Source organism: Rosa chinensis, chromosome 5 (genome assembly GCF_002994745.2).
Source record: "Rosa chinensis cultivar Old Blush chromosome 5, RchiOBHm-V2, whole genome shotgun sequence".
Taxonomy (NCBI): Eukaryota; Viridiplantae; Streptophyta; class Magnoliopsida; order Rosales; family Rosaceae; genus Rosa; species Rosa chinensis.
Genome location: NC_037092.1, coordinates 42,112,060 through 42,182,102, shown reverse-complemented (window position 1 = coordinate 42,182,102; position 70,043 = coordinate 42,112,060). Strand labels below are relative to the sequence as shown.

General features: G+C 39.4%; 5 protein-coding genes across 5 annotated transcripts in view; 2 read left to right on the top strand and 3 right to left on the bottom strand.

Annotated features, from left to right (window-relative positions):
- Positions 1-13,061: 13,061 nt before the first annotated feature.
- Positions 13,062-14,442, bottom strand: LOC112166923 (F-box protein At2g27310). Its single transcript, XM_024303861.2, has one exon. It carries the CDS (start codon positions 14,300-14,302, stop codon positions 13,283-13,285), a length of 1,020 nt encoding a protein of 339 aa, XP_024159629.1. The 5' UTR covers positions 14,303-14,442; the 3' UTR covers positions 13,062-13,282.
- A 1,565-nt stretch (positions 14,443-16,007) lies between these two features.
- Positions 16,008-19,182, bottom strand: LOC121049463. Its single transcript, XM_040506934.1, has 4 exons — positions 19,103-19,182; positions 18,709-18,991; positions 16,448-16,613; positions 16,008-16,329 (listed from the first exon to the last, which is right to left on the bottom strand). Exons 2-4 carry the CDS (start codon positions 18,865-18,867, stop codon positions 16,154-16,156), a joined length of 501 nt encoding a protein of 166 aa, XP_040362868.1. The 5' UTR covers positions 18,868-18,991; positions 19,103-19,182; the 3' UTR covers positions 16,008-16,153.
- A 185-nt stretch (positions 19,183-19,367) lies between these two features.
- On the bottom strand, positions 19,368-26,680 carry LOC112167517 (protein phosphatase 1 regulatory subunit SDS22). The gene is made up of 10 exons (XM_024304535.2): positions 26,460-26,680; positions 26,289-26,360; positions 26,113-26,205; positions 24,244-24,325; positions 21,804-21,860; positions 21,038-21,102; positions 20,856-20,951; positions 20,523-20,609; positions 20,346-20,426; positions 19,368-20,258 (listed from the first exon to the last, which is right to left on the bottom strand). The coding sequence occupies exons 1-10, from the start codon at positions 26,556-26,558 to the stop codon at positions 19,596-19,598; spliced, it is 1,395 nt and encodes a 464-aa protein (XP_024160303.1). The 5' UTR covers positions 26,559-26,680; the 3' UTR covers positions 19,368-19,595.
- Positions 26,681-34,209: 7,529 nt separating this feature from the next.
- LOC112203860 lies at positions 34,210-37,047 on the top strand. Its single transcript, XM_024344769.2, has 3 exons — positions 34,210-34,345; positions 34,690-35,772; positions 35,996-37,047. The coding sequence occupies exons 2-3, from the start codon at positions 34,695-34,697 to the stop codon at positions 37,045-37,047; spliced, it is 2,130 nt and encodes a 709-aa protein (XP_024200537.2). The 5' UTR covers positions 34,210-34,345; positions 34,690-34,694.
- A 32,496-nt stretch (positions 37,048-69,543) lies between these two features.
- Positions 69,544-70,043, top strand: part of LOC121049210 (wall-associated receptor kinase 2-like) — a 1,053-nt gene continuing 553 nt past the window's right edge. The window contains exon 1 of the mRNA XM_040505863.1: positions 69,544-70,043. This exon is cut by the window's right edge and continues 553 nt beyond it. Within this exon, the coding sequence (XP_040361797.1) occupies positions 69,697-70,043 (347 nt within the window). The 5' untranslated portion in view covers positions 69,544-69,696.

Genomic DNA, 70,043 nt, shown 5'->3' with positions numbered 1-70,043 from the left:
CTTATTGATGGCGTTGAAAGCGTCTCAACTGCCTACCGCACGGTGTGAGATCAACCCTATAATACCAGCTGCCAGAAGAGCGATAACCCAACCACCATGTTTCTTCCAAAGATGAACTCGCCAGCCTGTTGCTTTTCCTCCATTTTCTAAAATCTTCCCACCGTAATCTCACCCTTAGCCACAGATTCTTAGGCTTCATGGCTTAATCTCAAGACCTGGTTAGGCTTCATGGCCTAATCTCAGGTCCAGCGGCGTGTCTTTGGTTACTGAAAATCTGGATGAACTTGCCAGTCTCAGTTAAACCGAAGAACACGCCGCGCTCCTAACGCGGCAGAACCAAATTCTGAGGAGTCCAACTTTTCAGATTGCCTGCGCGGAGCAAACGGAGGAGGGGAGGAAGGCCACTTTGAGGCTTTCCTTTCTGCCTCCGCGGTCTATCTCTGGGGCCTGGGTACGCACTTTCTGATTTACCCCAGGAGGTAGATGTGGTTGTGAGTCACGCCTGCTCTGGAGCCCAACTCTGCCTGGAGGAGAGGCCCCAGCAGGGGAGTGAATTTCCCTCTTCCTCCAGCATCGATGACAGCAGCGGCGACTTAGATGGGAGGAGGATCTGATCATAGGGGGAAGAATGCTCTGAGGTGGTAGCGTCTAGATCCTTCTCCACACGGCCACGGCGAACACTTTAAACTTTCATGTCTGTAGCTCGCATGTGAACCTGTATGCTCTATTCTGTTGTATGCTTCTGGCCGCAAAGCCACTTTATGAATAAAAATGCTCGATTTACTCAAAAATCTGTACAAACGCAAAAGCAAAAATAATCCAAAATGAAAGCCTCTTGTATAGGCCTTTGTATTTATTCTTAACACGTTTTGTCAAGATCATGAATAACAACCTAGTAACTGATAACATGGACTATAATCATAAACAAAAACCTCTTGTATAGGTTCTTAAAATGAAGCCTCTTGTGTAGGCCCTAATAGATATTGAGATGTTGCCCCCAATGTTCAACGGGGAGCAGAAACAAACAGAAAGGCCACAGAGAAAAGGCCGAATAACCATAACGCTGCGAGCCGATGAAGATTAAGGTTGCCCCCCAGTCGGAGTAAAAACAGAATCGGGAGGATCGTCAAACTCCCAGACACTGGGATAATATTTTTCAAAAACCGACCGTTAATAGGGTTGCGATGGATAGCGCCGTCGATGTCTTTGAGGTGAAAAGCACCGCGCTCCAATATTCGATGGATAACAAAGGGTCCCTCCCATCGCGGCGTCCATTTACCGCGACCGGTGACCTTTTCACCCAGGGGTAAAATGGCCTTCCAAACGAGGTCACCGTCTTTGAAACTGCGACCCGCGTCCTCTTGTCATAGGCGCGGGCGATACGCTGCTTGTCCATCACCAAATTGTCCAAAGCGGCCAGGCGCTGCTCGCTTAAGTCTTCGTGCTCCTGCCACATTGCTTGAACATAGTCCTCACCAATCAAATGATGCTGTTCTTGGACTCGTAAGGAATGCACATTAATTTCTAATGGTAAGACAGCGTCATGTCCAAACATAAGCGCGAACGGCGTCGTGGCGGTGGGGTTACGTTTAGAAGTGCGATAGGCCCAAAGTGTCTCGTACAAAGTATCGTGCCACTGTCTAGGATTCTCCACCAACATCTTCTTTAGTAAGGTGATGATTATCTTGTTGCTTGCCTCCGCCTGGCCATTAGATTGAGCATAATATGGAGTACTATGGGTGAACTGAATGCCAAAGTCATGCACCAGCTCTTCAACGGGGCCTCCCATGAACGCTGCCCCCCTGTCCGACACCAGCACTTCAGGTATGCCAAACCTGCAGAGAATATTACGGAAAATAAACTGGCGAATGGTAGTGCCGGAGGCCTCCTTTAGAGGTTCTGCTTCAACCCATTTCGTGAAGTAATCAGTGGCGACAATGATAAACTTGTGCTGTAGGGAAGAATGAGGATGGATCATCCCAATCAAGTCCAGCGCCCAGCCTCGCGCAGGCCAAGGTTTAATGATAGGTTGCATAGGGATGTTAGGAATATGCTGGACAGGACCGTGTGCTTGACAATCCGCACAGCCTTTGGCGAATGCAATACAATCCTTCAAAATGCTGGGCCAATAATAACCATGACGTCGGAGGAGCCAACGCATCTTAGGTCCGGCTTGATGAGATCCACATATCCCCGTGTGCACCTCGCGCATCAATCTTTTGGCTTCGCGACCGTAGACGCATCGAAAATCTATACCATCTTCGCCACGTCTGCGTAGTTCATCACCTCTAAGGAAGTAATTCAATGCGAGGAAACGAATTTTCCTATCAGCGCTGGAGTCTGAGGTATTCAATCAGTGGGATCCGCCAATCAACATCAATGGGCTCGAGTACCGCAACCACGGGCTCATCTGGAGGATCAGGGCGAGCAAGCCACGAAGGTAGTGTACGGCGCTCAACCTTCAGAATGCGCTCGCGCACTCCGTATTTCAAGCTAATGCCTGTAGCCAGCTGAGCGAGCTCATTGGCAGCAAAGTTACGTTCACGTGGTATATGTTCCATATCAACATCTGTAAATTGGTCCAGAAGCTCAATGGCGCGACTCAAGTAGGGGATGAGCAGCCAACTCGTACAGCGATATTTTTCCAGAAGCTGATTGAACACGAGCTGAGAATCTCCGCGAATCTGAACGTCCCGGACGCCCATTTCCAACAGGACTTCGAGTCCAATGATGAGAGCTTCAAATTCAGCCTGATTATTAGTACATTGGAACGTGAGCTGGAAAGAATAAGAGAAACGGTCACCGGCAGGATTCTCCAAACAATCCCTGCGCCGGCCAGAGCCTCTGTTCGTGAGCCATCAAAGAATAACACCCAGGGTTATAGAAAAATAGTAGCCTGATACCAGACCTCGTATTCAGGAATGTATGCTTTATCTTGTCGAGTCGTGGCGTTGCAGGCAATTTCTAGCTCTTTCAGTACGGGTATTTCTAGCTGGGGATGATGTGCTAGAAAGTCTGCGATAGCCTGCCCTTTGACCGCCTTCTGGGGTACATACTGGAGCGAAAACTCTGAAAGTGCCAATACCCATTTGCCAATGCGGCCTCTCAAGATAGGCCGGGACAACATATATTTGACCAAATCGGTCTGAGCGATGATGCAAGTAGTAAAGGATAACATGTAATGTCGCAACTTGCACGCCGAAAAGTATAGGGTTAAGCACAGCTTTTCCATGGGGGTATACCTTGTCTCGCAATCTGTCAGTACACGGCTGAGATAAAACACAGCGTGCTCGATGCCGTCCTCATCGTCCTGAGCGAGCAGGCTACCAATGGAGGCGGCGGCTGCTGAAATATACAGTTTTAACGGGACTCCGGGTCTAGGGGGAACCAAGACTGGTGGGTTTACTAAATAGGCCTTGATACTAGCGAAAGCCTCCTGATGCTTGGATTCCCACACAAAGTCATTCTGTCCTTGTAGTCTCAGCAAAGGTGAGAAAGGCTGGATTTTCCCTGCAGAATTAGAGATGAAACGCCGTAGAAAATTGATCTTACCCAAAAGACGCTGTAATTCCTTCTTCGTCCGTGGGGGAGATGCATGAATAACTGCGCTAGCCTTGTCCTCGGGGACCTCAATTCCTCGCTGGTGGACTATAAACCCCAGAAAATCTCCGGCGAGCACTCCAAACACACATTTGGCCGGGTTCATTTTGAGTTTATGTTGGCGCATGCGCTCAAACACTTTCCTGAGATCTGCGAAGTGATCCCCTCGCTTCTGAGACTGGACGACTACGTCATCAATGTATACCTCTAACACCTTTCCAAGTATGGAAGATCAGGTTCATGGCTCTTTGATACGTTGCACCGGCGTTCTTCAGGCCAAAAGGCATGACTACATATTCAAACACTCCCGCGAAGCCAGGGCAGCGGAAAGCAGTCTTGTGTCTGTCTTCTTCAGCGACCGGAATCTGGTGATATCCTGCAGTGCCGTCCATGAAGGATAACAGCTCATGGCCCGCCACCGCGTCCACCAACATATCTGCGACCGGCATGGGGTAAACGTCTTTAGGTGTGGCGAGATTCAAGTCTCTATAATCAACGCAGACTCTTATCTTGCCATTTTTCTTCCGGACAGGCACTATATTAGATAGCCACTGGTTATACTTGGCCACCCGTATGATGCCTGACTTGTGCATTTTCTCTACCTCTTCCTTTACCAAGATCTGGGTCTCGGAGTTCATTCGTCGAGGCTCCTGCTTGACGGGCCTCTTTTCAGCCAGAGTTGGTAATTGATGACAAACCAAGTCTGGTGACAGGCCGGGCATGTCCTCATACTTCTCCGCGAAACAATCCTTGAACTCTAGCAATAATTCGATGAGCCTCTGTTTCTCGTTAGGCTCTAGGTAAGCACTGATGGATACTTCCATAGGCTCGCTTACCGTACCCAGGTTGACCTTCTCTGTAGGGTCTTTAACCTTGGGAGGTGTATCGTCCAGCGCCGCTGGAGCGAGCTGAATGTGGACTTCCTCGTCATCCTCCGAATTAGTAAGTTCTTCATTGACGACCTCTAAGGTCGCGATGCGATCGTAAGCCTCTTTTTCCACCATGTATGATGACAACCGCTCGTGTATTGAGTGGAAGGCTTCCAGTCCCTCCTCAGTGAGGTCGTAATCCATTAATCAGTTAACGGTTTGGGCACAGCATGGCCGGGCCGCTCCAAGCCTTCTTTTGCGAGCGTGAGACCCCACTGTGCCAGTTCAGAGGCCGTCACCCCTGTGGGGCGGCCCTTACCGTCGATGCCACTAACCTACAATGGAGTGATAGGTTCCAAATAGTATCTGGCATCTACATAATTTGCGGAGACTGGAAACGGACGGGGATCGGCTGGGACCACCTCTGCCGTGTCTGTTTCTCTATTCCACATAACCAACTCTTGGTGAAGTGTCGACGGAACACAGTAACTCCGATGGATCCAATCCCTGCCCAAAATGGCGCTGTAGGCCGCATAACAATCCGTCACGAAGAAAGCATAGACTCCCTCTGCTGGTCCGACTTTAATACGCAAGAACAATAGCCCTAGGGTTTTGGTGACAGTTCCTGCAAAGTTTTTGAGCGCAAGAGATGTGGATTGGATTTTCTCCCGCTTGATTCCAAGCAAGTGCATGGTCCGAGTAGTGACAACATTAACGGCCGCTCCAGTGTCAATCATGATTTTGCTGACTTTGACACCACCGATATCTGCCGTAATGTATAGCGGCCGCATGTGTTGGACCATGGCTGGTGTTGGCTTAGAGAAATGCATGAGCAACCTTTTGTCTGGAACCCCCGCTGGTTCTGGTAAGGCTCCGTCTTCTACCGGAGTTGCGGCTGCGGACGTGACCTGCAATGGTTGCGCACCCTCTTCGTCTGTCTCCTCCACGTAACACTGGGCAGCGACCGGCAAGGCATATCTCGCGGGGAGCACATAAACCATGTTGCAAGAAACATTATCTGGTTCAGTCCCCTCCATGTTGACATCCAGATCAATCTTGGGTTCTTCCAATGGGATATCAGTCTGGAACTGCCGAGCCAAGCGATCTACCAGCGACTCTTCTGTAAGGCCTTCTACCTGACAGTGTTCAGGCCCTTGTGACTCGATTTCTTGCTCAAGTACCAACGGCTTAGGGTTTTCCGGTTCCCTACATTCTTCTGGGGCGGAAAGGATCACACTTTGGACTTTCTTAGGTCGCCATTGCAAAGTGCTAACCACTCTGTCCTTGCCCCCCAGTCTGTCGAAGACTGAAGCTTTGACCGCCGGTGCTTCATGGGAGAGTCTGCGCCGAACGTGCGGTCGCCGAGTTGGCGTGCTGTTCCTTTGGGTAGGCGGCGGTGAGATCTCTTTAGTAATCCTGCAAAACACACTGGGCTTTGAAGCTCCCATTAGCGAATCTGTTTGCTTGTCAAGACCACGGAGAGGTCTCAGTGGTTTAGCGGCCAGTGCCTCAAGCTCTTTCTGGTATCGTTCAGGCGACTTGACCAATTGGGAAGGTTTGATTAGGCCTTGATCTAAAGCCTCTAGAGTGCGCTTGGCTTCACCGAAACGGCGCTGCAGCTTCCTCTTTCTGGACGGGCTAATCTCCACTGCCTTCCCCTTTTCCCTGGTGTACCATCTACCTTCTTTGATGGGATTAGCTGCTGCAGGTGGTATATAGGGCTTGGTCAAAACATCCTTGCATTCACTTCTGACCTTTTCCCGCTCTGGTTCTTTCGCGGTTGCTTTTAGTTTCAGGAATAAATTGGAATCTCTGGGAGGAGGTGGTGTCACTTTCCCCCGTTCCCTCGGGCTGGTAGGCTGATAGTTCCGCGATGGGGAAGTCCACTTGACTGGTGGTAGAGAACCAAAGCGAAATGTCTGCTCAACTTCCTCATGTGGCGTTTGGATACCACATTCCTCTTTACATCGCGAACAAAGAACCACAGGTGAGGCCTGGTTGGTTGTCGCAATTTTATCCTTAACAGATGCCTCACCTGCGGCGGATTTATAACCCTGTTCGCTTGGGGCCAAATCCAGTGTCGGTCTCCGTTGCTGCTTCCTGCTCCAGTCTATGTTGACCATATTAACCCCAGTATCAGGGAAGGGGTCCACATCCACTAGTGCCGTCGCGGTGACTGGAGCTTCGACCTGCAAGTTACCGTTATTAAGCCATACCTGAATTTGGTCCTTAAGTTTTACGCAGTCCGCAGTGTTGTGGTTCCACAGGTTATGGAACTTGCAGTATTTCTTTCCTTTCAACTGCTCTGGCCGCGGAAACGGCCCAAAATCAGTTTTTACCATCTTCGCAGCAATCATTTCGTCGAGAATCTCGTGCGCTTTGTTGGCATCGTAGGTATATGCCGTGAACTCCGGCTTAGTGAAAGCCATTGACTTGAGCTTAACAGGCTCCTTGGACATCTTCAACTGTTTCAAAGATGAGCTTTTCTTCCCAGTCAGTTCATAGGCAGCTATATCATTATCCTCTTCATCTTCATCGTCCTGGCTCATCTCTGGCGTACCGCGGTGATAATAAGGGTCGTAAGTGGTCGGCTGGTAGTTCAGGGCCGCTACCGTACGGTGTTTACCGGGCACATACGTTCCTTTAGAAGCGTTCTTCCTTGCATCTGTTTCTCGAAGGAGATGCTCAAAACTACCTACTTCTGTGATGAGTTCCCCCATCGACTGTATCATGCTGCCATGCTGCTTCTTTCTTTGCCGGGGTTCCAAGCCTTTAACCGCCAACTTGACCAACTCTTTCTCGGGCAGAATGACGTTCAGTTTGGCTTTCTGGATTTGAAAGCGCTGAAGATAAGAGACTGCTGATTCTGCGGGCTGTTGGGCCATCTGAGTAAGAGAGGCCAGATCTACCTCAGGCTCAATATTCCCAAAAGTTGCCCGGAAAAGTAGTTCCATCGCCGGCCAATCCGTTACTGTCCCTGGCCTAAGTTTAGAGAACCATCTGAAGGCAGCGCCGGATAGGGAGGTACCAAAGATCCTGCACTTGAGGACGTCATCGTTCTGATATTGGCCGCATTGCACCCTAAATCTGGCCAGATGAGTGGCCGCATCTTCCGTGTCCTCCCCTGAAAAAGTAGTAAAAATAATGTTCTTATAACCTCGAGGGAAAGGTGCGAGCATGATGTTTGGCGGGAAAGGTCCTTCGTACACTCCATCGGGCTGGGCCCTAGGGTTTGCCATTCTGATCATCTCCTCCACCTCGTCCCGTCTCACGTAATCCGGACCCGGAGGTGGAGGGGGTATCACCAAAGCTCGGTGAGCAGTTTGTTCAGGGGCTATCTGGTTTACTATTGTTGATCCTTCCCCGCCATGTACAGTGCGGGTAGCCGTTTTTGGCGGGAGAGTCACCGCAGGAAGAATTTCTTCCTTTGACAGAGCGGTTATCTTGACCGGAGTGCCAGTTTGGTCGAGCGCATAATAGCTTCCTGGCAGTTCTTGATATGTTATTTCCGCCCCATCACTGTCATACTGGACAAAAGTCGTAGGCTCTGACGCAACTCCTATACCTTTCGAGGCTTGATGCTTCCTGGCAGCCTGTCCACCTGATGAAGCAACCTTTTCCTTACCGCCAGGAATAACCAAGGCCTGCTCCTTGTTCTTCGATGGAGTAGCAGCAGCCATCGTCGACGAAGAACCGACGTTCTGGTTGGCCTTGTCGCGCTGATTTGGTGGCACGTACTTGCCTGAACCAACGACTGGCCAAGAGAACCAAGGATGGTATTAGGGTCTCCTAAAGCCGTGTGCATCACCTCCTTCGCATGGTTCAATTCAGCTCTCTGCATAGCCACTTCAGTTGCCAAGTTGGCCCCTTCCTTGCGGAGATCAGCAATGTTCGATGTGGTTTGCTTGGAATGATCCGCTATAGCATTTAGAATTGTCTTATGACGCTCATCTTGTGCGGCAGCGATAGTTATAGCTTGCGCTTTCAAGGCGCTCTCTGTCTGTGTGACCTGCTGCCTGGTATTCTCCGCATAAAGAGTCATGCGCTGTTCAAACTCGCGGAGGAGCTTCTCTGATTTCGCGGTTTCTCTGGCTATATCCGCGTCCATCTTCTTGCGATGGTTATCGACATTCTCCATAAGGATCGCGATAGTCTCATCGACGGTTGCTCCCTCCGGGATAGGCTTCGAAACAAAAGCCTCTTCCGCTTCCACTACAGCGTTGACAGTGGAGGGACTAACAGGCTCGCTAGCCTGATTAGTGTTGACGCTCTGACCTTCAGTTGCGGCCAAGTGATTCTCACCTTGCGAAGTTGACATACTGGATGATTGAGCCTGCAGAGAGAATCGTTGCGTTACTTGTTCCTCAGATAGACCACGACAGTCCGCACGAGAATGCGATCTGTAGCTGGAGGTCTTATGCTTTGGGCAGCTAGCGTAGCCTTTTTGGTAAGGGTTATTGCTAGACTTCCCAATGGTTGCGTTCAGAAAGAAACCCTAGTATGTTGTCCCACTGGGCGTGCCAAAATGTTTGGCTCCAAAACCAGCTGGTGTGCAAACAGTCTCTTTTGGGCGAGTGGTTGCGCAGGCGTGCCAGCACCGCGGGGTGCAGTCGTTGGGGTAGTCCCGTGACCTGACTTCTTCTTCAAGCGCTGTGGACGAGGAGAGCACCAACCTCGTCACAGGGTTCTTTTCTTGCCTTCCGGAGAAGGACTTCTTGCCTTACGCGGGTAAGGGCTTTGGTTGTGGTCTCTTTGCGTTCACCAAATCGATACTCAACGTTGAGAGGCTGAGCAGAGCAATCACTGGGAAGTTTGAGAGAAGCACGGGTTTGCTAAAGCGTGACTTTAGCTTCGCTGGGTGCGAGGGCGTTACCCTTGCTTCGCTGGAAGTAACAGTGGCGGTTGTACTCGCAGTCGGCTCCTGGGGAGACTGGGACTGGAAGTACGGTCGCCGGGTTGAACTGGTGAGGCTGACAGTCGGCTCGCGAGGAGACTAGGACTGGCGGGCGGTCACTGGGTTTCAACGAGGTTGAGGGTTTGCTCCGGGGAGGCTTTGTAATCGCTGGGATTGATTGATTTGAGAGACGTCCTTTCTGTATTGTCTTTAGCCTCTATATATAGGCTATTGCAGATTCATTGTCCAAATAGGAATGAAATACTATATTTTAGGCCACAGTTATTGGCCTTGAATCAAATCAAAACTCTTAATAGTTTTGATATCTATCGTAAGCGATAATTAATGTTATCCGCCTCTGTCGTCGCTAGAATGTAGGCAAGTATCGGCCAGAGAAACATTTTGCCTTTTAGAATCCTAGACGTGATCGCTGGATGCGAGCAGTAGGATACGCACGTATTAAGTGCAAATATATCTTCGCGCCCTTCTAAGCGCTCAAATCTTCATGCAATTAATGATGATATCTCCTTATGAGATACGGGATAAGCAGCATCACGACCCAAGCCCATGTAATCCCATTTTGGGCCGCAAGTATCGGCCCACTGGCTCAGACCCACTAAAGGATTTTGCCAAACTTACTTTTGGGCTCAAACAGGAGGTACTCTTTTTTTTGCGAACCGAAGAGTGCAAGGTTTTATGGGCTACGACTGGTTTTAATTCACCAATTTAAAAGAAGATAATCATAATCTCATAATATAGTGTGTTCATAAAAACCAAACTAACCTCTAGAGTTGCCTTCGTTCCACTGAGCTGTAACGTGAACCTTTCGGCGAAGACCGATTGTGAGAGACGGCGAGAAAACAGACATTAGTTTAGAGAGAGATGTGTGCGTATGTAACAAGTTGTTGTTGAGAGTGCGTGATTAGGGTGCATGCAATATGCATGAATACAAAGAAACACCAATTTGGTACGTATAGTTATAAGTTCTATACAAGTCAATTATGGTTTGGCAACTTCATTCCCAGGCAAGGAAAGGCTTAGGCCAAAAGTAGCATTTGATTCCAAATGACTAGATGATCATGACGAGTTACTAAGCCATCTGCAGAGCATGATTACATGGCTGCTTCTATTATTGATATATTATACCAATATCGTATAATTGAAAAGACTGATTGTTTATATATAACAAACTAGTTACTAAGCCATCTGCAGAGCATGATTACATGGCTGCTTCTATTATTGATATATTATACCAATATCGTATAATTGAAAAGACTGATTGAGTGATTGTTTATATATAACAAACTATTAGTTAGATCCGTAGTAGCAGGACTAGCAGCAGCAATCAGTCAGTCAGTGGTGCTGGGAATCTTCATGGAAGCTAGTAGTTTATTTAGACATGCAAGACACGAGCAAAAAATAACAGAGAGAGAGAGAGAGAGAGAGGGGCTAGTAGTTTATTTAGACATGCAAGACACGAGCAAAGAAGAACACAGAGAGAGAGAGAGAGAGAGGAAATTGTAACGACGGAGCCCAGGTGGGTAGGATGAGGAAGGCTGCAGCTGCCTTGGGGAGGTTGAAAAGGTCATTTGAAAGCATCCAAAGGTGACCCGCCAAACCCAATGCTGTTCAAAGTCAAACCAATTCACCCGCGTCTGCTTTGTCTGACCTCTTTGACTTTTCCCCCAACTTTTTACTAACCCATTGTATTATTTTTTTATTTATTCTTTTTTTTTAATCAAATTCAATCGATTTCATTGTAAGAAAAAGTTACAAGTAAGATTACAGTACGCACAGAACCAAAAGTAATCTAATTCTAACTCCAAGTCAGGTTATTATATATAACAAAAGGAGTTAAAAATGTTCAAAACACATTAAAACAACAACAAATTATTGAGCCGACAATGGATCAAAATTGATTTAATTATCTAAAATAGTGTGTATTCAGAGTATAACGCTTTTCCAATTTCTTTCTCAATTTTTTCACATTACATATCCAACGCAAACCTATACAAAAATCATTTCTCAGACCTCATAGAGAAATAAAAGTAAACTAAGTTGCAGCATGTGTAAGTGTTGTGCAAGTGCAACCGATCATACTTGTTAAAAAAAAAACCCTCCACATAATACGGCAGTTTTTTTTTTTTTTTTTTTTTGGGTAAAGGCCTGGATAGGTAAAGAGGAGATCCTTCAAATCCTCTTATATTAAGAAAAAGAAAAAATGAGGGTACACAGGAGGGGGATTAAACCAAAACCTTCCAAATAAACCAGTCAAAGCAAATATGGAACTAAGGAAATTAGGAAAACGAAAGTTTAGAAGACTCAAGTGGTCTCTGTTACAGTGTGCAAGGATGAAGGGTGGAGCAGAATCCCACCAAACTAAGCTTGTAGAAGTAGCACACCAAAATTCGCTAATGCATAAGCAACTTGATTAGCTTCCCGAAATATGTGAGATGGGCAGAAAAATTCATTTGAGATACAAGCAAACCAAGCTTGTAGAAGTAGCGCACCAAAATTCGCTAATGCATCAACAACTTGATAACATTCCCGAAATATGTGAGATGAGCGGAGATTCATTTGAGAAATGCAATACAAGAAATTGCACCATTAGATGCGAAATGTCCATGAAACTAAATTAGGATTGCAAAGAAACTTAAGGATGAGGGAAGAATCCACTTCATTATGCTTCCAGTCTTTGACACAAGCTAGTTCAATGGGCTTAATGACCGTCATCACCTCTGCAGCAACTAAGCTAGAAATTTCAAGATTAGCAAAGAAAGCACCCGAGTACATGACCTTTGTAATCTCGAAAACTACACCATACCTCCCCACATTAGAACCATACTTCCAAGCACCATTAGAGTTAATTTTAATCCATCCATAATGAGGTGGATATCAATTAACCTTAATTATCCTTGGAGCACAGTGAGGTCTACATTGGACACCAAACTGTTTCAATATCTGGAGTATCATGTTATGCATCATGCTGACATGAGCAAGTTGACTAGCATATTTCAATGTGTCCTGAGATCATTCGACAAATCACATCCACTTAGAAAAACCTGACCATCATATTTGGTTTTGTTTCTAGCATGCCAAACAAACCATAAAGTGTACAGTTTTAAAGCAAGCCAACCACAGGTCTTTAATTGAGGACTAAAACCATCATAGATACCCAAATGAAGCACATCTAGGATTGAGTTAGGTAGTTAGGTAAAACACCTAACTCAAACTGCATGATTAATCATGCGGCGCCAAATTCCATGTGCAATTGGACAATGAAGAAATAATTAAGTGACCCAAAGATTCCAAATTATGAGAGCAAAGACCAAAACGAGAGGCCAAAGAGCTAGACTCCTCTTTTCTGAAGAAAATGGTGATCATATCAAACTATCATCAAATGTAGGATCCAATATATGTTGGCAGCCTTCACAATAGAAACCATGCAATCAATGCGCCAACTCCGCCATGTACACTGTACAAATCTGTTATGCTCTCTTCACACAGGGTCTCCTAATTAGTTAACAAATCAATCCAGTTCATTTATTTCTTACTTGAAGGTATACTATTTTCTTTTTCGTTGAAAAGAAATCATGCATCTTTTGTTTTTCTTAATATATAAAAATATTTGTTTCTTTTCTTTATGAATGTTTATACGTTGTGTGAAAGATGATCATCATAGATCAAAGAACCAAAAATTGAAGAGACAAATGGCTAAAATATATTCATTAATTTGAGAACTTGGGACCAATCAAATGGTGTATAAATGTGTACGCAGCTTTGTATTCACATGTGTAAAAACAAAAAATGAAATGAAATAATTGTAATTACTATCCATTTTTGTACTCGATCCTTAATTTGTATGAATGTACTCTGAACCTGTAATAACTGTAACTCGATCGATCTTTGCTGATCATCTCTATCTGAACAAGACGAAAGACCAAAACGCCATGAACAAAGTAACCCCAGTAGCAATGCAGATCATATCCAAAGCCCTCTCTCTCCTCTGCGACCTCTCTTTCCTTTCTCTCTTCATCTCCAGAAACTCCCCAAACCTCGCCTTCCCTTCACTTCCCTCCTCGATCTCCCTCTTCCTCTTCCCTCCCTCAATCGCTCCTTGCAAAATTACCAAACTCTCCTTCCCGTTCAGGTGGTTCCCCTCCATGGCCTCCACCTGCATGCTCACCTCTCTCACGTGTAGCTCCCCTCCGTCGCTTCCCTTGCACGTGACCACCATCCCACACTGCACGAACTCCCCGCGACGATCACCGGGCATGATCGTCGCGAAACGGAGCTGTACCTCGCCAGTGAGCCAGTGCCGGGTCACCGACACTGGCTTCCGGCTGGAAAGATTGGCCGCGCGCTTTTGGGCCAGGTCGATCACGATCCAGCTCAATGTCAAGTTCTCCTCCAAGTGCTTAAGGGACTCGGTGGTGTCTCCGATGTGTCTTATCGGAGTTGGAACAGTCTCTTTCTGCTCAAGAAGGTCGATCCGGAAGGGTGAGCATAGGAACCACCCGGTCTCGGTCTCAGTCTCTTGAACCTTGGAGAAAACCAGCTCTCCCTTGTAGAAAATATCCACGGCGGAGATAAGCTCCGATGCCGGAGCCAAGCGGCTGGGATTACAAGAGGACGAGAAGGAGTGATCAAGAAGAGGGAAGGAGTCTGAGAAAAACGAGCGATGGCCGGACGGGAACGTGGATATGATACCTTCAACACGTTCATCGGAGACGGAAGGCCACGTGGAGGCGCAGATGTCCTTCCAGAGTGTCTGTTCGGTGGAGAAGGCGTGCAATTGTGAGGAAGCACATGCGGCGGAGGCTAGGGTGGGGCCGTCGAGGCGGGTGAGGATGTGGGACGTGATTATGTCGGAGTGGAGGGCGGAGATAGAGGCGTCGCCGCCTTGTTCAACGGTAGTCGCTGCACCAGAAGAAGCCATTTCTATATCAACTATTGTAGAAGTACTGTTGTTCTTCTCTAACTCTGTGTTAATCTCGTTTTTCTTGTTGTGAGGTTTGGAGTTTGAAGTAGTGGGAGCTAGTGATGACAAAGAGAGGGTTGGAGGATTTGGTTAAATAGTGGGGAGGGGTCTTTGTAGGAAGAGAGTCAACAACGGCTTTCGTCATTAGTTTAATAAACTTGATGGAGTGAAGGTGCAGGCAAATCTCCTCCGAACTTCGTTTTCGAATTTTATATTTTTTTTGGAGGTTGGAACGCAAGCGTGTTTCATATCTTCTTCGTTTTCAATCTGGAATTAATCAAATCCTTTAACTAATTAAATATTTTCCCCTCCCTTTTTATTTTACTTTTTAATTAATTAATTTGGGTCTGAGACTAAATCTTTTTATTTTGTGTATAGTATTGTTTGATTGTTTGGTCCCTTTCACACGGGTTTGTTATCAGTGAATCAATTATTAGTTACAAAGTAGTTGTTATATATTGACTCGCTCAACTAAACTAGCTACCAAACTCGATGATACTAGTACTGATCTAGTTTTGTGTTTGGTTTTCCACGCAAAAAAAAAAAAAATTGTTTAGTCTAAGTGAAAACCCCATTAAATTTTGCCAGCATAATTAGCATGGTAGTGAAGTAATTAGAGTGTAAACAGTTCACTACCGTATTTGGAGTTTAATGAGCCGAAAAAGATTAGGCAAACCTTGAACAAGAACTCATAAAGAAAAGTTTTGTTTCATTCTGCTTTGTAACACTTACAACTCGGATTCGGCTCAAGAACTTGAACTTTTCAATCTCGAAATTTAGTGTGATAAAAAATTCATTGATTACCGTAATAAAGTGTCTGATATTAAAATTAGAACAAACGGTCATGGTTATGTGAAAAATTTGACTGGAACTTGAGCCTTAATCTAATGTAGACCGTTATCACAAACTTGATGACGTAAGTCCCCCAAGTCATATCGAACGGCTGATGGGTCTAATTTGGTTGTCTGTACTTACTTGACTCTTGAATGGAATAGTCAAACTCAGAAATTAATACTAGTTTGGCGCGCATGTGTACTCAACTCTGATGGTAGTTGATAACTTGATCATATATATATAGACTAATTCATGTATAATGGACCTCAGTGACGCCTTTCTGACTTTCTTTGCACCTGATGTATCAACAACTTCAGCTTCATTTTCAAATATGGACTATGGAAGTATGGATGAGTAGATTGCTTGCCATGTCTCTTCACCAATTTAGCATAGATTTCATTTATTATTGAAAGATAGGCAGTTTGTTTTTTTCTATCCAGAAAATGTGAAGTGATACAAAATTAATGAAACACTCCTAACTAGGTTATGAACGCAATATAAAAGTCATTATTAATTTAAGTATGTAACTGCACTTTATTTGTGAGATCTCTTAATTCTCTTCGGTAGTGCCCTTCTTCTCATACTTTGCTTGTGGCGATAGATGGTGGTGATCATCGCTATGCGAGCAGCTGAGGAGTTTCTTGTTGGTTTCAATGCCCAATTTACGATTCGAGTCTAATTGGATTGGGATTTGGGATCTAGGTCGAATTCGGGTCTAGCTTGGATTCGGATCAAATATGAGTTTGAATTCCATGTTCATCGTCTTTACAATTCAGTGGTCGCTTGCAGCCAATTTGCGTTATTTGCGACGTACATACATTTAGGGCACTATCAAAAACCCAACAATCACTCCGAGCGTTCACATATCAATGATATATACCATGCATGAGGCTGATCAGAAATTAGGATATATTAGAAATAAATTAATTCGTAAGTTAAATAATGAAATACCGTCGCATTATTTCGGATCCACATTTAGTAAATACATATAGTATCTCCTTCACCACTTAGATCCGAGAGCTTCAAGTTCATCTCCACACACTCAATTACGTACTTCCACCGGACCAACGCTTTTACAGCAAAAACGTACGTAGACAAGCATTTTATGACATGGACGTCCGCCAAAGCACAAGCCAATTTAATTATCACGTCTGTCATACAAAGGAAGTTAGAAATGTGTCGGTCAATCTGTCCTAGTGTATGATTCACCAATTAAAACATTTCCGGCTTAGGCCGGTGATTAGTGTAATATATTATGAGGAAAAGTACCGAGAGCAGCTGGAGTTGGGGACAAATTTGATTCAGTCGGCTTCCAAGTCATGATCATAGGACGTATACAATGAGAAACCAACTCTGAAAGCCGTTGCTGGAGTTGCCTAAACGACAACCATATATCAACATGTGACAGATATTTGGGGTGGCTAGAGCTTGGTGCCTACCTGCCCACAAGGATCACGATCAAATAACAAAAGACGGATCAAATTATAAAGGATGTGATTACATTACCGTGTACTCATACCACAACGATCCCCGATCCAAGTAACATTGGATACACATTGACTAATATATTGTGCAAGCATATATATCTCCATTAATTATTTAATTAATTGGGTATTATCTTAAACTCAGTGTAGAGCTTATCAACATATATCATACTATACTTAATTGACTGAAGCTTAACAGCTACAAACTCAACGTCTTTGAATTTTCACTACAGTCAAGACCGACTTCGACGTCTACCAGTGGCTAGGTCTGGGAAGGACATTATCTCTCTCTTGACCTAGTTATGCATCATCGCAAACTAGCCAATTAATAAATTTTATCTAAATCCACAAGAATCCGAATCCGACCAATTAATATGGACAAAAGCATGCAGCCAACCTTTCAATTTTGGAATGAATTCACATTTAGAGAGGAAGATTTAGAGGAAGGATTGTATTGAGGAAAAAGTAAAATAGATATGATCAACGAGAGGAAAGAAAAAAAGAGAAAGACAAAAAAACCCTTTGTCGGGTGGTCAAATATCAGTATTTAAGATGAGGTTACAACATCTTAACAAGAGCCTAGGTTTTGTGGGAGAGCAAGCCACCAGCCCCTGGCATGGGTTAGATTGAAATGTGTTAAAGAGTGAAGATCCCACAATAATAAAGTGACAAATATAAATATAGGGTGGGTTACTTAATTACTTCCAATCGGGGTCACTCAACACGTAAGTTGAGATGGTTTCAATGCAATAATCACAAACAACAGTTGTTGCTATTTAGCATTATATCAGAGCAGAATTATCACATGCAGACCTAACTTAAAATTAAATTATACATGAAGAGACGTGTTGGAGAATGAAAACTTATATTAAAAATAAATTTATAAAAGAAGATAAGCTAACGCATACACATCATTGTCATGGCTTTTAATTTTCAATGACCTTTTGCCCTTAACACTCTGTAGATGGACATGAGAACTATCAACGTTGGATTGAAACTGCGGCGGCAGCTTCGTTTAATAGTACGTACAAGTAGCAGCCTACCAAATTGGAAATTAAATCGCGATAATCATGATGGACGTCAAATCAACGTGGACACATTTGTTAGTTATCGATTGGTTTTTATCTTGAATTTGTTTGAATCAGGAAGAGCTCTCTTCTCCAATGGGTGCTTCATAATTGCCAAGGGGAGTGTACGGCACCATTTCAATGAGCAATGGAAAAAGGGCCCTCATCCATGACTTCCTTTCATGATTTTATGTCAAGGCCGCAATTAAGATACCATGAACTTTGTCAATTTTGCCTTTTTCTTTTTGTTATATAAGGAGAAACACGTACACTAAAAACAGGAGCCTCTAGGAGTCTAGGGCAAACCATTATTGATCCTTTCAAAGAGAGTGACAGCATCTATAGTCTGTTAATCAATCCAACCTTGAAGTTATTTTTCAGGTTGTCATCCATCCCTAAATTTGCCCGATTAGAATGAGTTTGTTAGTTTTTTTTGTTTCCTTTTGATAGAGACATTAGAAGTTAAACCACACATAAAACTCTACATTTGAGCTCGAGGTTTTTAGTTGTCGATTCCAAAGCCTATCTTTTTTGTACTGGTTCGTTAGAGAATAACTAAAGTTACTTATTTACGTCTCTTATCATAATGCGTAATCTTTAATTTGATTATATTATCATTTTCCCCATAATAAGTATATACTTTATCTACTTTTTTGTGAACTTCTTTATTTTGATAGACCAAATTTTTTTGAAAAATAGGGATTAATGAAATGACCAAAGATCATAGGTAAGAATAGTACAAACTCAACTACTCTGTGTTTGACAATCGTAACTCAGAGTAATGTATGCTAACAAAAGTACCTTATCTTTGTAGGCAATCTATTTTATCAAACTCTAACGCCGAGCACGCCATCGTGGTACATTAAAACTAGATATTTCTACAAGAGCTCACAGAGACACCTTCACTAGCATAGATAATTATTCAAGAAATAGATTTCTCATTCTCAAAAGGTCTAGTAAATTCAGATAGGCCACTTACCAGCTTCTCCTTCTTACTTGGAATCCTGATCCGCTTCATGGCGATGTCTTCACCGCTTTCACCATATTTTTGCTGTTTTTGGTGGACCAAATTGTGATTAAGAAAAGTGGTATACGCGATATCGAGTAAAGCAATCGCAATAATCAAATAGGTTAACATGCCAAACACGTTTGTAAGTAGATTCTAACACTCTGACTATGACTTTGTCTGGTTTGGCTACAGTGTGAACCCCTCCGCAGTATCCACATGTAGGACCATTGGAAGTCGCACTCACCACCAAACCCTGTTGGTCGATAGCAATACACTTTACAATGTTAAAAAATGAAAAGCTCAGAGAAAACCATTTCTTTATCCTCTAATACGAAACTAAAAAATGGAGAACGAGATTTCATACTTGGATTCAAAGGCAATGAAAAGATTAGCAATCTGCGAGGTTGACCTGAAAGATTGAAAGAATCCTAACATGGTTGGTCCTCTCTGCAAGTATAGATTAACTAATTAGTCAATCAAACCAGTAATCAGCACAACTAAGAGACAAGATATTGTCTTCTACCCAGCCGGGTTCCTGGAAAGTGGAGGCCACAATATCTATTCCTTAACTAAGCAATCAGTCGAGCAAACCAAATCTCATTCGCCAAATTCAAAATAAAAACACACGATTTCAAGAAATGCAGGATACTCAAAATCTGCTAACCCCATAATTCATTTTTAGCAGCAAAAGGAGTGCATGCCAATGGTTAAAACTTATCCAACATATCCATATGGTTTTTACCTACATCCAGTATCCTGATCCAGATCCTAGCTTTCTCACATGGCAAGTTAATTTGTGAATCAAAATTTTACATAAAGGGTAACCAAAGTTGCATAGCGAACATGATTATTAATCATCAGTCCCATGTTGATGGCCCACCCACTCCAATTTCATCTACAGGCAACAGCGGTAAAGTAGAACCTGTGCTCCGCGTCTTAGCTTTACTTGAAGTGATGGTTACTACTCCACTTGACAATTTTGTGTGACTAGCCTTGTCTTTACCTTGTTCGCCGTCATCCCCACCATCTACCACTTTGTCATCAGAAAAGAGCTCCAAAAATGGAGTGTCTGCATCATCAATAATATCAAGTTCACTTTGTTGCTTCACCTTATCTAGTTTCTTTTTAACCTTCGTATCATCATCTTTATGGCCTTTCTTTTTCAGTTTCTTTCCCTTTGATTCCTCCAAATCTGCAGCATCTTCAAGATTACTAAAATCTTCATTTACAACCTGATGTCTCTTCTTTTTCTTGATGCTATCCCTTTCTTCATCCTCCTGGACCAAAACTTCCTGGTCCGAGACATTCTCATTTGCTTTCTCCCTATTCCATTTCCTCTTCATATCCAATTCTCCAGCATTATCAGGGTTACTATCCTTCGTTTCACCCAACCCTTGATGTTTTGAATCTCTATATTTTTCTTCATCAACTGCATCAACCCGGGCACCCTTCTCATTCTTGGTGTATTTATCTATTGGTCTTGCATTGAAAACATGCAAGTTCGGCAACATCTTTTTAATCTACAGAAATATTGTTTTCATAAGAATTTGTAACAAACTGGAATCGACAGAGATCCAAAAAAGAAAAGGCAAGAAATTGACTATCACCTTCTTTGCTAATTTATCCTTTTCAGCTACAGGGTTTCCTTGCAGATTGAGATTCTTCATATTGACCAAGGAATCAAGCACCTATCTCAGAATATAAGAAACAACCGTAGTAAGAAATTTCTTCCAAATAAAGAAACAAAACTATAGAAACGAAAGCTTCAGTTTCCTGCATCTAACCTTCAGCTCCGACCATCTTGTGATCACATTATTCCCCAGATCCAGATTCTGGAGTCCCTTATTATGAGCCAACTCAGCAGGGAGACCCTGAACAAAGCATATTCACATCTAAAGTAGATACATAATGAACAAACTAAGCTTCAACATAAAAGTGAAGAAATAAACATGCGAAAATCACTAAAAACAGTTAGAAGCCAGTAATTACAATAATAAGCTATAAAAAATAGTAATTGCAATAACTAAGCAAAAAGAAGAATTACAATAAGGCAGCTTCATATACAATTTACATTTTACAAAGAATGTATTCCAACAGGCACATAAATCAGCACAAACCTCAATATTATTGTGAGCAAGCCGCAGCTCTTTCAGTTCAACACATGACTTGAGCGAAGACTGTATGCTCCGAAGTTGGCAGTGAGAAAGAGAAAGCTGGAACAAAGAAAAATTTGAAGGGTTTTTGCAGTCCTCAAGTGAAATTACAACCAAAGACATTCAACCACCAGAAAGGTGCTTACCTTTTTGATAGATTTGACATTCATCAAAGAATCACCAATATCACGAATCGGATTTTTAGAAAGAACTACAGAAAACAAAACTTCATGAGGTAGAAAGGCAACTCATGTTTCCCAAAACAAAACTCTATTCTGTATCGATGCTAAAATACATTAAGAAAATGCAATACTGTCCTTTTATCACGTCAATATATATTTTGGACCTAGCCAGAAACTTACCCTCAAATGGAATCATAAGTAACAAAACAAACAAACAAAGTACGCTTGTCGGTAGCCCAACCAAATTAGACTGTTGGCCGCCAGGTCAAGCCAAGCCTCATGTGGCCCTGAATAAAACTAGGAGCGAGTCTTAGAAAGGATCCCTCGACTATAAGTATTTGGTGTATAAAATTTTACCATGGTCACTAGGGATTGGCACCACTATAGCTGGCTTAAAGACCTTTGCCTCTTTTCAGTTCAAAAAATAAAAAATAAAAAGAAGACTTTTGTCTCTTTTAAGATGTCAAAGGGGAAAAGCCTAAGAGACTTTCAAGCCAATCACAGAAACTTCTCCTACATAGTTGATACTATTAGGGAATATTTGGAAGAAGCATAGAGGATCCACTAACTAACTAACAATCTCAACTAAATAAATAGAAACAAAGAAACACAGTAGTACAATGAAAAAAGAGTACATAGTGAAACTAAACCACAACAGTCAGATTACAATTGAAAGTACAAGTCCATTGATGTAATTCATGAAACAATACATTAGACTTCGAGATCATACCAAGAGTGTTCAACTCTTTCATCTGTTCAAGTCTGCAAATCGAAGCAATCTCATTATCTACAAAACAAGAAATCAAAACAAGTCAGTAGCAGGTTTGAAAATATGAGCAAAAATAGAAATAAAAGAATATGACAGAGCTAATGCAAAATGGATAGGTGGCACCATAAAGAAGAGAGAATTTTCCGAGCCTAGTGAAATGAACAAGAAATAAGCACGGTTCCAAACCCTAAACATCATGGCATGAGCCACTAGTGTATACATAACATACCAACTGAGAAATAGTAATCTTTGGGCAAAACTTGCCAGATGTTCCATGCCAACTACAGTTGACGCAACATAAATTCAAAAATTTCCTGCAGATTTTTTGGGCCAAGTATCTTTTGAAGAGAACATGATACTCCTTTGTAGTGGGAGTTCTAAAATATATCTGAAAACCTAGGTTGTTTAATTTTAAAAAAGATGATTAGGCATGCACACACTCAAATCAATCAAAAGTTCAATGCTTCTGTATTTTCCATCACTGGAATTGACCGTGCCAATAGAAAAGGAGAAATAGATGTGAGGAACTCTCAAAACATATTACCATGTCAATATGCTGAGGTGGTTAGTTTTGTTAGACAACCACAGGCCCCAAAAGCATAAGCTATCAGGAAATGGGATAACAATGTATAACAACGTAACTATCATCTTCCCTCACATGCCGAGCCAACACTATGCATACGGACTATGGGGAACTGGAGGCCTTGAACCCTGGACCTCCTGCAAACAATGCTTTGATACCATGTTTGAAAACCATTGGCCCTAAAGCTCAAGGTACCAGTACCAGAATTGTCCGACAGTGTATATCAAGCTGAATAATACGTCTCTCGGCTCATAAGAAGCCATGTGTTATTTAGTGATAAATTACTAAATTAAGACGTATCGTACATTAATGCATATTATGTACTTGGAATCACAAAAGTTCAACATGAGTTGCTATGAGGTTAGACAAACCTCAGCATAATGACTTGGTATGGACACACCTTCCAACCATTGTGCAGAAGAGGTTTAAATGGTCAATAGCTAGAAATACAAAATACAAATAGCAAGACGGAACTCAGAAGCTGATGTCCACACATGGGAAGCTACCAAATTAAAACTCATTGCTTAAATTACAAGGTCCTTATTGAATATGTAAACTTCAGAATGAGCTTATATGTACATACATATTCTAGCTAACAATATTTGTTTTTCAACTTAACTGACTTGCGACTCTTTCTCAAAGTCTTGCTTTTGTAAAATAATTTAGATGATGATGATCATAATAATTACCTTTATTACTTATCATTAACAAATATAGACAATGTATTGTCAAGGCAACACTATAGTTCCTTTTTTGTTAAGTAATGAAAAGACTAGCCTCAAATGGGAACCTTGTTGAGGAAAATGGTCAAGCATGTTCAACATTTTATATCCATATCGAAAGTAACTTGGTGAAATATTAAGCATCATTATGATAAATTAACAAAACATAAGCAACTAACAGAAATGGAGAACAAAAGAGAACATAGATATAGCAACACTCAGCAAGTATATCATGGCATGTACCCTAATTTCCAGCCTAACAATAAACGTACTGTTAAGAGGCAGGATAAGTGTACCATTTTCTAATTTCCAGCCGAAGGCAACTACCTACATCTCAATTGGTTGATATTTATTTTAAGTGATTGAATAAGTGTAACTTTTTCTAATTTACAGCCTAAAAAAAAAAAAACCAAGACTCATCTAGTATTTCAACATGGCCCCAGTCTAGACGATCATATTCAAATCTAGTTTTGGCATACGTGTATAGGCTTTAAATTTTCAAAATGGCATGTACTAAAAAGAAGAGATTAAATTCTTTTTAGCTTTGCATAGTAGGAGTGATACGAATCATTATATTCCAAGGTTGTATTGATTATGTGTGTATATCTGTGTCGACTCATGACAGATGTTGTTCCCAATCTTCGGCTTTCTCCATTCAAAGGATACATTTGAGGAATTGAATGAGCAATTGTTCAAAACATTAAACCCTAAATCATGAGTGTGTATACCTCATGATATTTCCTAGAATCAAGGGACTGGAAATTCACAATGCATACCTAGTATTCCCGTTCTACTTGACGTATACTTGGCACAACTATTAACAACAGAAAATATGGTATTGGTGTGGAAAATACTTGACAAACTATGCTTAGAGTCTTCTAATGTGCTTTACTATTCTAATATAACCAAGGCATTCCCTTAAAAGAGCCCCCTCTTAGTGTTTCACTCATACAACAAGTTTCTTATTTTGTGTGATTATCCATTATAATTGTTGACAACTCAATCCTGTATCTTATTTTCACAAATGAAAAACTGGGAGAAGAAAAGGAGAGGAAAGCCAATAGATTATTCTCAAAATGTTCAAATAAAAGCTCACCATTCAAAATTAATGCACGCAAACTCACAATAGACTTGACTTCATCCATCACTGTAAGCTTATTGTTGCCTGCATTTAACACCTGATTGACAGAGATGAAACAAAGTGAATGTAGAAGGCAATTTGGATGTATTGATTACAGAAGGGACAAAGGAATTTAAATAAAGAAATGGCCAACGGGAAAATATACAAGTGCAGGTGAAGGTTAAGAGCTGTCTAAAACAGTGTTTCAAGGAAGTAGACAAATAAAAAAGAAGCACCTCTGTCAGGGGCCACCTGATACTGCTCCCGAAAGATTGAAGATTTGCAGATGCTGAGAGTTGTTTAATATTTGGTTTTCTTTCTTTTGGTATGACAGTTTTTCATTATTTCAGTTAATATCTTTTATTTTTCAAAAGAATTGATGATTTTATTTGAAAAGAAGAGAACAATTCAAGAAGATGATAACATCCAGAACACAAAAGAAGCAAGCCTCAATTCACAACCAACAGATCCATAATAGAAGTGATAGAATAATCCCTAAAAACAGCAGAAACCTTAGCCCCTAATACAAAGCAGTAAAGCACTGATCCCAAGACATGGAAAAAGCACTCAATCCTATAACGCCCCTGAATATAGAATCCAGCTCCCCAATTGTTCCCTAGAGATGGAAAACAAGCCTGGATAAACTGAATATCTTTTTTCAGAATCTACACAGAAATTTATAAACATACCATCTACTGAATAATTATGGTAAAAAAATTTCTTTGTTCGATACCTCATGTCTATCCTTACAGTTTAGTGTCCGCAAGTCATTTAGCGTCTGTTTGGCAATGCTTTTGGTTTCCACAAGAGAAGATTCAGATAAACAAAAGTAACTTTTATAGAATTTGGCAGAAAGGAGTAAAAAGTGCTTTCCCTTTATAGCACTTGTAGTGCTTCTTAGAGAAGTACCTGTAAGGTGCTTCCTCAGGAAGCACTTCCAAGTGAATATGCAAGAAGCACTCGGACTTTCAATGAGAAGTTTTATGTGCTTCTAAAAGCAGCACTTCTAGGAAATTTTCCTACAGAAGCAATCTCCTGAACAAGCCCTCATTGTTAGTTCCAAAGTGATCCTTCTCATACAACAGGAGGAAAGTAGATACCTGGATCTTGAGCACATATGGAACTTTTGACAACCACATCAAGTAGGTTGATGGGTTGAAGCACAATTCCTTCCAAGGCACATTTGACTAAAATATTTTTCTGTTTCAATCTACTTGCAAGACACAGACCCATGTAGGATGTCAAATCATCTAAATTGAGGAAATGGAAGATGTTGAAATTAATTCAACATGTTCAATTTTCCGCCAGTTCAGGTGCTTCCTCATTTCATTTTCTCCGTACATTATTTCCACAGCCGCAGCACTCATGAGCCTTCCATTCAAAAACATATCAAGTATGACAACAAAACAAATGTAAGCCATAACAAGACATACTTTTGAAGGAAAGACCCATGTGAACTAGGGCCCTGGATACTCACTCTTATACGCAAAACGGCAAGTACCATACATATAAGAATTCAGTATACTCCCTGGTTTTCTTATTATCCGTATGTCTTCCTCGCCTTTCTTACCAAAAGAAAAGGTTGTTTTTAAAAAAGCCTAAAGTAGTAACTCTAACAAAACGGCGGCCCAACCAAACTCAACCAGCATAGTGAATACTTGTTTATCCAGTTTCCACTCTACCGTCTAAGCACAAAGATTAGTCAAGCCTACAGAGAATTTCATAAACTCCAAATTGGATGAGCTTCGGAAACTAGTCCAGGCTAGACAATGCACTATAGGTAACTAACATCTAGTTGTTTATCGAAGAAGAAAAAGAAGAAAGGGGGAAATGTATGGCACTTACAGTGAGCTTAGAAAGTCCTTCAATTCCCTTGAGGCTTTGCAGTTTATTTTGAGAAACAGATAGCCATTTCAGATTGACGCATGACTTCAACCCCTGAATTGCATTCACACAAATTTAGCTTCACCAATACGCACAAAACGCAGCAGAGAAACAAAGATGAGGGCGTCTTTGAGTACCTCAAGCGAAGTGAGCGTGTTGGCGCTGAGATCGAGCCTCTCCAGATTCTTGAGCTCGCCCAAGCACGAAACCTAGACATTTGTATTTGAAACTATATATATCAGAATGAGGGAGAGAAATTCGAGAGGGGAGAGAGAGAGAGAGAGAGAGAGAGAGACGAGGAGTCGTACATCGGAGAGAGCCCTGTGAGTGAGGATGAGAGAAGAAATGGAATAGGGGTCGCGAGTGTTGTTGTCCTTGAGCACCTGGTCCAAGCTCAACCGCTTCATGCTTGCGCTTTTGGCTCTAGTTTTGCTGCGCTCTGGTTTTGCTTTCGCAGTTTGCTTGGGGGCGGCAAATATTTTCAGCCCGGTAACTTCACCCGGCTCGCCGGGTTTAGGGTTGGGAACTAGTAAATTACACAAGTTATTTACCATTAAGGTCAAACAACCATGCACAGGGAATAATATACACTAGCATGTGCCCACACTGTGTGTATGGGTGTTTTTTTTTTTTTTTGGTAAAAAAGTGGGTAGTTTCTTAACCAAAGCAGTTTTTTAGAACAATAACTAGTATTTCAGTATAATTAAGTAAATAGTGTTTATGGTTAAATTTTTAAAAACCTTGTAATTGCCCTTGATTTATTAAGGCTCTAACAATAATTAATTTCATATATAAAGGATAAAATCGTAATTTAAAAAATAAAGCAATGAATGTGGGAGTTGTTCTTCCTTGAACGTGGAAGAATTTCTCTCAAACTGTTTATGAAGTTCTTTTTTTTTTTTTTCCTGAGGTATTAAAAGATAAGAACAAAAATTATCAATAAAAAACAAACTCTAAATATATTCCCTCTGTGTACCGCCAAGATCTAGGGTTTGTTCGCACTAGAATCAAAGGATATGGCTCCGACAAGGAGTAAGACGACCAAGCAGAGGAGAAAGGCGAGGGTTGGTTTTACCATCAAGATCAAGGAGGAGTGAGTCTTCACGCTTATGAAATTTTTAATTTTTAATTTTTAATTGTAGTTGTCTTGCAATACTGGATATTAATTTGGTGAGGTACTGTTATCCCTTACAATGTAACTTTTATCGCTATTTTAGACAAAAAGAAGTTGAGGCCTCAGAGCGTGAGATTGCGGATAATAATTCATACAAGATACAATTGAGTTTACAAATTCACTAATTCATGCTTTATACTTCAATAGACAATAATCTAGACTCCATAGACCATAATCAAACTTCAAAGCTTCATTATATGAAATGGTTGGCTTTGGTTCTCGTTTCGAATTCGATCAACTAGGTCAAATTTAGTTACTCTTATAAACTTATATTTATATATCATACACTCCAAAAAGAAACCTCTATAAATTCAAAGAAAATAAAAAAACCGACTGTTGGATGCGATTATTACAATAAATTATGAGTGTGTTTAAAAATTAGGGCAATTTCACAATAGTTTTGAATCCGATCGGATTGGTCAACCATAATTACTTGTATGTTTTCTTGGTTGACCAATGGCATGACGACCGCGAAACGTGCATATTTTTTTACATCATGTTTGTAAATATTTCATCGATGGATGGGCGTTGACATAAGATAAAAATTTCAATTTTAATTACCAATACATTGGCCTATACCAATTTGCCTCCTAAAGTTGTATGACTTATATATTGTATTTAAATTGTTGAGGTTCGTTCTAAAGCAACCATAAAGTGGAAAATGAATTTGGAGGAACCAACCGCTCGATGGAGAGATTGTAATGTTTTATGATGGTTGTAAAAAATGGGGCCATTTTGGTTCTCGTTTCGAATTCGATCAACTAGGTCAAACTTAGTTACTGTTATAAACCAATATTTATATATAAACACTCCAAAGAGAAATCTCTATAAATTCAAAGAAAATGAAAAAATCGACCGTTGGATGCGATTATTACAATAAATTATGCGTGTGGTAAAAAATTTAACAAATTTCACAATAGTTTCAAACTCGATCGGATTGGTCAACCGTAGTCATGATATAAAATTTCACAATATTTCGGTTCGGTTTGGTTTGGTTTTCACCTAGCTAAAATCGAAAACAGAACTGAACATAATCAGTTGGGTTCGGTTTTTTTTCGGTTCAGTTTTGTTCTGCTTCCATGCTGTTTTCGGTGCGGTTTTTTTTTTTTTTTTTTTTTCTGTTTTTGGTTTCACCAGCCCACCCCTACCAGCTGAGCAAATGGGCACCACATTAAGTCACTTCGAGCCACATGTTTGATCAATCAATCTGTGGCGTGAACAATCTTTGTCTCCTTCATCCTTCTTTATCTTCTTCTTCCTTAGACTCCGGCAGGTGGCCTTCCTTGGCCAATTCGCCCATCAGAGAATCATTCCGCCGGAGCCGCTTTCGATCACCACCATACGGCGCGACACAGCGACGGCCAAACTCATGATAAAGTGGATGATCAGAGGCAGATCTCGATCGTGGCTGAGACACCAGCAACAACGGCGAAGGAGGAAGCACTAATTTCCTCTACCTCCACACTGCCTCCCAAGCCTCCAACCAATGGACGAGTTCCGGTGGTCGAGAGAGCTTTCTCTTTGATCTAGAAAGGAAGATCCTAGTTTCGGTACGATGATGCGCGAATTTCCTCTGACATTTGCTATATCAAAGAGCTTTCTCTTTGAACTCTTCTTCTTTGATCTCGCAATTTTAGTTTCAAGATTTACATTGCCCGATTCCATGGTTGGGTCCAAGAAGAGTTCTATCAAGCCTAATCTTGACATTGGAGATAGCACTGCACCACCAGTTCTCTAACCCCGATTCCAGAAACTCACCCCAAGAAACCCTAAGTATATATAAAAAGTATGTCCATGTTAGTCATATCATCATCATCATCATGAATCAAAATAATGAGAGAGAGAGAGAGAGAGAGAGAGAGCAATCTAAAGATCAATTGAACGTTCCCAAGAGTAAGGAAGGACTATTCATGATAAAATTTCACAAGGAAAGTCCATGACCAAACTAGGGTTGTCAATGGGTCGTGTCGGGTCAAGGTATTTGTCGTGTCGCAAGATACAAACCCAAACCCAAACCCAACCCATTTAATAATCGTGTCAAAAATTTAAACCCAAGCCCAACCTATTTATTAAACGGGTTACCCGTTTCCAACCCGCTTAACCCATTTAATAAATAGGTTATGTCGTGTTTGACAAAATGTCTCATTTAAGGGTTAACAATGTGACCCATTTAACTAAAAAAATGTATAAATTGATTAAATTCACTAAAAACTTCACAAGACGAATAATATAAATAATTATATATAATTCATAAATAATTAAATCCAATAATTATAAAGCAAAATATTTCAAATTGTCTAATCCTATGATCAAATACTCCCAACGTCTAAAATTTCAGGATAAAATATAGTATAATCGGGTTATACGGGTTCACTTCGTGTTGGCGGGTTGACTCGTGGCCGACCCATTTATTAAATGGGTCATGGCGGGTAAACCCATGGCTGACCCGCTTTTTAATCGTGCGGGTTCAACTCGCTTTATTTCGTGCTGGTTTCGAGTCGTGTTATCGGATCATGTCGGAATTGACAGCCCTAGACCAAACGCTATATTTCTCAATGGGATGGAGACTATAAAAATATTATAGATATTATAACCATGTACGTGTTATATATACTATGTACAGATCATCTATCAAAATGATACTATTTTATAAAGAAAGACTTACATTAACTTTGGTAAATTATTGATTCGATATGCGGCTCTTAACGCATTCATGACGGGAAGCAAAAGATATATGTATTTGTGTTTGTGTCTCAAGTGGCTTGAGAACTCAATGGTGATTTGGACATGACTCTAGAGACGTTATCTAGATTGGTTGATATATATTAGGAGGAAAATATATGAAGAATTTTAAGACAAGCTAATGTTAAACCTCCTATAGTTTCTTTTGTACCATAAACAAGTTACACGAGCACTGAAATACTTTAGAAATTCTATGCTATGTCAACCTAATCTGAAATTCCATCAACTAGGAGATATGATGCTGTAGGTATAAGGTTTACACTTGATGTGTTAGCATCCCTATACAAAGCATTGAAGAAGCCTACAAAGTTCATCAAAACTGATCTCGGAGAATTTTAGGTAATTGCATCTCATGCATAAGCACGGGATTGCAACATATGTTGCAATCCCCGAGTCTGCCCGATTTAGTCCTAGTCAACCCTACGTTTTTGGGAGTCAGGTAATTGCATCTCATGCATAAGCATGGGATTGCAACACATGTTGCAATCCCCGAGTCTGCCCGAGTTAGTTCTAGTCAACCTTACGTTTTTGGGAGTCCAATTTTGGAAAGTATCTTTTGGTTTTTAGATTTTATTTTACAAAGATATTTTTCAACTGATAAAATCGTGCTTTTGAAGTCCTAGGTGATTTAGGATTTGTTTATTTTAATTGGATATCTTTTATTAAAATATTTTTCCTAATAGGAGTCCAATTAGGGTTAAGTCTTAATTGTTGAGAATTTATTTTCTCCTCAATATATTCAGAAAAGCAGCGTTGATTGTGTAGGGATTTTTATGCAAGAATTATTGTGTGTCTTGCTTGCTTAGAAAGAGTTCCATAGGAGTCCATGAAACACTTGTTCCGTATCTAAGTGTTTCATTGTTCATTCATATACATGCATTGATTCTCTTGAGATCAGTAGAGAAGATTGTTTGTGTAAGTGGAGCGATATTTGCAGATCGTTCAAGTGAAGAAGAAGGTCAAGATTCAAGACAAGCACTACTCTAGTGAGTCTAGAGATTGTAACCGCGTAAAGAGCTATATGTGTTTGTAAAGAACCATATCCTTCATCAATAAGTTGATTGATTTTATTTGGGTTCTCAAAAGTAGGAGCCCCGCAGTGTTTTTAATCTTAAAATTGAGGTTTTCACTGCGTAACCAAAATTGTGCTTTCTGTGTGAATTTTTGATTTCTGCCCAGTAGGGATTGCAACGTGTCTATCAATCCCCAAAACCTAGAAAAACGTTTCATCCAAGTATTTTCAGATGCCCTAGCAATCAAGAAAAAAGAATTGAAAAAAAAGGGAAAGTGCATAAGACAATATTGTATACTAGCTATAGGACATATGTAAAGAACGACTAATGTTGTGAGGATGTAGCTCTAGATCCCTATTTATGGCATTTTCTTGAACACCTATGAGTCGACATACTATACTGGCGCTGTCTATATGCTTTGAACCAATAAAATGTACCTAATAAGTTTCATACTAGATTCTATATATGTATACTATAAATTTGTTATTATTTACCAAAGAGTGGTGCTAGAGACACAAAATTTTTTTACAAAATTTTAATCCCAAATGATGTGGCCTTTGCCACATCATTAGTTTGTGTTGATGTAATTATCAACTAATAAATTAATTCCCTTTCAAAAATAAAAATTAAGCAAATTTCTTTTTAAGAAAAATTGTTATTTCATATTCTCGTTTAGGAAAAAAGTCATTAATTATTTTTATTAAAATGATTGAAAAATCATGTCAAATTAATTCCTAAAACGTCAAGCAAAACTCAACATTTCTTTTATGAATTACCATAAAAATTGATCGGTTTATGCATGTTTATGTTTGATAGGTTTAGCCCTTTAGGGTTTGATGAAAAAATTTACATTTTCATTAGTGAGCAACTTAGACTAAAAATATAATCTTAAAAGAGTGTAAAAAATAAATAAATAAAAAAATTCTAAGCATCCAGAGAACAACTGTGATTTTTTTTTTTCCATCGTTGCAAGTATAATATTGTTGATGAACTTCTAAGTGAGAAAAAGAATAGTGGCGATGTGGTACAATTAAGAAATGGTTAGAACTTAGAAGTGGATGAGTATTGACTTTAATTGGAATTTATGTTAATTTTTTTTCTTAAAGAAATGAATATTTTGAAGACAGATTGAAAATATAAAATCAAAAGTGATGATGTGTCATCTGCCACGTCATTTGGGATCCAAAATTTGGTATACAATTTTGGGATCTCAAGCATTTTCCTTTACGAAAAGAGTGGTGCTAGAGACACCAAAATATTATACCAAATTTCAATCCCAAATGATGTGGCATTACCACCTCATTCATAGTTATTTCCAACATGTAATTATGTCAATTAATTTTCATTTATATAGTTTCCATTATATATGCAATTACTTAATATTATATTAAATGAGAAAAATAATGTTTCCCTGCAATCCCAAAAATTGATCTTCAAATACCAGGGATATTCTCATATACCACTTGTCATCATCATCCTTATCTCATGCTGCACAAAAATTTGGAACTCAAGGGACGAAAAATCATCTAGGATTTGAATAAATAAAAGGTCTTGCGTATGAAAATCCAAAATAAAGAAGATGATCGATTATGAATATAGCAACCACAAGGCATAAATTGGCTTTGTAAATCATAATCACAAGGGATTATGATGAAAAACTGTGAGTTAGCTCTTAATAAAATATTAAGAAAGATACAAAAATCAATACAAAAGTTAATTTAACCAACTTGTTTTGAAATTTGAATCCACTGGATTGGTTCAAGAAATTAAAAGAGAGAACAACAAATTTACTTTTTTTTTTTTTTTTTTTTTTACAATAGAACAAAGAATTTAATGGTTGTGGATAGATGGCTGCGATATATGGAGGATGAGTTTTGCATTTTTAGGATTTACCAAGACATGAGTTTGCACACTTGTTGGATTGATTAACTTCACCGCATTTTCTTCTTCCGTTTTTTAATATTTTAGAGATAAATAAACTAATTTAAATACATATTCTAAATATATAAAAGAAAAAAGACAGCTTGAATATTTTGAGATTCATTAGGGCTGATGTGGTCAATGTCATGTCATTTGGGATGGTTTTTTTGTATGGAATTTTGGGATCTAAAGCATTTTCCTTACGAAAATCATATTCCAGCAAACTACATTTTCTGTCAGATACTTTGACTATGGTTCAATGAATTGTAATTATGCCAAATCATAATGCAATGAAGATTTACTTATATGGTAAAATAATTAGTTTATTACTATAACAACATATATATATATGAATCCAACTAAAATCTGTAATTTTTACTTAAAACAAAACAATCAATAGATGAAAACTCAGTTCACCAACCTCTAGTTATATCGAGTTCAACTTAACTTATACAAAAGCACAACTATTACTTATTCTGAAATATATTCATGGTTAGTTACCTATGTACCCTGAAACAAAAGATGTTAAGGGAAGTACTTAACCTTTTTTTTTTTAAGATTTGTCAATTAACAAATGTGAATGTTAATAACTAATCTACATCTCAAACTCAGGACCTTCCATTTACAAATTAAGCATGTATGCCACTAGACCAAGTAAAATTGTGATAAAGTTGCCTCCTTAAGCATTTCATTAGACTATTCTGATTCAACATAAAAGAAAGTTGTACAATTGCTTTTTCGATCATCGGAGTTAACCCTAGTGTATGAATTCGTCGTTTAGAGTTTAGGATTTGGACCTACAAATCTTACCAAATAAGTTTTTTTTTAGGGAAATGATTGAAAAGGTCATTTTAGAGAGTGAAATGATAATAAGGTCATATTGTTTTCCACTTGATAGAAAGGTCCACTGTGAATTGTTATTAATATTAATTTAGTCCTTATGAATAATGAGGTCATGTTACAAAAGGTCAGTTTTTAATTTATATCATTCCGATTCTGCCCCTACGGTAATAAACCTTTATAACCTTCTATTTCAAAATCTGCGAGCTCAAATTTCTCTCTCCAGAAACCTTCCTATTCGATTTGTTCGGAGATTTCTTTCCGAGATTCTTTCTTCTCCGCCCTCTCCGTCGGAAGCTTCTGATTTAGTTTTGTGCCTCTCCGACGATCTGAAATCTCAGTTTTGAGTGGTTTTGGAGCTTCCGCGGCTCTTCTCGTTTTCTGGATCTTTGGCTTCGTCTGTGTTCGTCTTGATCACGTTATTGTGTTCTTCTTCTTCGTCGACTCAGTGCTTGGTTACAGTTTCTGTATTTCTTCCTCTCTCTGGTTTTCTCTGATTTGATCTGTAAGCCTTCTATCTGTGAATTTGTTCGTTTTTTTTTTTTTTTTTTTTTGCAGTGTTTTTTTGTTGTTTGTGTTAAATTGTTGAATTGTTCGTTTTGGATTACTGTGTTCTTCTCCTTCGTCGAGTCAATTATATGTTGAATTGTTGATGATGTTTTGTGCTATTGCCGTACTATATATGTTCTAGACTGTGTTTTTTTTTATCAGTGACATGGCCAGTTACATTTTTAATACTGCTGTTTTGTTCAGGCTGTAACAGTTACTTTGGCAGTGACTTGTTTGTGTTGATTCTGTTGATTTTCTTAGTAGTGACATGGATAGTGATTTTGTTTTATTCTTGTGCAGTTGTTATGGATTCTAGCTATGTTGTCAAGTTTATTTATTCTGGTGAAGCAGCGACAGTTCCATTGTTGCATAATTGGTCGTTTGTTGACCTATGCAATTCAATACGCTCTCGTTTTCCGGATTTGATTCAAGGAAATTTCATGTTGAGGTACATTATTCCTCCGGATTCTAGTTCATGTTTTCTAGAGAGTGAAGTTGATATGAGAATGATTTTTAGGAATTTGGTTCGTTACAATTCTGATTTCGTTGAAGTGTTTGTGACTGATTTGCCTTCTATTAGTGAAAGCGTGGTGAGTAATACAATGTGTGAGGATTCTAGTACCATGCTTGAGGAGAATGATTATTTGGGGTGTTATAGGGCAGAGGCACCGAAGAGTTATATGACGAAAGGTTGGGAGAGTTATATTCATTCTGAAGGCCAAAAGTTTGAGGGTGGGGTTGTTGAGTTTAGAGATAAGCTGCGTAAGTATGCCATAGAAATTGGTTTTTCATATGAGTTTGTTAGAAATGACACGGTTCGTGTTATTGCTCAGTGTTCTAAGAAACATTCTCAGGGCTGCAATTGGCTTGTGAAGGCTTATTTATGCAGGGTTAATGGTTTCTTTATGATTAAAAGGTTGGTTAATGTTCACACTTGTCATGGTGTGATTCGTTTGCAGAAGAGTAAGATGATGGGATCCAAGGTTGTCAAGTCTATTGTGCTTGATAAGATTCGTGCGAATCCAAACAAAAAGCCAATTGATATAGCTGATGAGATCAAGAGTGATTATGGTTTGGATGTTCCTTATCGTACTGTTTGGTATGGTACGGAGTTGGCAAAAACAGCCCTGCATGGTGATGAAGCTGAGTCTTATTCTCAGCTACTTTGGTTCAGTGAGTCTGTTATGAAGTCAAACCCCGACTCTAGGATAGTGGTTGAGTTTCATCAAGAAACACACAGGTTTCAGCGTATGTTTGTGACCTATGGTGCATGGATGAAGGGTTTCCAATTTTGTAGACCTATTCTTTTCATTGATGCTACATTCATTACCAACAAGTACAAGGGGCAGATTATTGCTGCATCGGCAAAGGATGCCAATCAAGGTTGAATCTCCTTCATTATTTCTAGTTTTTTATTTTTCTTTCTACTGACATTGTCAGTTACATGTTCATTGACAGTTACATGTCCAATGACTTAAATGTTCTGTGATTTGAATGACATGTCTCTGGCCATGTCACTGTCAAGTAATATGCAGTTATGTCAGCGACATGGTCAGTGACATTAACAGTTACATGACAGTGACATCATTTTTGTTTTTCTGTTCAGGCTTGTATCCAGTTGCTTATGCTATTGTCGATTCTGAAAATGAGAGTAATTGGAGATTTTTTCTTGAGGTTTTGGCTGAAGAGTTTGCAAAACACCCTATGAGGAGGGTGACGTTCATTTCTGATCGTCATGTTGGGCTTCTTAGTGCTTTCCCTAGTGTGTTTCCCAATAATCCACATGGGTTTTGTTTTAGACATCTGATGGCTAACCTTTCTGACAAATTTTCAGCTGGTTCTTACCTTAAGGATCGGATTCCTTACTTGTTTATGTGTTGTGCTTATTCTCGCACACCGGAGATGTATGAGTTCAACATGGAAATCTTGAGGAGTGAAGGTGGCGACATAGTTGCTCAATTTCTGGAGGATCTTCCGAAGGAGAACTGGTGTATGGCGTACTTTAACGGCGAAAGATTTGGTGAAATGACAAATAACTTGGCTGAGTCTTTCAATAATTGGGTGTTGCCTTTGAAGAGTCTTCCTATTCTTGATATTAATGATGGGATTAGAGTGAAGTCCATGGCTTCAATTGCTGCTCGGAAGCAGGATGCTCAAGAATGGTTCTCTGAGTTGTGCCCGGTGATTGAAAAGAAGCTGAAGGAGAATTTGGATGTCGGAAGGCATTGGAGAGTGAGCAGATCTGATACCTATGTGTATGAAGTTCACTGCCAGAAGTACAATAGCATGGTAAATTTGGAAACTCACTTTTGTTCTTGTGGAGAATGGCAGCTGTATGGCTTCCCATGTTCCTATGCCCTTGTAGTGATCCAACAACATGGTTCTTCCCCATATTTGTATGTCAATGAGCTGTACAAGGTGGAGAAATATCGAGAAACTTATTCTTTCCCAATTAATCCTCTTCCCTCTATTTCGAAGCAAGTGCATGATTTTGGTAGAGATGCGGTGATGTTGCAGCCTCCTTTGACTAGAAGACCACCGGGAAGGCCTAGAAAGAAGAGGTTCAGAAAAAGGAGCGAGCAAACCAGGGTGATCAAGTGTGGTAGGTGCGGAAAATGTGATGGTCACAACAGAAAGAGTTGTACAGCTCCGATATAGGTTCTATTCTGCTTACATGCCTTTAACAGTGACATGGCAAGTAACATAGCAAGTGACTCCAATACAGTTTGAAGTTTTGTTTTGATTTTTCATTTTTTTCAATAAATGATAAGAAGTGCTTACTCATTGGAATTTTTTTTGACTATGAGACAGTGTATCTGCTTTCTTCTTTTATAAATTCTTCAGTATTCTTGTCCTACAGGTTTTTAATAGTTACATGTACAGTGACAACCATTTTCTTTAGATTTACATTGACTTGTCCATTGACATTAGTTTTTAGTTATCTTGGCAGTTTCTTGTTCAATTACTTGTAGTTGGATCACTGATTATAGATTTGGTTATTGGCAGCAGAACGCTGCCGTTGCGGTGCAGCGGCACGCTGCAAAATAAAAAAATTAGCTGTAAAATTTTTTTTGGTTTTTGCGGTGCAGCGGCACGCTGCAAATATTAATGATAATTAAAAAATGAAGTATCTACACCAACTTTGGTTTGTTAATTGGTAGCGGAACGCTGCCATTGCGTTGCAGCGGCACATATTCATCTACATGCTTAGTTACATGTTCAGTTACATACATTGCCTATGACTTGGCCAGTGACTTCACTTGCCCAACTCATTGGCCAGTGACTTCCTTATTTACATGGACAGTGACTTGGCCAGCGACTTTACTTGGCCAGTTATTTTGTTAGTTATATGGACAGTGACTTGGCCAGTTACTTTTTCAGATACATGGACAGTGACTTGGCCATGGACAGTGACTTGGCCAGTTATTTTTTCAGTTACATGGACAGTGACTTGGCCAGTGACTTCGCCATATACATGGACAGTGACTTGGCCAGCGACTTCACATGGCCAGTGACTTCGCCATATGCATGGACAGTGACTTGGGCAGTGACTTCGCCATATACATGGACAGTGACTTCCGCATTTTCATGGATAGTGATTTAGCCATGGACAGTGACTTGGCCAATTACTTTATCAGTTACATGGACAGTGACTTGGCCAGTTACTTTGACACTGGGCGAGTTAGTGACTTGTCCTATGAATTCAGAAGATGCATTAATCTTGAATAAAAAGATCCATACAAGTCATAGTCTGAAGTAAACAACAAATTTCTGAATTTCTGAAGTAAACAAACAAATATCTAAAATTCTTAATTTGCTGAGTTCCAGCTCTGCTTATGTTCAGCAAATTTTTTGAATATTTGAGCTTTGAATTTCATGATCTGAGCTTTGGTGACTTTGTTTGGCATCTTCTCCTCTTTTGCCATTTTGTCCATGTAATACATTACAAAAGCTCCGCAATCTAATCTGTTGTCAATTAAAAAGTTTTCATGTTAATGATTTTGACCAACTTAGTAACAGTAAAGTCATCATTTTAAATTTTTGAATATAGACTTACGATCCTTCGTCTTGTTGGGGGCAGATTCTGGCATGGTTCAAAGGGATCCTTCCACCGTCATAATTTTCCTTTATCCACCTTATTGTTCTTATCTCATCATCGCTCAAAATACTTTCAACCATCTTTAATTTTGTGTGGGTGCTTTGACTCTTGTCAAAGCTCATTCGGCAGCCTTGCTGCAGCATATCGTCTGCTTGATCTTTTACTGCTCTCATCCACAGCTCGACCATTTCAACCTGTATTTTTTAACAGATTAGTGAGTGATAGTTACATGGTCAGATACATGGTCAGTAAGAAGTTTCTTACCAATTTTTTTATGCTTTTAAAGCACTGTCCTGTTCCTGCTCTTCTTGGTTTCAGTGAATCAAAATGCAGCCATTGCGGTATGTCCTTGTCAAAGACCAATAGCGTGAATTCTTCATTATGGGTAATTGGGAAGAAAAGCATGCTGCATTTTCCCATGTTTTGGAACAGCGGCTCACACAAGTATTGATGGAGGTTTCTCACAGTTAAATGTATTGTCGAATACTATTTAAAAAAAGAAAGAAAGAAATACATAGAACGAGTTATAAATAAACAAAGAATGAGAGATAAGGATTTAATTTTTATAGAAATTGCTCGCCATACTTACCCAACACATGCTATGCATAAAAGCAGATCTTCCCAAATTTTGTGAACTTTCATTTTGCATTTCATCCTTCAATATTTCCCCATAGCAATCAATCCAGTTGTTCTCTATTGATAGATTGTTTATGAACATTTTGACATCTGCCCTTGTGATTTCGCTTCCAGGCTCTTTTCCCTCCCAGAATAATACGCTGCATAACATAGAACGGTGTTAGTCCAGTGACTTAGGCAGTTACTTTACACTTGCCAATAATCTGGACAGTGACTTGGCCAGCTACATGGAAATTGAAAATGATCTGGACAGTGACTTGGCCAGCTACATTGAAATTGAAAATGATCTGGACAGTGACTTGACCAGTGACTAGGCCAGCTACATCTCAATTGCCATGATCTGGACAGTGACTTGGCCAGTGACTAGGCCAGCTACATGGCAATTGAAAATGATCTGGACAGTGACTTGACCAGTTACTAGGCTACATGGCAATTGAAAATGATCTGGACAGTGACTTGGCCAGTGACTATGCCAGCTACATTGCAATTGAAATCACTAGGTGGTGGGCTGTAACATGAAATTTTACCTTTGTTCTGCCTTGTTCCAGTACTTCTCTAATTTGTTTTTATTTGGCATGTCAAGTAGGTTGTACAGTGGTAGCTTTTGCCAATCTATGACTTCAATTTTGCTTTTTTCTGTTTCTTCATCGTCATCCACTTGAATCGTCAAATCATGTATCACTTCCTGCTCTGGCTGCTGTTCAGCTGTCTGTCCTGTTTGAATTGTCCCTATCATTGTCAACTCTGTGATTGGTGAAGAAATGAAGGGCTACAGTGGATTAAAACCCTTCATGATGACTACTTCCCTCCACAGAGACAATTCAAATTCTCTGAACCACCTGATGCATCAGAACTTTAAAAATTCAACTTTTGAGCGTAACTCATTGGTAGCAGAAGAAGAGTACCCCAAAGGCTCTGGCCAATCAAACTATGAAGTTTCTTGTTGATCATGATTCCATGGTCTCCTTGTGTGATAGTTGTACCCGAATGGTTTTCTTTAGACTTGGTGACATATAGGCTCACTCAACACTTACTTCCATTGTATTTGGCCAATGAAAAGATGTTTACTCAACCTAGCTACATATGTGCAATATTTATATCATTTGCAGCCAGCCTCTTATTGTATTTCCTTTATTCAATAACAGATGTAGCTCTGCTATTTTTAAGAGTCAAGACTCATAACACTCCTATATGTTCACAGTTAATCTATGTTTTTTATTCATGTCATCATACAAGTTTGTTTTAGCTGACATGTAATGTGACCCGATTAGTGACTTGATAAGTGGTGATTGAAAGTGACTTGATGAGTCACATGTCATTGATAGTTACTTGGTCAGTGACTTTGACAGTTACATGATCATGATTGTGACATGGTCAGTAACATAGTCAGTGACTTGAGGTTACAGCGACATGTGATTGGTGGTGACATGGTCAGTTACTTAGTTAGTGACATGTGATTAACAATGACTTGGCTATTAACTTGTGACTTGGCTATTGACAGTTACTTGGTCAGTGGCATGGTCAGTTACTTAGTTAGTGACATGTGATTAACAGTGACTTGGCTATTAACTTGTGACTTGGCTACTGACAGTTACTTGGTCAGTGACATGGTCAGTTACTTAGTTAGTGACATGGTCAGTTACTTGGTCAGTGACATGGTCAGTTACTTAGTTAGTGACATGTGATTAACAGTGACTTGGCTATTAACTTGTGACTTGGCTACTGACAATTACTTGGTTAGTGACATGGTCAGTTACTTGGTTAGTGACATGTGACATGGTCAGTTACTTGGCTACTGACAGTTACTTGGTTAGTGACATGGTCAGTTACTTGGTTAGTGACAGTTACTTGGTTAGTGACATGGTCAGTTACTTGGTTAATGACATGGTCAGTTACTTGGTTAGTGACATGTGATTAACAGTGACTTGGCTACTGACAGTTACTTGGTTAGTGACATGGTCAGTTACTTGGTTAATGACATGTGATTAACAGTAACTTGGCTATTAACTTGTGACTTGGCTACTGACAGTTACTTGGTTAGTGACATGGTCAGTTACTTGGTTAGTGACATGTGATTAACAGTGACTTGGCTATTAACTTGTGATTTGGCTACTGACAATTACTTGGTTAGTGACATATGATTAACAGTGACAGTGACTTGGTAAATTCAGAAGATGCCTAAAACTCAAATTGACACAAAAGATATATAAAAATAATGTTGCATTAAGAAAAACTAAACATAATAGTGACACCATAAAAAGACAAAAAAAAAACTAATTGATTTAGTAAGCTAGAGTTTACAATTGGCCAAGTCACTATCCTAAGCCCTAAACAAATTTCTAAAATTTCGTATGTCCTTACTACTCTTCTTCATATCCTTTTTCTTCCTCGTTGGAATTTTTGCTTCTTCTTCATAATCTTCTTTTTCACTTTCTTCCCTATGTTTTCTTTAACCCGCCCCATGTCTTCTGTCTGTAGATCCTGTACAAAATTGTGAAAATGAGAAAATCGTCAGTGACTTTGACAGTTACATGATCAGTTACATGTTCATGACTATAACATGGCCAGTGACTTAACCAGTGCCCTGAATTGGATGTAACTGACATGAATATCTCAGCCTATATGCATATTTCAGCATCAAACCTAGTATATATTTAGTGTCTACTCAGTACATCAATAAAGAAAAAAAAAAATGTCACTGGCCAGTGACATGGCCAGTGACAAACGTAAAAAACTGAGGCACTGTGAAATGTTAAAGTTGAAATTGCTGTCATGCACTACTAGGCAATGCAAATCATTTCATTAACAAGCATCCCAGATCAATTCCACACGCTCTCAATATATGATTTGCATATTGAACGAGGTGTGGGGCAAAAATAAAAATCTCAAGTATATGACCAATTGTATAGTAAAATGGAAAGTGCAAGGCCATTTTTTTCTGACTTGAACAGAAAACTGACGTGTAACCCTTGATCAAGGAGTATTGGGGAAAACTAAATAATGAACAAGTTTGAACCTTGGAGGCATAATAAAGCATGCAGTACCTAAATCAAAATTTTCATTTTATCCAAACATGTATGGAATACAATTTGGTTCCAATAATATATATGAACATGAGTGAGACCATGAATTGATCCCAAATCAAGAACCTAACTTCCACAATTTTAAAAAAAATTGCAGCAAAAGAATTATAGTGTTTGGATGTTCTCATGAGATATTATTGTAACGAAAGAAAAATCTGCCAAAAAATATCAAAACCTAGGGGGAGAAATATAAGTGTAGAATCTAAGAGATCAACTCCTTTTTCAAAACATAGTCCACTGCTTCTTCGACAGTATCAACAACCTGCATAAGTATCATGAGGTGTACATTTATATCATCGTTATCTGAATTCATAAATCCTCCCTTCAACTGGGAAAGAGGGGAAAGATGCTACATTTTGTTTCAGTTGCAGAATTTTATACAGTATACATACCAGATCAGCTGGAAACTCGTCATGATTTTCCTTTCCCTTGAAAACTCCAGTCCTTGTCAGAATGGAAAACCAGGGATGGCCAGCCTGAAATGAAAGTTTAACTTATTATTGCATCATCCTGTGATGCAGATTGAAATTGAGTACATATTACTCATGTAAAAAACTAATCCATATTTCAGGTTCAACTGTCCAAGAGAGGGTCTACCTATCGTGCACCCTTGATGTCAACTAAGGGATTATCTCCTACCATATACAGCGTTTTGAACTGATGACTGCCAGCAATTTCGTGATTTGCAACTTGAGCATTGACATAAATCCTCCCTTCTGTATCCTAGCCTTTTTCCAAGTCATATGAGGTCAATCGAAGTGATATTATCATCTTCCACTCTTTTCTGTTATATGCTGCTGTATCTCTTGATATATCTAATTCTTCTTGGATCTTTTCACATAATTTCTTTCCATATAGTTTTGATCCCTCCTAATTTTTTACTTTCATATAATAGCTTGTGTGAAATCTAATCATCACCCGAAATTGTTTTAAAAAAACTCAACTCAAGAATCAACCTGTGACATAATACAAATTTATGATTCACCTCTAAGCTTATCTAGTGGGCCATCTTTGAATCTATCTGCTACAATTTATGTTGTTGCAGTTGTAATTATTTGAGCTATGTAGAATAAACCTTCCCTATGACAAACGTTGCGCATTGAAACAAATAGAGAACCGAGTATCACACAAAAACTGCAGATACATATCTCACTATTCTCTAATAGCTCAAAATTCTTAGACATAAGCTTAATCATTAACTGCGGTAAGACGAAGAAGCCGAATTCTGTTTGTTCATCATTCAATTAGCACTTCCTACACAATCACTACTTTATGCACAAATCAAAAACATGAAATTACTATTTCGGTAACAGCAAGATCTGGCAGATACATAACTGATAATGTTCAGGAACTAGAAGCAGAAAATTATTAAAGATGAAATCAATCGGATTTATAACGAGCTAATCTTTGAGCATTCATGGCTCACAGTGAACGATAGCAACCCAATTCCTTCGCTGCTGCTTTGATCTTTGAATTTGAGTTATTGAAAACGATTTCAGGAAACTTAATTAAGACAAAAGAAAAACAATAATAGAGAAGATGATCGGCGACGAAGATGAGCGGTATAAGAGAATCGAGGAATTCAGATCTGAGAAAGAGAGATATTGGAGCTGAAGAAACGCACCGTTTGGAGGGAATCGAATCGCTCTCGTCCCATTCAATCAAACTACGAAATGTTGAGGAGAGGTCTTGGAGGCTCCGGCGTCGGCCTTAGACTCGAAGTGGTGCTCCTCGTCGGACATGGCTGGCTCCGATCTCACAGAGAGAGATTTTTTTTTAAGGGTCGAGAGTCCGAATAGGTAAGGGTTCAGACGGGCTTGGGTAACGGGAGGGAGAGAGAGCTGTTAGGGGCAGTTTTTGTAATTAAATTGAACTATAGTGGTAGGTTGTGAACACGTGACCTTAATTATCATGGAGACATTTGTGGTGTTTGAATTATAATAAGGCACTTCAAAATGACATTTTTTATCATTATCCCTTTTTTTTTTTATGCGAAAAGATTTTACCTAATAAGTTTCATACCAAATTCTATACGTGTCTTTTGTAAATATGTAATTATTTACCACATCATATTCCATGAAAACTACATTTTTAGTATGATACCTAGACAATTAGACTATGGTTCAATGAATTGTAATTACACCAAAATCATAATCCAATGAAGATTTACTTATTTGGTAAAATAATTGGTTTATTACTATTACAATATTGATATATATGATTACAAATACAATTAAAATATGTAACTTTTACTTAAAGAAAAAAAAGCAATCGAAGACCAACTCAGTTCACCAACCTCTCGTTATATCGGGTTCAACTCAACTTATACAAAAAATACAAGTATTACTTATTCTGAAAGATATTCATGGTTAGTTACCTATGTATCCTGTAAAAGATAAATGTTAAAGAAAGTATTTAATATTTTTTTTTAAATGTCAATAAACAACTGATAATATTACAACCGAGAATGTATAATAACTAGTCCACAAGTCAAACTCATGACATTCTATGTACAAATTAAGCAGTATGCCACTAGACCAAGTAATATTGGCACTAATGCCCGTGAGCTATGATCTATTGGTAAGTTATAAATTTAGCATTATAAAGGTTATGAGTTCGATTCTCACTGGCATATGTAAGAGTGGGTGGGTACTTAAGGTTTTTTTTTTTTTTTTTCCTAAAAATCATTTTAATTTCTGAAAATCTTGATGTGTTTTGTTTTCTTACATGGTGACGTATGATTGGTACGATGCCAACTATAGTAGAAAACCCTAGATACATCTCAAATTTTGACTTTCATATACATATCCTTGGAGAAAAATTCAGCTATTATCAGCAATAATTAAGTAAACGAAAGATAGAGGGAGTAGAAAAGTCAACTTTTATGCTATATTATCAATCCATTTGTAGAAAACCTAATTGTGGCTCATGCAAAAGAACAAACACATATGATAATTAAATTGTGTACAATTTAACAAAGAAAAATCCTCCGAAGACGGTGAGGAAGCAGAGGAGACCTCGACCAAATGGAAAAATCATCCTAGTGGTCGTCTGAAAATTAATGTGGATGGGGCTTTTCGAGCTAAAGATGGGAGTGGAGGTATTGGAGTAGTAGTTAGGAATGAAACTGGGGGTATGGGTATTGCTGCGTTGGCTAAGCCTTTTTTACATGCACGCTCGGTCCTTAATATGGAAACGGAGGCGTGTAGAGCTGGTTTACTTCTTGGAATTCACCAAGGCTGGACTGACATTGATATTGAAAGTGACTCTACCATTCTGATTGCTGCTCTCAATAGTGAAGAGAAAAATTTATCTGAGATAAGTCGAGTTTTAGATGATTGTAAGTATATGTGTGCTTTTCAATCAGTTAGAGTTTGACATATTTACCGTGAAGCAAATGGTGTAGCGGATAGGCTTTCTCACCTTGCTAGTGGGTGTGATATTGATGATTTGTGGTTAGATGAGATGCTTGTAATCATTCAGGATATTCTCTACGAGAATCAATGTAACTGTTTCTATGTAGCTCAGGGTTCAGGTTTTATGTCCCCTCCCCCCCGATGCAAAACCCTAATATTAATATAATAAATGGAACCGGGCGTGGGGCTGAGCCTAGGCTGAGTTCCAAACCCCTTTAAAAAATAATAATAATAAATGACAACTGATAATTGAATGCAAACAAATGTAATAATGATAATATGATTTTTTTCTTTAAAAATAAATTTTATTAAAACATGAAAAATTACAGTCATTACGAATGACATCCCTTATAAATTCAGGAACTGTTAAAAGTCAAATTTGATTATCACTATTCATTGAAGTATGAGAGGCACATAAATGAGCAACTATATTGGCTTCTCTTGGGACATAAGAAACCCGGAAACCCGGATGGTCCTTCAATAACGTCTTTATGTCATGTATGAGTGAACTCATATTAGACAAATTTATCCCCATCTTAATGGATAGCTTGGAGTCTTGGACCAACAGAGAGCAGTCCGTTTCAAAGCACACATGCGCATAATGTAAGGACAATGCCCACTTGATACCTTACTGCAGTGCAGTTAACTCCGCATGGAACGGAGAGGTCAACTGTGCACATAGCCTAGCAGCGCCGGACTGAAAAGCACCCTCACTGTTTCAAACGACGAAACCAGCTCCTCCACGTTGATTTGAACCTTGATATGCACCATCACAATTTATTTTCAACCAACCAAAACTTGGTTTGGTCCACTGCACAGATTGTCGAGTTGTAAACTCCTCATAAAACCCAAGAGTGAAAATCACAACCTGAGAAACATGTTGTGTCTTTAATTTAGTTGTTAGTTATGCTTGAATTCAAGAAATGGAAGAGTTGGGTATTTGAAGGTTAAGCTGGTTGCTCGATTTTCATCCAAGTTTGATGTTTAGGTGATCTGGAGCTGCTATGCATATATATGCTGTTATCATGTTTCTGGGTTTACAATTGTGAATTGGTTGATAAACGATGGGTTGAAGTGTAATGGCATCGAATTGAGGTTTTGGAGTAATCACCAGAGTTAAGTGATCAAGTGTCATAGTAGCTTCTGTAGGTGTGTGTACTGTTGTGAATTATGGATGAATGTGAAGGTCAACTGGATGAAGGATTTGGTTAAAAAGAGGACTTAGTTGTCCTTAGCAAATTATGAGGATTTGGATTTGATCGATTTTTCGGAATAAGGGATCGAGTTAGTTTGGAGTACTTTAGCAACTCTCATTGGATAAGGATTCGATAAAAGGATTGAATGATTATCGGCAATCCCAGAAGTAGAAGGATATATATTTCAGATGTGAGTCGCGGTGTTGCTAACTCTTAGCAGCGTTGCAGTTAAAGCTTGGATTTCCAAGTAGGGTCTCTCAGGGAACCTTTTATGTTAAATTGATAAATAGTATTATAACGGGAACCAGTGAATTGTTCGATGTTGCTTGACTTAACTCTCAAATGTTATTGCTTTCTTTAAAAGCATGTGTTGGATATCATATTACGAGCATTGATATTCAGGATTGTCATACTTAATGCATAGGAGGCATTGTGAGTATGCATCTGAAAGTTGTGTATGTGGAAGAATGTTATGGATGTTGATATCCAAATGGGATTGAAAGTAATGAATTCTTTTGTGTAGTTGAGTTTGCCTCATGGGGCATTCAAGATCTATGTTCAGCTTGGGTTTCAGAACTATGATTCCAGGGTATGTCCAAGTTTTATGTTTGAAGACCATGAGCAAACAAGATAACTAACAAAAGGGAAATGTGTATTGAATTGTTACAGTGTTAGATCATATATTTGAAATATCTAGAGTCACCCCCGGTTGGTAAAATATAAGGTATAGGACATGTAGACTCTCTTGTTCTGATATATAATGACTAACGGGTAATTAAGTGAAGTTCATTGGCAAACATGCATAAATTGTTATCATTTTTAAAGTATTGATTGATAACTTGATTGCTTTACATAGTTAAGAATAACCTAAAGAGGATTCACCCTACTGAGCGAAAGCTCACCCTTATAGATTTTTATACAGGTAGTTACGAGGTATGAGACGTTTATCGAGAGAACTAAGTGAGATGTTAGTACTGTTTATGAGACTTAGAAAGGATTACAGAAGATAAGAGAGAGTTAGATTCGAGAGCGAGATGTAATTTCTCTTATTTGAGTCTTGTTATTTCAAATGTTTTATTTTTGACGATTTCTAAAAATGTATTTGGTATTGTTTTTAATTTGGTTTTACTTTTCTATCGCTGACACCTTGGATTGGGCGTTAGGTATCAAATCTCACCTCCACCTGGTTTAGGGCGTCACAATCATATTTAAGACATTGCATATATGTGCCCATTCGGTTGTTGACAATAAGCATGAATGGCATCTACCGGAGTTTGCGGCTGTTTGTCTGGTATTACACATAAGACTATTTGCTTGAGGAGATTCTAGGGAACTCCAAATGAGATGAAAGTGGTAGAGTACTTGCATAAGAACAGTGAGTTTTTGAATAAAGTGACAATTTTAGATGTGTGGGAAGAGCTATCAAGTTCCTAAAGGGTTTAGAGACTTGTAAGGATGAATTCATTCATTAACATGAAGTCATGTGTACTTGTACTTTTAATTGCCCTCTAGCTTTCCAATTGGTTTGGTTGAATTCTTCGGGTTCAATGAGTTTTAAAATTGAATTTATTGTTTTAAAGACACCTACATTGTGTGTCTGACCCAAACTCTAGTTACTTGTCTGAGTTGTAATAGGGTTAGTCTTACAGATATTATCAGAGATATCTTTGTAGATATCCAAATCATTGTACCATTATGTTTCCTTGCAAGACTTTGATTTTATACTTGTAATCCTTTATATAAAGAGCCTCCTATTATCAATGAAAGCACAACTCATTCTCCTAATTCTCTCTGCTATTCTCTGCATCCCTTTTTCCTAAAACACATTATCAGCACGAAACCCTAACTCTGAAACAAATAGCCAAAACCTAAATCCAAATACAAAACCTTGAAACCCTTTCTGACTCCGCCGCACACCTTAAAGACCTTAATCCCAGGAGTCCAGAACCGGCACCAGAATCCCAAGAACCGGCCCGAAAAGTACGAAACCGGCCAACAAAAGTAGAATTAGATTCTGTCACGCCCCTGATTTTACACACATGAAAATCGATATATATAACCTCATAATTATATATGCGTGAACGTCCAGTCATCAATACAAAATACCTGGAATCTTTTTCCCTTTAACTTACACAGATATTGATGCCCTGAACCCTCAAAGTTAATATACACTCGCTCCATAGAGTTATATATTACATAAGCTTACAAATTAAATTGTCAACAACAAAATAAAACGTAAATGCTGATCAGAGTTAACTATACAACGGAAGTCCTTATCAACGGTAAAGTTACAAAAATGGCTTCCTACTGTAAAGCTGCAAAGGCGCTACCTCAGCTTCAGCCCCGATTATCCTAACCTGCAGGATTAACCCCTACACCGTTTGAATAGTGTACCGGGTTGCCACACAACAAACCCTGTAAGCTTTTGCAAGCCCGTATGAGTAACTCAAACCACACACAACTCACGCCAAAAATAAGGAAAACAACTCACGCTTTAATTCCTTAAAACACGAAATAAAGAAAAATAACTCACACTTTAATTTCCTTTCAAATCGAAATAAAAGAAAACAACTCACACCTTGTTTCCTTTTAAAACGAAACATAGAAAACAACCCACACTTGAATTCTATCAATAAAACATAGAAAGCAACTCACTCCTTGATTTCTATCAGTAAAACATAGAAAACAACTCACACCTTGAATTCTATCAGTTGTACCATAAGCGTACCATAGAAAGCAACTCACACCTTGATTTCTATCAAATCGTTAATAAGGAAATCAACTTGCACCTTGTCCCCTTAAAAACCATTAATAAGGAAGCAACTCACACCTTGTTCCCTAAAAATACGTAATGTCATGAGTTGTCAATAACCAATTCCCGTTACCCCATGAATTACCTATATGGTAGACAGATTAGAGCTCTAACTGAAAACGTAACCACTCGTCCGGCCAAAGACGTGGTCACCTGATATTCTGCCCAAGGTCTTAGACCTTCGATCCTCGGGCTGCAATGTCCCTTGGAGCAAAACATTAAAGGAGTCGCACTGGACCCAAAATGTTACACAAATCGCAACGCTTTTGAAAACAATCGAAATCAACATTTCCATAATCATTGTTTTCTGAAAAAGCCATAACACAAAACAATAAAAAGCATCAATTCATGCCTATTGTTTTCAAACACAAATCTCAACACTTTTCTCAAATCTCAACACTTTTCAAAACAAATCGAAATCAATCATTTCCACAAATCATTTGTTTTCCAAAAGCCACATCCCAAAACAATAAAAAGCATCATTTCATGCATATTGTTTTCATAAATCCACAAACCACCAAAACATATATATTTCATGTAAACATATATCTATATGTAGTCATCCGCGCAGAAATGCCTACTAATACCATCTATAGTTTGCAGTTAATAAATAACTCTCAAAATAATAAGGGTATTTCCCGTTTGTGAATGAACTTCGTGAGATTACTCACCTCGAAACTCCCGCTGCGTCTTCTATACGGAACCGAACTAACACTCTCACCAACAACTTGTCCAATTCACCTTTAGAAGCACCTAATCACCAATGATCACAATCAGTAACGATTCACATTTGATTTAAGTCCGAAACCCCTGTTTTGAACTAAAATCCCCCAAAGTGGTGCCAATCGAGGCAAAACCACATCCGAAACCTCCCAAAGTCTCTGGAATACGTCCACGATCGATGTGACCAAACCACAAGTCGATCGGACGCTCAAATCCTCACGGATAGAATAAATCGATCGGTATGGAATTGCAAAAATCAAAACAATTCCATACGAACTCCAAAATTTGCATATTATATATCGAAATGCTCGTATCAACAAGTAGAACATATATAATACCAAAAACAGTTCCTTAAGGGGCCGGAACACCGCCGGAACGCCACCACAGACGGAGGCGCACTGCCGCCGGCCAAAACTCAATATTTCACAAAACTCCCAACATCAAAGTTCTTCATCTAAGCATGCTTGTGGATTCTCATAACTGGCTCGAAGTCAGAAAACAAGCTTAAGGGATCGAAAACTACCTCACAAGCCGTGAACAGTAATCCCAACTGAGTTGAACAAGGTTTCACGTGAATCGATCCAAACAACCACCAAGGATCGATCGACGAGGCTGCTCTGAGCTCAACCAAGAAGACTCGAAGCCTTGCCGACGTCGGAACAAGGATTTCCGGTCTGGTCCGATTTCCTCAACCTGTGCCGCCTTGCAGCGCCGCCGTGAAGGAGAATCGCCGCTAGAGACCACCACAGAGACAACTGGAGAAAGGAGGCGAACTGATTTGAGTTCGTTTCACCGGAAGAGGTGGCCTGAGCTGTGAGTTCCGACTGGGTCTGAATACCGGGTTTGGGTCGGGTCACTCTGATTATTTCGACTCTGAAGGTAGCAGCCGAGAGAGAAGAGAGAGGAAAGAAGATTTCCGAAAATGGAAATATGTAATTATGAAGTAATTTCTGATTTTTCTCTATTTATACTAAAACGGAAACTTCTTCCGCTAGCCATAACTTTCTCATACAAACTCCGATTCTCGCGTTCCACATGTCCACGAACTCGTATCGACGCGCTCTACAACTTTCGTGAAGGAAGTTTTTGGAGAATCCCAACGTATCAAAAGTCAACCTTTGCAACCCCCCTTTTCCGAATGAAAATTAATCCGAAACACTTCTGCTCCGTCCACGAGCCACAAACTCGTCCAAAAATCACAAATTAGATTCTGGAAAATCATCGGAAAATAATAACGAATTTCCGGGGCATCACAGATTCTTCACCAGTTCACCACCTTCCTGACCTCAGATTGCCACCAAATTTTGTCAGCAGTAGCATCTTGATCCCAGGATTCAGGAACCGGAAGCAAAACCTCAAGAACCGGTCTAAAAGTCACCGAACCGCAAGCAGAAAACCGGACAGAAGCCATTTAGAGCGGTTCCGACCAATTTCGGCCACCACTGACCATAAGCCCCTTTTTTCGGCCAACTTCCGGCCAAAAGTTTCGGCAACCCCCGTTTGTCCTTTTCAAGGTAATTTTTCATTAAAGTTCCCGCTTTTGTGTACTTTTCTTTAAGATTTCAATTCTTTTCTCTTCTTCGGGGACTTGCAATCTCCCTTCTTCTACTCCCCTTTCTTCTTTATAGGGGAGACCTAAGCTGAACTGTGGGGGTTCGTGCTATCTCCAAGTTTAGAGTTTATTGAGACCTCCAAACTTAGAGTTTGTTGAGAAGATATGATCGACCACAAATCATTGTTTCGATCTAATCTAATACCTTTTGGAATCAAATTTCTTGGGAGCCATTACGCTAAGAAATTCTTAACTTCTTAGGAGAGATTAAGCTCAGAAATTCCTAATTTCTTGGGAGCGACCACGCTCAGAAATTTCTTTTGTTTTCGTGGTACCCTCTTTGCTCCGAAACTAGCTAACCCTTTTTCTTGTTCTCTTTCAGTCATGCGTTTATTAACACATAAAGGTATCAGAATGATTTTGGGTAAAAGTATTCCTGCGTTTACTAACACATGAAGGAATCAGAATAGGTGTAGGTCCCACCTTTTTGTTAGGAATCGATTCCTGAATACTCAGGAATTTGATTACGAAAGGAGGAGATGAGTTTAGGAATCAAAGTCGATTATGTTCTTCTCCCATTCCAGTTGTCTCTAATTCATAATTATTTTTTATTCTAAGTAAACGTGTCATTTAAGTTCATAGTTCTTCACTTTTTTCAGTTTATCTAACATAATCTATTGTTAACGAAAAAGAAAACAAAAACTAGATTGTTTTTACACTTTAGATGAAGTAAATAGTTATTAATTTGACTGATCTATGAATAAGACTATCATTCTGGGAATTACTATAACACGCATATATAAATATAATACGTAGAAAACTAGTAATATGGTTTATCTTCTTCTTAAGGGAATAGTTCCTACAACTCATGAAGACCTCTGGTACCGCCGTATCGGTCGTTTCTATTATTCCTTTATTTTATCGTTTCTATGGTTTATATTTCATTATTCCACACTTGTGGCCAGAAGTTAATACATGGCTAATGGTCCGCCGTAATATACTTCCAACATGGTGATATTTGATATTCAATGAATGAGAATCACCAACCCGCACGATTATGCATTTCCATGTCTGTTTGTGTTTTATTAATTTTCAGAAAATAACAAGGGACGACCAATGCATAAAATAGTCAATAAAACAATTTCTATATCCATATGCATAACATAGTTTATATCAGAGCCGTCTCAAACTCTTCGGAGGCTCTGTGCGAAAGTTTAAAATGCGGCCCTCCCAACTTCGATCTTATATGAAATTTATACTTAAACAAACTCACATATAAAAATCAAATAACCAACAATGAATGATCAATATTACTAGAAGAGCCTACAAAAGAGGCTAAATATTCAATACAAACGTAAGCTTTGGTCGAGAACTGAGGAGAGGAGAGAGACAGAACACACAAAACGAAGGAGATGATAACTTTTGGTCGGATGGGGCTTCTTTGAAAGAGAACACATAAAAAGAAGGAAAGGATAAGTTTTGGGCACAGAGACAGAATACATTAAAAGAAGGAAATGATAAGTTTTGGTTGGATGGGCCTCTTTCTTATTATTTTAGTTTTTAATATTTATTTATTTAAAACAAAACCATAAAAAATGAAAACTGGGCCCTCTCATTCTCTCAATCAAAAAAATGTGATCGCAGAAAGAAGAGTATGTTCAACATCCGGGGCCCTATTTTACATTCTTTACAGTTTTTAATACTTATTTTGATACACATAAAACCTTTATAAAAAAAAAAAATTTGGGCCCTCTCAAATTTGAGGCCCTGTGCTTGTGCACTTGTTGCACATGTTCAGAGCCGGCTCTGGTTTATATGTAGATTAGTTAGCAGGCCAAGCAATTTCTATATCCAACATATATATGTATTTTTTTCTCTTTAAGAATGGTTTTTGTTGATCTTTCGTTTTCTCAAGTCAATAGCATGAAAAAGAAAAAAGAAAAAATCTTGCTTGGCATGCTAACTAATCTGTTGTGGAAACAATTAATTATATCACCATCTGCTTGACTTCACACAGCAAATAAATTATTAAAGACTTGGTCCTCTCGTTTACTTTTCAGCATTACCAAGTGGGGTTCCAATTACAGAAAACAAATATCTTCCACATTTGCCACACTTTGCACCGCATTGACTAGGAATGGTCCATGACTGTATCATAGCTACTAGTCTTTATTAAGACATTTGAAAGAAAGGTTGTGTATAAGTTATAATGCGTGTACGTACACAGGCTAAACACTATTACTAGGTTTTCATGTCCATGAGGAGTAAACACGTATGAATGCTACGTTTGATATGAAGTAGGACACAAAATAGTTTTCAATTGTAGTTTATAATGTATGTGATTTAATAATTTGAATATGACCATGATAACTAATGGACTGAGTTAATGTCGATGAGAATATATTAGGTATATATAAGAGAGATGACTTACGATTTACTAGTATTCAGCACTAAAAATAAATTTATCTCGACCAAAATACATTAAGACATTGCATATTGTAACTATTGTTATAGCTTTCAAGTTAAAGAGATGATTAGGTATCATAGTTAAAGACTAACCTTAGCAATTGGTATCATAATTAATCTCTAAGATCAGAATTCTTCACTTCTTTTCAGTTTATGTAACATAATTTATTGTTAACAAAAAAAAGAAAAAGAAAATATTATTTTTGCAATTTAGATGATCGAAGTAAATAGTTATTAATTTGACATCTACGATTGAGATGATTATTCCATGAATTTATATAACGCGTATGTGTGTGTGTGTGTGTGTGTATAAACTAGTAATAGTGTAACGCTGACTAGTAATATGGTTTATATTCTTCTTACGGGAATAGTTCCCACAACTTGGTCTTCCCTTGGTACCGGTCGTTTCTATTATTCATTTATTTGATCGTTTCTATGGTTTATGTTCCATTATTTCACACTTGGGGCCAGAAGTTATGCATGGCTAATGGTCCGTCGTAAGGTATTTCCAACTTGGTGATATTTGATAGTCAATGAATGACAATCACCATCCTGCATGACTATACATTTCCATGTCTGTTTGTGTTTTATTAATTTTCAGGAAATAAACTGGGATGACCCAGTCTGGAATAGAAAGCTAGCTAGAGCATTCGTTTCTATGTTTTATATTCCATTATTCCACACTAGCTGCCAGAAGTAAATGCATGGCTAATGGCCCGTTATAAGGTACTTCCAACATGGTGATATTTGATAATCAATTAATGACAATCACCATCCCGCATGACTATACATTTTCAATGTATGTTTGTGTTTTATTATTTTTCAGGAAATAATCTGAAACGACCCAGTCTGTCATAGAAAGCTAGCTAGAGCATTCGCTTCTATGTTTTATATTCCAATATTCCACACTTGCTGCCAGAAGTTAATGCATGGCTAATGGTCCGTCGTAAGGTACTTCCAACATGGTTATATTTGATAGTCAATGAATGACAACCACCATCCCGCATGACTATACATTTCCATGTCTGTTTGTGTTTTATTAATTTTCAGGAAATAACCTGGGAGTCTGCGACCACCCAGTCTGGAATAGAAAGCTAGCTAGAGCATAGAAATGAAGTTGTCCAGACACTTCCCGGGCCGACAAGGGAATACTGCTTTACACATCATCAATAATACAACTATTTGATCATTTGATGCCAATACTCCTCCTAGGCCTTAGACAAAATAGGAAACTAGAGTTTTTAACTTTTTATGAGCAGCAGCCTTAGAAAATAAGAGTTTTTGTGCGCAACCTTAGAAAATTTCAATTTTTTTTGTAATTGGTTCTTAGTTTCTTACAGATATTAGAGTGATATTTAAAATATTTTCGAAATTAGTTTTTGGATACCAATATTGACAAAACTATATCAAAATTTTCATCAACACTTGAAATTTTCGAAGTACTAAAATTTCGAACCTCGCTCGAAGTATTAATTCAACTCAAATGGAAAAGAAAATATGCAAGTTAAGAACACATGCATGATGATAATATCATAAAACAGTAGTATACATTGAAATTAATATTCTGTACAACACATCACTACCAATGGGGTAATTATCTCGTCATTAACTTGAATATGCATGCTGTCAGACCCTCTAGATCTTCCAAAGAAGATTTCCAGCAGTCATCTACGTATTGCGGGAGCGAAAAGACAACTTAAATCTACTCGGCACCTTGACATGATCTTAATGTCTAGAAATTGACATAAACTAGTTGAGTTGCAACTGCTACTTCAACTTGTTATCGAGGTCATCAACTAAAACGGAAAACGACTTGTCAAATTAACACAGAATAATTAGTTAGTTGCATAAAATTATCAATGAAATTTTTGGTTTTAAATACTCATATCCCGCCAGTAATCTATAGTGATATGTGTTAAAAAAAAAAAAAAAAAGTTCAAAGACCAAATTCGATCAAATTACTGTTAAAATCGGATGGAAACCTTATTAAGATTATTTTGTCTTTAGTCGTCTATGTATATCAAAAATAGATAAAAAAAACCCTAAGCGCCACTCCTCCCCTGCGACGCCTCTAAGGCATTCTTTCCAGCCACCATGCTGCAAGGCAATATTCTAGTGTGGAATTGCAGAGGTATAGTCAACCTGGAAACCCAACATGCGTTGGTGGATTTAGTCCAAGCCAAGAGGCCGTATCTCATCTTCTTGGCTGAAACCCTAGCCACGCCAAATGTGATCAACTCTCTTACCTCCCGTCTGGGTTTTGCGGGCAATATATGCTTCCTAAAAGAGCCAGAGTCGCAGGGGCTTGCTTTGATGTGGAGTAAGGAACTCCATGTTGATCTGCGCACTAAGTCACCTCACCATATTGATGCAGAGATCTGAGAGATTGGAACTGACGATGTTTGGAGATTCACTGGGATTTATGGCTTTGCTGCAAGGGATGAACGCCATAGGACTTGGGCTTTAATCAATGCCCTAGCGGCAGAGATCTATTCGTTGCCATGGCTAATGGCAGGAGATTTCAATGAACTCCTGACTCGAGCTGATAAGTCGGGAGGCCCTCCTCATGCATTTGCTCCAATGGCACTATTCTGTAACACTATAACTGCTGTAGGTCTGACTGATATGGGTTACTACGGCTGTCGTTTCACTTGGTCCAACAAATTCACAAGGGAACGCCTGGATCGCTACATTCAGTCAATGTCTTGGAGGAATCTCTTCCCTTTAAGTAGAACCATTACTTTGCCTCCTTCGGATTCGGATCACAATCCACTATTGATTGAAGCACGAGTTGAGCATAATTTGTTTCGCAAAAGTATAAGGCGGTTCAGGTTTGAAGAAATTTGGCATGGAAATTCGCAATGTACAGATATCATCCAACAGAACTAGGCTACTCCACTCACGAGTAATATGCTGCAGCAACTGGGGTTCAAAATCCATGCTACTGGGCAACAACTGTTGAAGTGGCATGGCACAAATTTTCAACGTCGTAAAATTGAACTCCGAGAGATTCAAGGCAAGCTTCAGGATATCATGAAACAATCTTATTTGCCCTAGCAATATGAAGAACAGCGACTGTTACACGTTAGGCAGAGTCAACTACTTACACAAGAGGAAAAATACTGGAGACAGCGGTCGAGAGCTTTATGGTTAAAGGAGGGGGATCGAAATTCAGCTTACTTCCACCGCAAGGCTTCTAATAGGAAAAGTAGAAATACTATTTGAGTTTGCAAAATGAGGCTGGAACTTGGACCAATGATCCACAAGAAATAAGGAGACTTTGCCTGGAATTCTATAATATGACTTTCACTTCTGAGGGTGTTGATGACCATGCCATTTCTGAAAATTTTCGAGCCACTCCCATGAAAGTCACCACAATCATGAATGATGATTTAACTTTACCATACTCGGATGAAGAGATAAAAGATGACATATTCCAAATGCACCTGTCCAAAACTCCTAGCCCGGACGGTATGTCTCCTTTCTTTTTCCAAAAGTATTGGAACATTGTTGGTTTAGATGTCTGTACTACTATTCGGAACTTTTTGGACAAAGGTGAAATTTGGAGAGAGTCCAATTTCACCCATATTTTCCTTATTCTGAAGATTAAAAATCCTACTCTTGCCTCACATTTTCGACCCATAGCCTTATGCAATGTGATCTACAGAATTAGTTCAAAGGTCATTGCTAATCGCTTAAAAAAATGGCTCCCAGATATCATCTCTCCACTTCAAAGTGCTTATGTTCCTGGCCGCTTAATTTCCGATAACACTTTGGTAGCCACTGTGGCTGCTCACTTTATGCATAAACTCAGATCACATGAGGAAGGTTTCTTCTCTCTTAAATTGGATATTAGTAAGGCTTATGATCAATTATAATGGTCTTTTCTTCATGCCATGTTAGTGAAACTGGGCTTTTCGGCCAAGTGGATTGAGATGGTAATGAGTTGTGTGACTTCAGTTAGTTATGCTATTCTTGTGCAAGGTGAACCATCTGCTACTATTTATCTTACGAGAGGTATTAGATAGGGTGACCCCCTATCTCCATACCTTTTTATATTGTGTGTTGAAGGCTTGTCTGCTCTAATATCCCAAGTTGTTGACTCTGGTTCTATTCAGGGTTTAAATATGTGTCCACAAACTCCCACTTTGCATCACTTATTCTTTGCAGATGATAGTCTCTTATTTGGGGCAACTACTGCTGCTGAATGTCACACTTACAGACATATTTTGAACACTTACGAGAGGGCTTCTGGTCAAAAAATTAACTTCCAGAAAAGCAGTGTAGTTTTTAGCCGTAATGTACATGCAGAGACCCAAGCTGATTTGGCTGCCATATTGGAAGTCAAGTGTGAAATGGAGCATGACAGGTACTTGGGCCTCCCATTATGTGTTGGGAAAATCCAAAACTCAAATTTTCCAATATATCAAGGAAAAACTGTCAAAGAAATTAGAGAATTGGAAGTCCAAGATTCTAAGCTGTGCAGGTAAAGAGATTCTGATAAAAGCGGTGGCTCAAACTATGCTGCTATATGCTATGAATTGTTACTTGCTACCTAAGAGTTTATGCGATGATGTACATAAGCTTTGTGCGTCTTTCTTTTGGGGGGACACAAATGAAAAAAAGAAAATTCACGGCAGAAGCTGGGACCGTCTATGTCTCACAAAGCAAGAAGGAGGTATCAGTTTTAAAAATATTTATGCATATAACCTTGCTATGTTGGCTAAGCAAGGATGGAGAATTGTCACAAACCCCACTTCACTTATTGCTAGATTGTACAAAGCTAGGTACTTTCCAAATTGTGACTTTTGGAATGCAGACCTAGGTGATGCACCTTCTTTCTCTTGGAGAAGTATGCTTGCAGGAAGACCTGTTTTAAAAGCAGGCTGTAGACGGTGAATTGGTGATGGTCTGAGTGTGAATAGGTGATGGCCAATTCTTTTGAAGTAACTAAAGTACTGGTTTCTTGCTGTACTCACTTTGATTAATTGAAATCCTTGAGTTCTCTGTGAATAGGAATAACAAACAAAGAGGAATCCTTATAAAATGAATAACACCAGCGAGTGCAGTAGTAGGATTGGACGATGATGAGTGTAGTAGCAGAACACGAATACGAGGGCAGTAGCAGAACTGGATGAGTATGAGTGCAGCAAGTGCGGTAGCAGGATTAGGCGATGACGAGGGCAGTAGTAGAACTAGACGAGTATGAGTGCAGTAGTAGGATTGGACGATGACGAATGCAATAGCATAACACGAGTACGAGGGCAGTAGCAGAACTAGACCGAGTATGAGTGCAACGAGTGTAGTAAAAGGATTAGATAAGTAGCAGGATTGGACGATGACAAGTGCAGTAGCAGAACACAAGTACAAGGGCAGTAGCAGAACTAGACAGAGTATGAGTGCAGCGAGTGCAGTAGCAGGATTGGATGAGTGCAGTAGCCGAACATGAGTAGAAGAACTGGACACGAGTACAAGTGATGTAGCAGAACTTGACGAGTATGAGTGCAGCGAGTGCAGTAGCAGGATTGGACGAGTGCAATAGTAGGATTAGGCGATGAGATGAGAGTAGTAGGAGAGTGAGATCTTGTGAAGTAACATAAAGGGATTATTCTCAAGGAAAAAAAAAGTAACATAAACGGATTATTCTCAAGGAAAAAAAAAAAGTAACATAAACGGATTATTCTCATAAAAAAAAAATAACATAAAAGGATTAGAAGTCAAAAGAAGTAGTTAAGGATAAAAAAAGAAATTAACTCATTACATGTGGCAAGTGGAAAGCAAATTGTCCTTATTTGTAAGATTTAATCATTATAAAGGGATTTAGAAGTCAAAAGAAGTAGTTGAGGGTAAAAAAGTAAATTAACTCATGACATGTGATAAGTGGAGAGCACATTGTCCTTATTTGTAAGATTTAATCATTATAAAGGGATTTAGAAGTCAAACGAAGTAGTTAAGAGTAAAAAAGTAAATTAACTCATGACATGTGGCAAGTGGAGAGCACATTGTCCTTATTTGTAAGATTTAGTTCTTATATGTTTAATTTAATCTTTAAAGGATATATTTGTTAAGTCATCTTTTGTTAGTAACTTACCTGTAATTTATTATTCATTTTTTTAATAATTTTTCATCTCACATTTTTTTACCCTTCCTAAAATATCCTAAATCAAAATTTTTTTGGGGTCCTCTCTCTCTCTCTCTCTCTCTCTCCCCCTCTCCCCTTCGTCCCATCCCTCTTTAAGGTAAGAGAAGCAACATCTCACCTGGCTTCTCTTTCTCTTTAGCCATCAAATTATTTCTATGTTCATTGCTAGCTATTTTAAGCACAATTAAGACCTCGTTACAACTTAATTGGTTTCAGTTTGATTTGATCTTTCCTGAAAGTTTAAAGGAACTGGAAGAACACTAAACACCTAGTTTCAGTCTGTGATCTGGTCCCAAGTCTTTGTCTCTGTCTGGTCCCATGGTCCCAAGTCTCTGTCTCTGTCTTTCTTTTTGTCATGGCTCTATAAATTCAATCCTCTGCCCTGAATTTCAATTCCTCCAAAATGTGGTATGTGTTGGGTGCATGTCCAAAACAGGTTTTAATTATCTGAGAAGTTCGGGCGACTTTGCCATTCTCGCGCAAGAAACAGAGCCTCTATTGGATGAGTCCGATCAAATCTTAACCGTCGTCGACGTCCTCCTAGCCGCCGATAAGTGCGTAAACAACCACCACGACTGGTACGCCATTCTCCAGGTGGATCGCCAATTTGATGACCACGATCTGATCAAGAGATCGTACCAACGGCTGGCGTTGCTCCTCCAACCAGACAAGAACAAATACGCCTTCGCCGAGCACCTTTCAAGCTCGTCGCCGATGCATGGGCTGTTCTCTCCAACCCGGCAAAGAAGCCGGTCTTCTACACCTAGCTGGGCCTCTACAGCCTAGTTGATCTCGCCGTCGCCGCCGATCCAAGAGATGTCGGAAAAGCAGGAAGTGCGTGAGGGAAGTGTAGGTTTTGGAGAGGGGAGAGAGAGAGGACCCAAAAAGGAAAAAAAAAATGAAAATTTGATTTAGGGTATTTTAGGAAGTGTAAAAAAGTGTGAGATGAAATATTATTAAAAAAATGAAAAGGTGTGTGGTTTGTAAATTTGGGTGTACAAATTTCACCCCCCCCCCCTCTTAATTCAAAGAAACAGACACAAGTTTAAAAAATAAGCAAAGTTCGGTTTCGTTTCAAGTCATCAGTTTCTCTCAGAAGCCCTTAGCACAAATGAGACACCGAGACATAGTCAAAAGGACGAAGGTTGTGGTCTCTCGCTTGTTTTGAAAAAAAAATTCAGGGACGGTCCCTATTCGTACCGGCCAATCGTGTCGTATTGATTTTGGGCCTTCAATTGAGATATTTAAAATAAATTTTAATGTTGTCGTTTAATAAGTTTTTTTTCCCGCATTATGCGTCCCTATTTGGAGCAGAGAATTCCCCGCTCTGCATGCCACACATATCCTGGTCTTGGTCAAGGTTTTACATATCTGCGATATTTCCGATATTTCCGATATCTCCTTTTTTAGACGGACCAATATATCTAGGGGGGTAAATATCTTATCTTTTACCGTTTCTGCAAAATTTCTCCGACATTGTCAAATATCCCTGATATATTAGATATTTGCAATATATCCCCGATAAAGTGAAGAAATATATGTAAAATTTGAGGTAAAAATAAATTTAAAAAAACTCAGTAATTCTCTAAATGAAAATATGTGTGAAGAGAGAACTCCTAAAGGCAAATCTGAGTGAGGAGAAATCCCCTCAAAGAGAACAGAGAAAATTGCAGTGCGTATTTTGGCACAAACGACTTCTTCTTCTGCGTGTGATAGAAATTGGAGTACATTTGCTATTATTCATACCAAGCAAAGGAACCGTTTGGCATATCAGAAGTTGGAAAAGCTTGTATACTGCTACTACAACATGAAGCTGCGACTGTGAGATAAACAGGCAAAGAATAATGTGGTAAATGAAAACAACTATATAGATCCACTTCATGTTGCAAGTGAGCCGCTTGATAATGGCATTGATCCACTTCATGATTGGATTATGCCTGCACACCTCGATGATGAAGCTGGAAGACCTCTTCCACAAGTTGTAGAAACTGCAACTAATGCTGGAATCAACGTAGAGAGAGTCTTATATGAAGAAGTTGTTAAAAACCCAGAAGATAATTTAGATAGTGATGATGCTTGGGGTGGTACAGCAACTCCAGATAGTTCTGATAATGGTGAAGAGGGTGGAAGCGGAACAGGTGGTGGGGCTGAATGATATGACTATGGACAATCTTTTGTGGATGGAGGATTCCAATTTACCATGTGAAGGTAATTTTGATCATACCACCCAAGATGAAGACCACAGAGTGAGAACAGCTGGTTATGGTGCTTAAGAGAAGACTCGATATGGGAGGAGGACTAGAGGTGCAACTGATGATCAAAGTACCCCATCTGATGTTTCTTCAATTGCCTTTAGTTTTGACTCTATCAGTTTAGGCACCGAGCGCAGTGGGATCTCAAATGAATCTCATGAAGGCAACAATTAATTTGGTTATGATGCTTATGGATATAATCAATATAGAGAAGTATATGATCAGTCATCCAGTTGGGTTCATCCTTATTATCCCCTTATAGGGGAAACAGTCGGTAGCTCTAAAGAGATCTATAACTATCATGTTCATCACTACAATTTGCACTATATGGGTCATATGTCTTGGTCTGATTATTGCATTTTCGTAGACCAGCGAGCAGCTTTTCAACCGCCTAGAGTCTCTTTTTGGATGTAGATGAAGTTGACATTCATATGAATTTATATGTAGTTCTAATTTCTAATAAATTGACTTTTTTCAAAAACTGTTGTAAATGATAATGACTATTCATGCAATAGGTATTGCTTAATGTATGTGATTGACAGACTCGTAGTGTACGCGATTGACATACTTGTAATGTACGATTGATAGACTCATAATGTATGCGATTGACATACTTGTAATGTGCGATTGATTAGTATAGCTATTATGTATTGCCTTTTGTATGCATGATGTAACCCTATATAAACTTCATTGTGAGATGAATACAATACAACACAATTTTCCAATTCTCTATAACACGTTATCCGCACGAGCCCTAACCACAAGAAAAAAAACCAAACCAGAAAATTCTTCAAAACCTGCCACTGCCACCTTTGAGCCTCACTGCCGCAGCTCCTAGCCCACGCTAGCCTCACCTACACACCTGCCCCTGCAGCACCTACACGGCCCTGCGCACGCATCCCTGCTGCCCCTGCAGCACCAACGCACATAGTCCATGTTGAGGTTTTGTTGACAACCTGTCACAGAGCAAGAGCTAATTGAGAAAACTCTCTCCACCTTCCCCGTTTCAGCCATTGTGGTATCAAAGCAATACCGCAATGAAGTCAATGCTGGACAGATCACGAGGTTTCATCAGCTTATCAATCTCATATCTGTAACTGAGAAACATGATAACATACTCATGATGAATTATAATTCAAGGCCCATTGGAACTAAGAGCGTTCATGAGGCGAATTATAATGCACCCAAAAGAGGGCGCAAGGAGCGGAGCCCTAAGAATAAGGGATATGAGGGACGTATGGGTCCATATAACCGCCCTAACCAGGAAGGAAACCTCAAGTTTGGTGCGGATACACGTGGTGGCAATGCCATATGTGGGAGAGGGGGTCGTGGCAACCTTGGCCGTGGTGGTGGCGCCATGGCCCGTGGTGGTGGTACCATGAGTCGTGGTGGTGGCACCAACCCTCATAAGGAACACCCACAATGTGCACTTCAATTAAAGGGAGGCAACCACAATGATGTGTGTCATCGATGTGGATCAAGTGAGCATTGGTTCAAGCAATGCAAGGCAAGCGAGCAACTAGCTGCAAGATACAGAGCATACAGGGACCTGAGGGAGCCAGAAGTGTACCTTGCAGAAGCAGAAGAAAATGGTGGAGACGTCCATCTCACCATAGAGGACTTTAAAGCTGACGATGAAGTGCACAAGGATGCCGCAGACTTTGATTAGATTAGTCCTCTTATTTTCTAAGAATTTTTGTAATGGCAATATGCCTTAGTCAATAAATGACAATTTTATTAAACTCTTTCTTATGTGATGCACCCAATGAAATATGATGTCTAGGAAAGGCATTGAGATTAATGGTACTTCAGAGAGCCTAGCTCCACCAACATCTCTCTCTACCTTCCTGGTCATATTTGATTGGAGTTACCAAATGGATAGGGTGACTACAATGTGTCTTAGTTTGATTTTATTTTGGATTAGACTTTTTGGGACCTTTGATGTAATCATTGGCTATCTTTATTAATAAAGTATCGTATTATTATTCGATGTCATGGACATGTTTTAATTCTGAACTTTATTATTTTTCAGTATGTTTCCTGGAGAGTTGGAATGCCTTGTTGATAGTGGCACCACACATACTATATTGCGACATAGGCAACTATTTCTATAGATGACACCTAGTCGATCTTCTGTGACTACGATGACTAGCTCAATTTATGTTGCCAAATGGCACAAGTATTAATGTCACCGAAGCTCTATATGCTCTTAGGGCTGGAAGGACCATATTGAGTTTTAAAGATATAAGAGCCAATGGTTTTCATGTGGAAACACATTGTGAGAATGGACAAGAGTTCCTTTGCATCACCTCTAATGACTACGGACATAAACTAGTATTAGAGAAACTTATGTGCCGCTCTAGTGGGTTGTATGCAACCACTATTCGAATTATTGAATCCAACCATATCATGAGAGATGACTTATGAGATTCTTACACATATAGGCTTTGGCATGACCATTTGGGACACCCAGGTCATGATATGATGATCCACATATAGAAGACTTCACACGGACATCCATTTTTCAAAACGAAAAGAAGTCAGAACTGAAATTCAGTCCAAGGAAGGGCTAGCGTCGCCTACCCCTTGCGGCCCAAAAGTGGTATTGATGCCACCAATACCTCCTTGGTTCCTTTTTCTACTTCTAAAGTCAATTGTAACTTTGTGGTTCAACTGGATACTTCCCTGGTTGCTTCTAAAGCCCTTCTTTCATTTTGCAAAGCCTGCTCTTTAGCAAAATTAGGATCGAGACCATCCTATGCCAAGGACACTAAGGAAAATATTCCGTTCTTACAAAGAATCCAAGGTGATATTTGTGGGCCTATTCAACCAACTTGCGGACCATTTAGATATTTTATGGTGTTGGTTGATGCATCGACACGATGGTCACATGTCATGCTATTGTCCACAAGAAATGTTGCATTTGCTAAACTCCTAGCACAAATCATTAAATTAAGGGCTCACCACCCTGATCATCCCATCAAGTTAATTCATCTTGACAATGCTGGATAGTTTACATCAAAAATATTTGATGACTATTGCATGTCCATTGGGATTGAGGTTGAACTCACTGTTCCTCATGTTCACACCAAAAATGGTCTTGCAGAAGCTGCCATTAAACGACTTCAAATGGTCGCTAGAGCATTGGTTATGCGCACCAATCTCCTTGTTTCTGCTTGGGGCTATGCAATATTGCATGCAGCTGTGCTCATTTGTCTGAGGCCTACTATCACTCAACCCTTTTATGCGTCCCAGATGGTTACTGGATATGAGCCCGATGTTTCACACTTACGCATATTTGGGTGTGCAGTTTATGTGCCAATTGCGCCGCCACAGAGCACCAAAATGGGTCCTCAAAGCCGATTAGGCATCTATGTTGGATATGACTCTCCAGCCATTATCCGCTACTTAGAACCCTTGACAGGTAATCTATTTACAGCTAAATTTGCGGATTGTCACTTTGATGAGATAGTCTTCCCATCGTTAGGGGGAGATAGGAACAATAATGTTCAATAGGAACAACAGGAATTGTCGTGGTCTGTCCCCACTTTGTCTCATCTTGATCCCAGAACCACACAGTCCGAAATTGAAGTGTGAAGAATTCTCGATCTTCAGAACGTAGCAGACTCTATGCCTAATGCGTTTTCTGATACCGCTAAAGTGACAAGATCACATATACCTGCTGCAAACGTGCCTGCAAGGATTAATGTCCCAAAAAATCATGGACATGGCGCCACCTCTAGGGGTATTGTGCATGGCGCCACCACCACTAATAGTGATGGTAATGTGGCTCAGCTCGGGCTCCCAGCAAGGAAACGTGAGTGGCCCAAAGGTTCGATGGATTCTCTCCCGAGAAAGAAACCGAGTTTGGCACAGAAAGATCCATTAATCATCGAAATAAATAGCCCGTCTCATGAAGATATTCTGGATTATGGTTGTGTCTAAGAGACATCATTGGGGGACGCTCCAATGTTAGAACCAATTCCAGGGAATAGGGAGATCTCCATGAATTACACTAATGTACATGAGACGTTGAATCGAGATTCTATTATCCTTGATGATGTGTTCGCATATTCTATTGCTCAAGGAATTATAGAACACGAAGATATCGAACCTCGCTCCATTGAAGAATAGCAACGAAGAGCAAACTGGCCTAAATGGAAAGATGCGATCCAGGTTGAATTGGATTCACTAACAAAGAGACAGATATTTGGGCCTATAACGCTGACACCCCCAAAGTATAAAGCCTATTGGCCATAAATGGGTCTTTGTTAGAAAGCATAATGAGAAAAATGAGGTTGTTAGATAAAAAGCCCGCCTTGTGGCGCAAGGTTTCTCACAACGCCCTGGAATCGACTACGAGGAGACATATTCTCCGGTAATGGACGTTATAACGTTCCGCTACCTTGTCAGTTTGGTAGTTTCCGAAAAACTTGACATGCAGCTTATGGATGTGGTTACAACATATCTCTTTGGGGATCTAGATTCAGAGATATATATGAAGGTTCCAGATAGACTTCAATTACCCAAGTCAAGTGGCTCTAAACCACGAAGTGCGTTTTCAATAAGATTGAGACGCTCACTATATGGATTGAAACAATCTGGACGGATGTGGTATAACCGTCTAAGTGACTACTTGATTGGGAAGGGATATGAGAACAATGAAATAGGCCCATGCGTGTTTATAAAAAGGACAAGTTTCGGATTTACAATTGTAGCAGTTTATGTCGATGACATGAACCTAATTGGAACTCTATATGAGTTAAAGGAAACTGCTAAGTACTTGAAATCCAAATTTGAGATGAAAGATCTTGGGAAAACACGGTTTTGCCTCGGACTAGAACTCGAGCCCCATAGCGATGGAATTATGATCAATCAGTCAGCATATACTCAAAAATTACTAAGATGCTTTAATGAAGATAAAGCAAAGCCTGTGAGTACTCCCATGATCGGTCGTAGTCTTGAGCCTGAAAAAGATCTGTTTCGTCCAAGGGTTGAGGACGAAGACTTATTAGAGGCTGATGTGCCCTATCTAAATGCAATAGGCGCATTATTGTACTTAGCTCAATGCACATGACCAGACATCTCATTCGCAGTAAACTTGTTAGCTCGACACAGTTCTGCTCCATCACGCTGCCATTGGATTGGCATAAAGATAATCTTTCGATACTTGAGAGGTACGATTGATATGAGCTTGTTCTATCCCTACAGAGAGAAAAGAAATAACGGAAGTGTGGGATCAGACTTCACAAGGCAAAACGCCACCTTCCGTGCTCCTCCTCCCTTTCATCAAAATGACAATGATGTCTTGATGAGTTTTGCTGATGCAGGGTATCTCTCTTACTCTCACAAAGGTCGCTCCCAAACGGGTTATGTCTTTACCATAGGAAGCACTGTGGTATCTTAGAGGTCTACAAAGCAAACCCTTGTTGCTACTTCCTCAAATCATGCAAAGATTATCGCTCTACATGAAGTCGTGCGAGAATGCATATGGCTAAGGTATGTAGTTAGACACATTCAAGGAACTTGTGGTTTGAAGTCTACCACAGATGAACCTACATGCATTTATGAAGATAATGCAGCTTGTATTGAGCAAATGAAGTTAGGTTTCATCAAGGGCGACAACACCAAGCATATATCGCCTAAGTTCTTTTACAATCAGCAACAACAAACACTTCTAAATATTGAAGTGAATCAAATCCGTTTAGAGGATAATGGAGCGGACTTGTTTACCAAGTCGTTACCTAAATCCACCTTCGAGAAACATGTGAAGAGCATCAGATTAAGAAAGTTATCCGAACTCCCATAATTGTAGAAATTAGGGGGAGACCTTGACATCAGGGGGAGGTATGGTGTCTACATGTTCGATCTCGAAGAGTGAAGGACATGTTATGCTCTTTTTCTCTTCGACCAGGATTATTTTTGTCCCACAGGGTTTTTGTTACATGACAAGGTTTTTAGTGAGGCAACGATCAAAGCGTCATCACCGAGTTTGAGCGGCATAAGGGGGAGTGTTGAAGGATGTCGACTACTCCACATTCACGCGCGTCGTGCTCTTTTTCTCCTTCGACCAATGTTGTTTTTTCCCACAAGATTTTTATTACTTGGCAAGGTTTTTGAAGAGGCAACTTAGAAGCGCATAGCAGAGGCAAAACTATTGACGTGGAATATCCAAGGGGGAGTGTTATAAATGAGAATGACTATTCATGCAATAGGTATTGCTTAATGTATGCGATTGACCGACTCGTAATGTATGCGATTGAGATACTTGTAATGTGTGATTGACAGACTCGTAATGTATGTGATTGACATACTTGTAATGTGCGATTGATTAGTATAGCTATTATGTATTGCCTTTTGTATACATGATGTAACCCTATATAAACCTTATGGTGAGATGAATACAATACAATACAATTTTCCAATTCTCTACAACAAAAACGACATTTTGTTACCCTGTATCCCCGATATTTCCGATATCTCCCTTTTTCAAAGTATCGATATATACAAAGATACCGATATTTAAAACCTTGGTCTTGGTTAGCATGGTCACGAATAAGATATGTCAGAGTTGGATGTCATGAAATACGTACCTGTTAAACGAGCACAGGGAATGCTACATACACACGCATGTGCGTGTAAGTCTAAACAGCAGAACTGCAGAATGCCATCTGTTATGTGGCAGCAGAATTGAAAAAATTTATTAATGCATTCTTTCCCAATTCAATTATACCCTTGCTGCTATTCTCTCTCTCCTCTTTTTTGTTACAAAGCTGAAGTCTACTCTCTCTTCTTCCTCTCCTCTCTTCTGCAACAAGAAGACACCACCACCGGTAAAAGCTCTGGACTTATCGGATTCATCAAAGAAAGAGAAACAACAAACCCGAGCTCCTGCCCTCCCCTGCTTGATTTGGGGTCGTCGATCAGATCATGGCGTTGCGACTCTCTGTGGTGGCAGTGCTACTCCTGTTATCGGCGGCTAGTACTACTACTACGACAACAGCAGCTCCTGCTCAAGCCCTGACTGGCTGCTCAGACAAGTGCGGCAATCTCACAATTCCATATCCATTTGGCATGAAGACGGATTGTTTACTTAGAAAAGAATTCTTTATCAATTGCAGCCATACCACCCAACCACCAACAGCATATTTGATGTACAGTGATCTCATTGTTACTAACATTTACCTTGATGAAGGTGAGTTGCAAATATTGAACGATGTAGGGCGAGCTTGTTACGATGAAGAGGGCGGCTATCAAACTGACAGAAGCATAAAACC

Bases quoted from the DNA above. Each gene is read 5' to 3' on its own strand.
- LOC112167517 (XM_024304535.2), bottom strand. From the start codon at position 26,558: ATGAAGCGGTTGAGCTTGGACCAGGTGCTCAAGGACAACAACACTCGC. The intron at 20,427-20,522 runs GTTAGATGCAGG...ATTCTGAGATAG, and splicing joins CAAGATGGTCGGAGCTGAAG to GTGCTTGATTCCTTGGTCAA. The intron at 20,259-20,345 runs GTGATAGTCAAT...ATATTTCTGTAG, and splicing joins AGGATAAATTAGCAAAGAAG to ATTAAAAAGATGTTGCCGAA.
- LOC121049463 (XM_040506934.1), bottom strand. From the start codon at position 18,867: ATGTTAACCTATTTGATTATTGCGATTGCTTTACTCGATATCGCGTAT. The intron at 16,614-18,708 runs GTAAGTGGCCTA...GTGGGCAGGTAG, and splicing joins CAAGTAAGAAGGAGAAGCTG to GCACCAAGCTCTAGCCACCC. The intron at 16,330-16,447 runs GTACTTTTCCTC...TTTGTATGACAG, and splicing joins CCCAACTCCAGCTGCTCTCG to ACGTGATAATTAAATTGGCT.
- LOC112203860 (XM_024344769.2), top strand. From the start codon at position 34,695: ATGGATTCTAGCTATGTTGTCAAGTTTATTTATTCTGGTGAAGCAGCG. The intron at 35,773-35,995 runs GTTGAATCTCCT...TTTTCTGTTCAG, and splicing joins GGCAAAGGATGCCAATCAAG to GCTTGTATCCAGTTGCTTAT.
- LOC112166923 (XM_024303861.2), bottom strand. From the start codon at position 14,302: ATGGCTTCTTCTGGTGCAGCGACTACCGTTGAACAAGGCGGCGACGCC.